Source organism: Helianthus annuus, chromosome 8 (genome assembly GCF_002127325.2).
Source record: "Helianthus annuus cultivar XRQ/B chromosome 8, HanXRQr2.0-SUNRISE, whole genome shotgun sequence".
Taxonomy (NCBI): Eukaryota; Viridiplantae; Streptophyta; class Magnoliopsida; order Asterales; family Asteraceae; genus Helianthus; species Helianthus annuus.
Genome location: NC_035440.2, coordinates 161,953,061 through 162,025,149, shown reverse-complemented (window position 1 = coordinate 162,025,149; position 72,089 = coordinate 161,953,061). Strand labels below are relative to the sequence as shown.

Sequence of the window (72,089 nt, the reverse complement as noted above, 5' to 3'; positions counted from 1 at the left end):
TGTTTCTTACTAATTCATTTCATCAACTAATTTCCCAATTGTTCTCCATGTAAAACACATTCTTTATGCTAATTTATTATAAATTACATCATTATCACATTCTACATATATTATCCATCATGTGCATATGATTCCTACTATTTTTGTCACTTAGACATTTTATCAAACACTTGGTGTGCATACAACATACAAGGCACAATGTACAAGTCTTATATTGCATACTCTTCCCAATCCTTAACATAGATCATCAATTTCAACTAGAATCATATAATTTTCATACTATATCCAAATTAACTAAAATTTACTCATTACATACAACATCACACACCAACATTTCACAATTATTGAACATATATGATCATCTTTATCATCATCTTTACTACTACAAGTGGGTTTCTTCTCAAACCTTCAATCCAATCAATTTCAAGCATAAAACATCTTCTATATGATGAATCTAACTCACATACAAGTTCAATTTCATATAATTTCACGGATTGATTAAAACCCACTTCATAAACATACATCAAAACATAAAATTTAACTTACCTTATGTTCAAACCACTTAGGTTATGGAGTAACTAAGCTCATGCATTCGATTTGTGTTTAAAACCATCACCAATTTGCTGAATCTTGAGTTCAATTGAAGGAGAAGGGTTTTTCCCTTTTCCCTTGCCCTCTGCTCGTGACATACACCCACCAAAACACTGGGTTTTTCATTTTTCTTATGTTTAACATCATAATTTACATATTCAACCCCTCAAGGTTGCTTTTGTGGTCATTTATGTTGTCATTCTTATGTAAATATTTCATTCTTTATAAACTTATATCATATTTATTAGACTTAACTAATTAAATTAAACTCTTAAACATAATAAATAATCTATTATAAATTTTGGGCTGTTACAGCCAATAATACATCCCTTTTTAAAACCATATAATATATGGGTTTATATAAACTACACTTTTTTTTGAACGGCAAATTTGAATCACTGACGGACCATTATCAAACCCGAAACCTATTTGATGAAACACAGGTTAACACTGAGGTTAATCTGTGGGGTTATTCCTTCTGTGGGTTCAATCTCCTTCCTTACTCGCTGGAATGACCAAGATCCTGCAAAACATCAACACCGTTAGTCTCGTTAAGAGGGGAATATGGGGGTTTCCCTCTTAACCAGGCTCCGGCGTGAGAATAAGTACTGTTCTGAGGGAGTATAAACAGTGTGTGTTGAGTGTGTAAAAATGAGAGAGCAAGATCCTTTAACCTGGATGATGAAGGGTCCTATTTATAGCCGGAGTGTGAAGAAGGGAGGAGCAGCTGTGCCAGCTGTGGTTGCGCGCCAGCTGTCTGACCAAGGGGAATATCCTCTTGGTCTCCTCTGCCATAGCCGGTGTAGTGGTACACGTGGCGCGCTTACATTTGTCCACGCTGGAAACCTCGTACTGGAGTTGTCAGCTCTGCCCCCTGTTTTGTTGCAGGCCTATGTGGTGGTCTGCGACTGGTGACACGTGTTTGTCCTTCTTGTCGGATAGAGCATCTTTGGTGCCACCTTGACATTTTCTAGAAGCTTCTAGAAGCTTATGGGTTATGTTGCTGATGTAGGCGCCATATGTGCTCGAAAAGGAGGTGTGGTCCCTGCCATGTAGGCAGGGAATTGGGACCATACCTCTTCAAGTCCCCCAGTCCAGTGTGCCTTCTAGGTGAGTTGATCGTCTAGGAGGGATTCTGGACTTATAAGGGTAGTGGTTTTTGTGGCATATGAATTTTGGTAATTTATAAATATTTGAGCCAAATGGAAGCATGACGCATGGGTTTTTAGCCCTTTGTAAAAAGTGAGTCAAATGGACGTATGGCGCATGGGTTTTGGCAGTTCATAAAAAGTGAGCCAAATGGACGCATGGCGCATGGGTTTTGGTACTTTGTAAAAAGTGAGCCAAATGGACGCATGGCGCATGGGTTTTGGCACTTCGTAAAAAGTGAGCCAAACGGACGCATGGCGCATGGGTTTTGGCACTTTGTAAAAAGTGAGCCAAATGGACGCATGGCGCATGGGTTTTGGTACTTTGTAAAAAGTTAGCCAAATGGACGCATGGCGTATGGGTTTTGGCACTTCATAAAAAGTGAGCCAAATGGACGCATGGCGCATCGCGCATGGCACTTATTGTTTCCTTCTGATGGAAGTTTTGTTGTCTTGGGGAAAATGTTGATGTGACTGTCTGGTGCCCCTGTCTTATCGGAGGTGAACAGGCGCCTTTTCAGTTCCCTTCAGTTACTTTCTGTCACGTTGTCAGGCCTTGTTACCCATATTCCCGAAAAAAGAGGTGACGTCTTCTCTCTCTTCTGACGTGTCGTTTCCCCATTGCTTGCTTTTCCTGGATTCTGACGGCCCACTACCCATCGCATTAAATGCGATGGGTATAAATAGGAGGCGGTTTCTTCTTCTTCTTCACTTTTTCAAATTTTCCAAGTTTGATTTTCTCCATATCTTTCATCTTTCCTCCTTTCTTTGTTCGAATATTTTCGTTTGACCTCTTAGTATCCTCGTTATGTCTGCTGCAAATCCTTCTCAAAGGAAGAGGAAACACAAAGAGAAAGTTCCTCCTGGCCCTGACCAGGCAGTTATTGGGTGGAAAGAGGAAGAGTTCCACAATCTTGTTCAAGAGATGGGTTTTCGCCCGGAGTGGGGGGCTCAATATCCAACTGTTGGTTCCACCGCCGTGGATGCACCTCCAGGTTACATGACTTTATACGCTGCATTCTTCCGGGAGGGTAACTTTAGGCTTCCGATTACTAAGTTTACTGCCTCTGTGTTGAGGAATTATGGGCTCCATATTTCTCAAATCAACGCGATTGGGCTTCCGCGTATTACTCATTTTGAGTATGTTTGTAGGGCTTACCGTATTGAGCCGACGTTTGAGATGTTCAACGTCTTTTACAGTGTTACTTATGCTAGTGGGTTTTACTCTTTCACCGCCCGGACGGGTGTTTCTCCGGTTTGTTCCGTTCCGTTGAAGAGCTTGCACGATTGGAAGCGGAAATTCTTCTACCTTGTCGTGGTGTGATTCCTGTGGATATGCATTATCGATTGGTGGGTGAGGGGATTCCAAAGGTAGATGCTATGGCGGATTATGCTGCACAAGACTGGTATAAGAAGATAACAAACAAGGCAACTGCAATTTCTCAGTTGGAGGAGATGGCCCTAGTCGGTGCCGGCATGAGTTTGTTGTGGGTGCCGAAGAATCCTTTAGGTGTTCCTGTTTACAGTTATCAAGGCAAATGTATGTGATTTCCTTAAGGCACTTCTGAATTATCTTGTATGTTTTTTTTCTTATTTCTTTGTCTTTTGCAGTTGGATATAGTTTGATAAACGCCTTGGACCCGAAAGCTGCTGGTGCCATGGTGGAGGCCATCCAAGAAGATGGGACGCCAACGTGGCTAAACCAGATTCGAGGCCGTTTCTTGCACCCAACTGATGAAAGTTTCAGTAAATATGCCAATGTTTCTCTAGGTGAAGATGATGAAGATGATCCTGTTTATAGTATTCGAGAGGAAGTTGTTGTTCTCTCGAGTGGAAGTTCTGACCAATCCCCTGAAGGTCTAACCTCTCATTGCGCGCGTGCAGGTACCGCGCAGGCTGGTGTTGAGGAACCTATTCATGAGGTTGTTAATGATTATGATGATGATGCAGAAATGCCTGTTGATCCTTCTGCACCATTGGAGGCAAGGAAGAAGGCGAGGACTGATAAGTCTGAGAGAGGGGAGAAAAGGGCAGAGGGCAAAACTGCTGGTACTTCTCGTAAGCGACCCTCTACTCTTCCTTGTCTAGATTATGTGGTTGTCTCTGATTCGTTGTCTGGTCTAGGAGTTGGTGAGAAAACTCGAGAGTCTGACCCAGACGACAGCGCTACTTTGACCGAGCATATGAGGAAAAAAGCGCTTGAAGATAAGAAGCGCAAGCTTGATGAGCAGGTCGCCGCTCTTCTTGGTGCGAAGAAAGCTAAGCTCCGAAAGGAGGCTCCTCCCGCGCCTTCCGATTCTGAAATAGATATGGGTGTTTTTAGTGGAGGTCGCAGGAATCTCTTGGAGGAGATATTTGCTGCTTCTGCTCCTCCTGGTAATGGTGTTTATAGTTGTATATTGCTTTCATGTTTCTTCGAGTTACTTTTAACTGTTGTGGTTGCTTTATGACAGAAGTAAAGTCTGGCAAAAAACCCCGTAAGGTGGATATTTCACAGATCACTCCCCCTGCTTCTCCTCCGTCGAGGACGATTGGCTTGACCCCTCCTCGGGATGATGCTGAGAAGGAGAAGAAAACATACGAAACTGTAGTCCGGAACGTGGGTGAAGGTGGTGGTGATACTGCAGGTGATGCAGGTGTTGATGATAGGGGTAAGGGTGTTGAGGCTGAGGTGGAGTCCAGTGAGGCCACTCTACGTCAGACCATTTATACTAAGCGCCCTTCAAGTGGTGGTGGTGCTACGTCTGGTGCGGTTCGCAGTCCGCAGTTTACGAATGTGCGTGCTGATTCGTGGGATACTCACGATCCTGCTTGTGACGACTTGCCGCACGCGCCTTGCTGGAATCTTACTCAAGGTTCCCGAATGAATAATTTGGGTAACTGCCATGACTTCTTTTCTATGTCTCTTCCGCCCGCTGAAAGGATGTTCCAGAAGCAACGCAATCTCTTTGAGTTGCTAGATGATCATGTTCGCGCCGGAGTTAACTTCTTTGCCTCTGCTCAAGAAATTGTCCGGGATTGGAAATCTATGGGGGAAGAGACGGCTGAGTTTGAGGATGCGAAGAGAGCATTGGCTGAGGAAAGAGAGAAATTTAATGCTGAAAAGAAAGGTTTGTAGTGGAGGGTCTCCGATGCCGAGCAGAAGCTTGAGGAACAGAAACAAATTAACCTTCAAAAGCAGAAGGATTGGGAAGCTGCTTGTGAACGCACCAATGTTGAGATGCAATCTCAGCGTGATGCAATTGTTCGATTATCTGGAGAGAAGAAGGAGTTAGCAGATGAAGCCCATCAGGCCCGCCTTGCGTCTGAGAAAAAGGAGAAGGAGTATGTCGATCGTATCGACAAGTTAGAACTCCTTGTGAAGCAAAAGGCTGCTGAGTGTGAGGCTACTGGAAAGCTTCTGGAGCAAAAGACTTCTGAGTGTGCGGCTTCTGATGGCCTTGTTGAGGAGATATCTGCTGATTGCAGATGGTTGCTTTCGCGCGGGGTGCCTTTGGTAACTTCTTTGCTCGTTTTTGTTTCTTTTTTGGTATGTTTTGATGATTCCTCTTACGTTGTTGTTTGCTTGTTTGCAGCTTGCTGACCGTATTGTGAATTCTCACGAACTTGCTACTTACATGTTCGAGTTGGGTCAGGCGGGTTATAACAGTGGTCGGAAGTATGGCTTCTCTGAAGGTAAAGAGGCAGTTATTAATAATGAAAAAGATTACCATTTCGAGCTCTACAAGGAAGATTGTGATGGTAAATATGCTGCAAAACGTAAGGATTTTGCATCCTTGGAGTTTGCTGTCGTTAAAGCTGCGGAGAAGTTAGCTAGGAAGGTTGATTGTGTTGCTTTGTTGAAAAAAGCTCTTGGAGATGACGCAAGTGCGGCGGGAGGCGCTGGTACTAGCCACTCCTGATTGGTGGATTCCGGCCTGCGAGCCGCGTATGGCCTTGGGCGGCCTTGTAATTTTGATGACCTGTTTAAACAATTTTATTTTGTTTTACCTGTTATGTGTGTGGACACTGATCAAGTTTGATGTTTGGTATTTTAATATTTGCCTTGGTGTTTGTGCTAATTTTGGTATCATCATAATATGTGCATGTGGAATTACTTTGATTAGGTGTCACGAATGAATGATGGCGCTGACAGGTTATGTTGTGTTAACTACAACGTTTATTCTGTCGTATTTGTGCGTGAGTTGGTTCGTGACTATGAAGTGATCGAGTTGCAGGTTATTGTGTGAGCTCAGCTGTGTACAGCTTTGGAGCATTACAATGTTTATTTACCTTGCTATCGATATTTTTGTGTTTATGTGGGCACGAAGTTTTGTTTTGGCGTTTTGTAGGCTTTGGTTGTGTTTCAGACCCGGCTGTGCACTTGGTTGTGACGAGCCTTAGAGGTCTACAACGTTTCCTATGGTCGAGCCATTGATGTTTTCGTGTACGCCCAAAGTAATATATGCAGTTGTGACAAGAAATTTGCATGAAATAAAAGTAGCCAAACACTTCTTGTATTATGATAAACGTGTTGGCGGTTCAGCCTTTGCGGTTACATATCTGGTTTACATATAACACTTTCTAAGTTGTTGAGTGTTCCAAGCTCGTGGAACCTCCTTGTCGTCGATGGTGCGCAGTTTGTAAGCCCCTTTGCCGAGTACTGTATCAATAACATATGGACCTTCCCACTTGGGAGCCAGCTTCCCAGGTTTTTCTGTGTTGGAAGCCTCATTGTCTCTTAAGACGTAGTCTCCTGGGTTGAAAGTGCAGACTCGAACTTTGGAGTTGTAATATTTTTCTAGCTTCGTTTTGTATTTTGCCTCATTGATTGCCGTCATCTCTCTTCTTTCTTCTAGGAGGTCCAGATCAATCCTCCTTTCTTTTTCATTGTCGATCAAGTTCATGGAGAGCATTCTTGGAGATGGTAATCCTATTTCGGCTGGTATTACTGCCTCAGACCCGTAAACTAGACTGAACGGTGTCTCACCGTTGCTTGTCTTTGGCATTGTTCTGTGGGCCCACAGTATGCTTGGCAGCTCATCAACCCAGCCCCTTCTTTCTCGCCTAACCTTGCTTTGATACCGTCGACAATGCTTTTATTAACTGCCTCTACCTGACCGTTCCCTTGCGGGTGCGCAACCGAAGAGAAGGTGTGTTCGATGTGCAATTCTTTGAACCATCGTTCGAGGTCGTCTGCGGCGAAGTTCGTTCCATTGTCAGTGATGATTCTGAGTGGCAAGCAGAAACGGCATATGATTTGTTCCCATATGAATCTCTTGACGACGTTTGACGTGGTTGAGGCAAGTGCCTTTGCCTCTAACCATTTGGTGAAATAGTCTACTGCGACTATTATGAATTTGACCGCTCCTGGGACTTCTGGGAAAGGGCCGACCATGTCTATGCCCCATTGCTGGAAGGGCCATGCGGTTGTGACTGGGACCAACTCATTTTTAGGGCGCATCGTTTTGGGCGCATGTCTTTGGCATCCACTACACTTCCTCAATTCTTTCACTGCGTCTAAATGCATTCCGGGCCAGTAATACCCGGCATTCATCACTTTTGCCACCACCATTCTTGGCCCGACATGTATACCATAGATTCCTTCATGCACCTCTCTGATCAAATAGTTTGCGTCCTCAGCGTCGACGCACCTCAGTAATGGGCCTAGGTATGACTTCCTGTATAGAATTCCATCGCCCATCTGGTAATGCTCTGCCTTGTACTAGATTTTTCTTGCTTCAGCCTTGTTTTCGGGGAGTATCCCGGATTGAAGATACATGATTATTGGAGTCATCCAATACGTCGTTCCCGTTTGGATGACGCTTACTTCCCTGAGTGGAACAGATGGGTTGCTCAAAACTTCTATGCGCATATCTTTCGCCAAATGTTGGAAGCTTGTGGATGCGAGTTTACTCAGTGCATCTGCTGGTTTGTTCTCGCTTCTGTTTATGTGGTGCACCTTATAATAATAGAAGGTTTGTAGCAACGTCTTCGCTTGACTTAGATAGAGCGCCATTACGTCTCCCTTGGCTTCATATTGGCTGTTGATTTGTCCGGCTACTAACATGGAATCCACGTGCGCTTCGATGTGTTTGACTCCCATTTTGATTGCTAATCTTAAGCCCGCAAGAAAAGCTTCGTATTCGGCTTCATTGTTCGTACTCTTGAAGTCTAAGCGTATCGCGTACGTGAACTCATGCTTGTCGGGGCTTACCAGCCGAAGCCGTGCTCCTGAGCCGTCTTCGTTAGACGCGCCGTCTGTGTATAACAACCACGGTTCTTCTACTTGTTGCTTCTCAGCCTTTTCCATTGCTTTACATTCTCGGTCCTTATCGTCAAGTACCTCTGTCATGAAATCTGCTAGCACTTGCCCTTTGATGGCTGGTCTTGGTCTGAAAACCACATTGTGACCTCCAACTTCTATCGCCCATTTGGCTAGCCTTCCTGAGATTTCTGGCCTTGCCAGGATGTTGCCAATGTTGTAGTTTGTTAACACATGTATGACATGGTTAGCGAAATACCTTCGCAGTCGTCTTGATGCATGGATCAGTGCGAGGACTAGTTTTTCCATGATGGCGTACCGAGTTTCTGGGTCGGTCAAGGTTCGTGACACGTAGTAGACTGGTGTTTGGATACCTTGACGATCGACAAGTAACACTGCTCCAACTGCCTTATCAGAGGCTGATAGGTACAGTACCAAGGGCTCTCCTTTGATCGGTGCGGTTAGTGTCGGCAGTTTGATGAGGCAGTCTTTCATCTCGCGGAACGCACTCTCTGCTTCCGGAGTCCACTGAAACTAGCTTTTCTTCATACAGTTGCGCAATGTTTTGATGAACGGAAAGGACTTTGCGGCGTGATTAGCTAGGAAACGATTGAGCGCTGCTAATCGTCCTGCTAATTTTTGCATCTCTTTGATGTTTGATGGGGAAGGCATTCTTTCGATTGCTTGAACTTTATCTGGGTTCACTTTGAAGCCGTCTTTTGTGACAATGAAACCCAAGAATTTCCCTTCTTCCATGCCAAATGAGCATTTTGCTGGATTCAGTTTAATGCTTACGCTGCACAACGTGTTGAAGGTCTTTTGGATGTTCACCAGCATCATGCTTTCTTCCTTGCTCATAATCACCAAGTCGTCCATATACACTTCGATGTACTTGCCGATGGCATCGCTGAATGTTTCATTCATCAATCTTTGATAGGTCGCGCCTGCATTCTTTAGACCGAAAGGCATTTTGGTGTAACAGTACAGCCCTGTCGGCATGCGGAATGCGGTTTTGTCCTCGTCTTGAACGGCCATTTGGACCTGGTGGTACCCCTTGTAGCAGTCAAGGAAGCACTTCCACCTGAATGTTGCTAGAGAGTCGATTTTTTCGTCTATGTCTGGTAAGGCGTAACAGTCGCGTGGACATGCCTTGTTCAGATCCTTGTAATCTACACACATTCTCCAACTGCCATTTGGTTTTTTCACCATCACTGGGCTTGCCACCCATGTTTGGTATCTGACTTCTCTAATGATGCCTGCATTCAACAGTTCCAGTACTTGTTCTTTCATGGCATCGTGTTTTATATCGCCTAGGTGGCGTTTGGCGTGCACTACTGGTTTTGCGTCTTCTGAGACATTTAGCTGGTGTTCTGCTATGTGCCGTGGAACACCCACCATATCGTCTGGTGTCCAGGCAAACACGTCCATGTTGTCATGCAACAATTTCTTGAGCGCCGCGCGCGTTAAATCGGACATCGCAGGTCCTAAGGCAACCGTCTGTTCTGGGTGTGCACTATTCAGTACCCACTTTTCTGCTTCTGCGCGCGGTGCTGGCTTACTTTCCTTTGCAGGTCTGACCTCATCCGTTGCTAAAACTTCTTTGCTTGCGTATATTAATGTTATGCCTGTTTCTGTTGGGAACCCAACAGCCGAGTGTGGCGCAGAGCATATCATACCGAAGTCTCCTTGGGATTCCCTTCCTAAGAGGATGTCGTGTCTTGAGTGAGCTGGTAGCACCATGAATGTAACTTCCTCTGTTCTTGAATTTCTTCCGTCTGAGAGCAGCACCGGGAATGATATTTGGCCAAGAGGGAAAACGGCTTCGTTGCAGAAACCAGTTAGTGGGTAGTCAACTGGTTCTAAGCGCGCTTTATCTTCTTGGTCAAACTGGTTGAAACATTGTTCGTATATGATATCCGCGGTGCTCCCTGGGTCGATGAAGATGTAATCGGTCTGGTAGTGACCGATTACGCCGGAAATGACTATGGGTCTTTTTTCTCTTGGACCACCTCTAACGACTGGGAAAATAACTTGTCTCTCACGCCATGTGTCGTCTTGCGCGCGCTTGTTGTAATTTTTCCTTGGTCTTCTTGGACCTCCCTGAACCATGTGGGTTTCTAACTTCCTGAGCTTTTTGTTATCTGGCCCTTCCTCTCGTCTTTGGATTTGGCGATAATCGCGCTTCCCGCCCTTTACCAAGTGAGTGAGCTTTCCATCTCTCAGGGCCCTTTCAATTTCTTGCTTTAAACTAAAACAGTCATCGGTAAGGTGGCCCGTGTCCTTGTGAAATTCACAGAAGAGATTGGGATCTTGACCCCTCTTGTTGCGCATCTGCAGGGGTGGTTTGAATTGGTGATTTTCAGTGGCCAAGACCTCAGAAGGGGTCTTTGTCAATGGTGTCCACTGTTTCTCCCTGTTTTCTCCTTTTACTTCTTTTCGATGGGCTATCTGATTGATTGGGTGGCGCGCATCTTCCCTTGCTGGGCTTATCTCTCTGTGACCGGACGCTTTCCATGATTGGCTTCTGCCCTTTTTGTTATGCCGGTCACTGTGAGTATATCCGCGTTGACGGTGATCATCACCGGTCAGCTGTTTGTCGGTTTGTGCTATTGTTTTGGCTGCCTCATTGAAGGTTTCCCAATCTTTGGGTCCTCCATCTCTTCCCTTTACGCGCTTGATTAGATCATCGCACTTGACCTCCCTCATGAAGTGTGCGCGCATCATCTTTTCACCTACGTCTCCGATCTCCAGACATTCCTTGTTATATCTTGTAATGAAATCTTCCACGCTTTCGTGGTCTCGGCGCCATATATTCAAACAATCAGCTGGGTCTCTGGTGTGTCTTCGCTGTTGAGAGAAGTGTGCAAGGAACTTCTCTCGAAAGTCGACCCATGATTTAATTTTTCCTGCTGGTAAGCTGTCGAACCAGACGCGCGCTGCGCCCACAAATGTTTGTGCGAAAAGATGACACTAAGTTGGTAGGTTCCACCCACCTGTTGCTCCTGCGCCGTTAAAAACTTGGAGGTGGTCATCTGGATCTGTCAAGCCATTGTATTTGCCCACGTTGTGCGGCAACTTTGTCTTGTCTATAGCAGCTGTGGCGATTTCCCTGATGAATTTTGAATTTTCAGCCATGTCATCTGGACGATAGCTTAAGGTGTAATCATGTTCTGCCTTTCGGTTGTACCCTGCGCGCTTAGCTGGTTTGTACGACTCGTGTTCTGGGTGTAGCCTGCTGAACACTGTGCTTTCTTTGTATGTTGGGTCTTCCTCTTCGTCTTCCCATTCATTGTTCATATTGCGCGCGCCCAGGCGGCTTTGAATCGGCCTTCGGTGTAAGTTGGAGTGCTGCACATAATTGCTTTCTGTTTCGCCGTAGGTGTCGCGCGTGTCGTGCGCGGTGGGCTTTCTGATGTTTGGTGCAGGTCCTTTTTCTGGGCGTAAAGTCCACGCATTGATCTGCTGAGTCGTGTGTGTGCTCAGAGATCGTTGCGGTGGGGTAGCAAATGCCGACTGATTAGCTTGTGCCTGTAGCAGAGCTTGTTGTGCGCTGAGCTGCGTATAGACGAGGTTTATAGACGCCATTTGTTCGGCATACCAGGAAGCCAGAGTTTTTCCTTCGGGTAGCCCTAGAAGTGCAGAGAAATTTAGTTGTGCTTGGTCCGATGGGGCTGAGGGGCCAGCTCCATGGCCTGGTGTTTGCACTGGTGGGGGTGTTTGTTGGACTACCCCTGGTGGAGTTTGAAAAGTGGTTCCATTTGTGGTTTGAGTGATGATCCTAGCGGGAGCTTGGAAAATGGGCCCAGTTGTGGTTTGTCTGGCAACCCTGGACGCACTTCCAAAAATGCTAGGAAAATCGTTGTTTGTCTGCCCTTCCTAGATGATTTCGTTCCTTTGACCCCTTTGGACGTGTGCTGTGTCCGAAACGAGTTCAAAGTAAGAAACTTCTCCATCTATGTGGTGTGAAGGGTTTTGTTCAGCCATTTCTACGAGTGTTTTTTGAAAAGAAAAGAGATGAGATTGGTTTTGCAAAAAAGCGGATGGCGCCAATGATGAAACACAGGTTAACACTGAGGTTAATCTGTGGGGTCGTTCCTTTGACCCCTTTGGACGTGTGCTGTGTCCGAAACGAGTTCAAAGGAAGAAACTTCTCCATCTATGTGGTGTGAAGGGTTTTGTTCAGCCATTTCTACGAGTGTTTTTTTGAAAAGAAAAGAGATGAGATTGGTTTTGCAAAAAAGCGGATGGCGCCAATGATGAAACACAGGTTAACACTGAGGTTAATCTGTGGGGTTATTCCTTCTGTGGGTTTAATCTCCTTCCTTACTCGCTGGAATGACCAAGATCCTGCAAAACAGCAACACCGTTAGTCTCGTTAAGAGGGGAATATGGGGGTTTCCCTCTTAACCAGGCTCCAGCGTGAGAATAAGTACTGTTCTGAGGGAGTATAAACAGTGTGTGTTGAGTGTGTGAAAATGAGAGAGTAAGATCCTTTAACCTGGATGATGAAGGGTCCTATTTATAGCCGAAGGGTGAAGAAGGGAGGAGCAGCTGTGCCAACTGTGGTTGCGCGCCAGCTGTCCGACCAAGGGGAATATCCTCTTGGTCTCCTCTGCCATAGCCGGTGTAGTGGTACACGTGGCGCGCTTACATTTGTCCACGCTGGAAACCTCGTACTGGAGTTGTCAGCTCTGCCCCCTGTTTTGTCGCAGGCCTATGTGGCGGTCTGCGACTGGTGACACGTGTTTGTCCTTCTTGTCGGATAGAGCATCTTTGGTGCCACCTTGACATTTTCCAGAAGCTTCTAGAAGCTTATGGGTTATGTTGCTGATGTAGGCGCCATATGTGCTCGAAAAGGAGGTGTGGTCTCTGCCATGTAGGCAGGGAATTGGAACCGTATCTCTTTCACTATTAGTCCTAAAGTCTTATTCAACCTCAAAAATACCACTAGACTCTAAGGGCCTGTTTGGTATGGGGTAATGGAATAGATGAGAGAATGGAATGGACGAGGTAATGGAATGGACAATGGAATGAAATGGATCATTCCATTCCATTGTGATGTTTGGTTACTCATATGTGAATAGAATGAATCATTACTTTGTACAATTTGATAAACAAAAAAAAAAGATGAATAACGAAACACAACTGTATTATAAACGACAAAAATATAATTGCCTCAATAATAATAATAATAATAATAATAATAATAATAATAATAATAATAATAATAATAATAATATATTAATGATAAAAATTAATAATAAATTTTTGATATATATTAATATTAGTATGAATATTAATAAATATAAATATAAATATAAATACAAATAAAAGTATAATAATAATAGTAATAATAATAACATATTTCTTTTCATTCGGAATAGGGTTGTTCATGAGCCGAGCTGAGCCGAGCCAGGCCAAGCTCGGGCTCGGCTCGATTATAAACCGAGCTGGCTCGGCTCGGCTCGGATTTGAAACCGAGCTGAAAATCTAAGCTCGGGCTCGGCTTGGTTTTAAACCGAGCTAGCTCGGCTCGGCTTGGTTTGGCTCGATTTTATAAAAAAAAAACTAATATATACCTCTTAAAATTTAATAGCCTAAAATATTATTCAATAATTTAAAAGAATATATTCAAAATAAGTTCAACCTAATACAATTCAAACCAAAATAAAGTTTAACAACGCAAAATAAGTTTTAATTTCAATAAAATACAATATTAGTTTATTAGTATGATAATCAATCTTCAAATATGCCATAGATATCAAATTACAAACCTATATACATGTAAATAATAATCAGTTTTTTTGTAATATATTATAATGTATATTAAATTAAAACTTATTATAAGTAAAATAATTCGAACTAAACCGAGCCGAGCTACAAAACGAGCCGAACCGAGCCAGCTCGGCTCGTTACGAGCCGAGCCGAGCTAGGCTCACTTTCTAACCGAGCCGAGCCGGCTCGGCTCACTTTTAAACCGAGCCAAGTCGAGCGAGCTTTTTCCGAGCTAAATCCGAGCGATCTTCGAGCGAGCTCCGAGCCGCGAGCTTTTTGAACAGCCCTAATTCGGAATGGAAAAAAAACACCTACATACCAAGAAATGAAAATTATTATATTTGGAAGGAGTTACATTCCTTTGGAATGCTCCATTCCATTACCACATGATAACCAAACATGTTTCTTTTCATTCCATCAGAATGATCCATTCCATTCCACCTTCCATTCCTTCATACCAAACGCTACTTAAATCCATTTACATATAAACTTAAACTTTACTAAATAAATAAAGAGTGGAGATCGCTTTCGTAATCGCAATATTATGCAATATTATAGTTATTGTTATGTTATTTCCAGCTATACACTTCATCTTTCAAGTACCTTCTTCACACACACACACCAAATAATTCTTTTTTCAGAACCCAAAACCACTGTCATCATCACCGTCAAACCATTTCATTTCAATTCCACCACAAAAGCTTACAAACACAAAGTGTCTCATCACTTCTTTCCAAGACAACAAGATCACACACAATTCAGTCGCTTCCTTTTCCCTTAAGATCATCTTCAATTTCCCATTCTTTCTTTCTTTCATACACACACACGCACATCAAGTGTTCGATGTAATGTTTGCATCGAATTTGGATCAATCTGGTGCTGGTTATGCTCAAAAATGAAGTCAATGGCGGCGTATAAAGAATTCAGGTAGAGATCTCCGGAAGCTTGATCTATTTTCGAATTTTGTATGAATTTGGTGGGTGTTCTTGTTTTCTGTTTTGAAACTGGCAACAAGTTCATTGACCTGAGTAGTTGTAGAGATCCACTAATTCGCCACTTGGTGAACGATAAATTAGATTCATTTGCATGTTTGTTTGAGCAATTGGTATACTGGGCATCTGTTTGATCTTAGCTAAACATAGAGTGGACTATGGAACATGCTTAATGGGCAGTGTGGGGTTTTGTGTTCGCCCAAATCATATGGGTTTTATGATTTGTTAGACTGACACAGAAGCAACTGATGTGATAGAGCACACCACCATTGACCCTTTTTCGCTGACCATGTGGCGTCTGGGGATGGTTTCAAAACTAAGACATCAATACATGCTTATTACCATTTGGCATTTTAAACTCTTTCAAATTTGCTTGCTTGTTTAAACTATAATCCAGGTATAATTCCACCTGGTTAGTAGAGGATTCCCAGTGATGTTATTAGTTTTAATAATATTTTAGTTGCATGATCACTGTTTGATGTTCCAGTCTTGAGTTAGTGAAGTTAATAGGATTGATTGAATTGAAGTACTTAAAGTAAGTTCTGCACTATTATGTTTATGTGGTTTTGTTTCCCATAGCCATATCTAAGCTTGTTTCTGATTGCAGGTGTAAAAGGGTGTAGATACTACTTAAAACGGTATTCTGGACTTATGGATTAAGTATAGCAAGAATTGACTGGTACTAGATTGGTCAAACCTGAAGATTTATGATACTGCTATTTTCATGCACAAAGTGGGGCTCTGGCAATCATGCGTCCGCTCCTCACTCTTGGGTGCCTTTCCTTGTGCATTTTTGCCGGGCATATATTTGAAATTGCGTTTTCTCTGAGTTCCGAGCGGTACCAAAGAGATTCTGGATTGTTTCCAAGTATTGATTCTGAAATTACGACTTTGCCATTGACATATAATGAGATCACTTGTGAAGAGTTGGGGGGTGTGGGGTCATTCGACACTACCTGCTTACTGAACTCGGATGTTAATATAAGTTCTGATCTTTATGTATTAGCTACTGGAAATATGGAGATCCTTCCTCATGTTTTGATCGTTTGCCCCATCGAAGGTTGCGTAATTAGCTTTAATCTCTCCGGCAACATTAAAGTCGGACAATATTCTGCAATCATCGCCGGTTCCATTATTTTCTCTGCGGCCAATGTGAGTATGGACTCTAATAGTTTAATAAACACTACGGCTATGGGTGGAGCACCGCCTTCCCAAACTAGCGGCACTCCGGTAGGGTTTGACGGTGCTGGTGGGGGGCATGGTGGCAGAGGGGCGTCTTGTATACGGAAAAACGATTCAACGAATTGGGGTGGGGATGTTTATGCTTGGTCTACTTTGCCTTATCCATGGAGTTACGGGAGTAAAGGTGGTAGGATGTTAGATGAACATACGTATGGAGGTAACGGTGGTGGACGTGTCAAGCTTATTGTGAAGGATGTTTTGTATATGAACGGATCTCTGCTAGCGGAAGGAGGAGATGGTGGACTAAATGGTGGAGGTGGATCCGGTGGAAGCATTGTCATAAAGGCTTTAAAACTGTATGCACTCGTTCTTTGTTTCCTTTTTTCTTACCATGACATATGTGTATGCATTAATGCTTCTATTTGGATAGGAAGGGATATGGTATCGTAAGTGCGTCAGGCGGCAACGGGTGGGGTGGTGGTGGCGGCGGCAGAATATCTCTCGACTGTCACAGCAAGCAAGAAGAGATAAAAGTAAAAGTCCATGGTATGTGCTCATTACGACCATTTCTAGTAAAGAACAAAGTGTTCCTTTACCTATTGGAATATGATATGAAGTATTATATGATGTTTGGTTGTATTACAGGTGGTGAGAGCATTGGTTGTCCATTGAATGGCGGAGCAGCTGGCACTTGCTTCGATTCATATCTATTGAGCTTAAGAGTTGACAATAACAATGTCAGCACGGAAACCGAAACCCCTTTACTTGTTTTCTCCACTAGCCCACTCTGGACAAATGTTTACATTGAAAATGATGCAAAAGTTTTGGTGCCCCTGCGTTGGAGCAGAGTTCAGGTGTGTGTGTGTATGTGTAAACAGTAAAGTTATTATTAAATCACTCACGTTGTTAATACGATACTCAGGTGAGAGGCCAAATTAAACTAGCTTGTGGTGGCAGCATCAGCTTTGGGTTGTCTGATTATCCAGTTTCTGAATTTGAACTTGTTGCCGAAGAACTTCTTATGAGTGATTCCATCATAAAGGTACGGCTACGAACAAACCCTTCTCTCTTTTCTTTCCTTAAAGTATGGGAAAGTTTTATTTTATTTCATAAATTTTAATTACATGAGTTCCTGTAATGTATCATGTATAAAGGTGTACGGTGCACTTAGAGCCACTTTCAAAATGGTGCTCATGTGGAACTCCCAGATCCAAGTTGATGGTGGTGGCAGCACACTTTACACTATTTCGGTCCTTGAAGTTCGTAATCTTATTGTTCTGCGGGTATGGTCAATCAGATTTCTGGCATGCTTTTTTTTTTCTTTTCTGAAAGAAGCAAAATGGGCTATCCGGTTCGGGTCAAAATGGGTAGGATCAAGTTGGTTCACATATAGTTTTTGTTCTTTTTTTGGTTTCGCAAATGATTTATTTGTTACATATTGTTTAATAAACAACATTATTACAGTTTGGAGATTTCCGACCCACTTAGCACATTTTACGGGCTTCTATATTAGCTATTATTTTGGGTTACCATTTGACCCGTTAGATGTTAATATCCCGAAACGATCGGTTCACATACAAATGAGTCAAAATTTTCACCTCTATGCTTTTCGCATTATAATATTTTGATGGTTGCTTTGTCGGTTTTCGCAGGAAAACTCAAGCATCAACTCAAATACAAACTTGGCTGTTTATGGTCAAGGACTTCTGAGGTTGAGCGGTCAGGGTGATGCAATCAAAGCGCAAAGACTTTCCCTTTCACTTTTTTACAACCTTATTGTAAGCTCTTTTCTCGATTGTTGTCTACTTTTGGTTAACTAGATCTTCTATTTTCGTTTACTTTCTCCCTTGAAGTTCACTTGGAGGAATTCTTATATCAGAAATGTAGTAAAAGGCATCATTGTATATCTTCACCAAACTTACAGTTTGGCTATTAAATCACGTTCTCACTCCAAAAGGACTCAAAAGTTTCAAAAACCACATATTTAGGGTACTGTTATTGTGTTTTTACATCAAAACTAGTGGGTCAACCACCAGTGATCCGCAGTGGATTCGTAACGTAGATAAAAATAAGCAAATTGCGAGAGTTAAGTTTGTTTGATGTTTTAGTTAAGGGGCTAAACATGCTATTATTAAAGTTGAGGGGCTAAACATGTCATTACTAAAGTTGAGGGGCTAAAGTTGTTTATTATTAAAGTTGAGGGGCTAAAGTTGTTTGATGTAGTTAGGGGGCTAAACGTGTCATTATTAAAGTTGAGGGGCTAATTGCTAAACGTATCATTATTAAAGTTGAGGGGCTAAAGTTGGTTATTATTAAAGTTAAGAGGCTAACGTTGTTATATTTAAAGTCAAGGGGCTAAAGTTGTTTTAGTTAAGAGGCTAAACATGTCATTACCAAAGTTGAGGGGCTAAACATGTCATTATTAAAGTTGAGGGGCTAAAGTTGGTTAATGCCAAAGTTGAGGGGCCAAAGTTGGTTGATGTGACAAAATAGTATATTTATAGTATATATAATGTAACGAGTTTGTCCAATACCCAAAATGCAAGTGCTTAAAACTTTTAGACCTTTTTGGTAACGAGTTTGATCCTAATCCTGTGAAAGTGATACTGCTATGGTACCCTTTTTGGCAATTTGCCGATTTTATATAACAACTTACTATTCACAGGTTGGACCGGGTTCTTTGCTTGAAGCTCCATTAAATGATGAACAGAGTAAAAGCATGTGAGTGTAACCTTGTAACCAATAACTATTTTGGCATTTTTATAGCACAAACAATGTATCAGGCGATCTAATTACCCTTTTGTTTTGGCAGGGTAACAAAATCCCATTGCGAGAATCCAACATGCCCAAGAGATTTGATTTATCCCCCTGACGATTGTCATGTTAACGACACACTTTCGTTTTCACTACAAGTAAGAAACACGTAACACTTTAAAACTTTTGAAACTGGATAAACGTGGTATTGATTTTGGTGGTTGCATTTAACCTTTCGCAGATTTGCCGTGTTGAAGACATAGTTGTGGATGGCATAGTTAAAGGGAGTATCATTCAGATACATAGAGCAATGAGTGTCATCGTCAACACAGAAGGCATGATAACCGCTTCTGAGTTAGGTATTTTTCTTTAAATTTTTAAGCGAGATCTACTTTATCCAAACTGCATGTATATTGACATAATAATAAATACTTGAGATCGTTTCTGCAGGTTGTCGAAATGGTTTCGGTTTGGGTAACTATTCAAATGGTGCTGGCGGTGGTGCTGGGCATGGGGGCAGAGGGGGTACTGGGTTGTACCATGGAAGGTTGAGTGAAGGTGGTAGCGTTTATGGTAAACCGGATCTTCCCTGTGAGTTAGGAAGTGGAACTCTTGGCCCTAATGAGTCTGTTGGTCGGGTTGCTGGTGGAGGAATGATCGGTACTCTTTCCTTTCTAAAATAAAAACTATGACATCATTTTTCAAATTTAAATCTAGCTATGTGGTTATAATAGTAGTAATGATAGTGATAATAATAATAATAATAATCATTTTTCAATTGGTCTATGTTTTGTCGTAAATTTTGTTATGAAAGGAGTTGGGTCAGATATACTATGTTTCCATTCGACAGTATAAATTCGAGTTACTTTACGTTTCGACGTCGATGCAATGCATGGCGGGTACAAAAACACTATTTCTTACGTGCTTATTTTTGTGTACCTATTGGTATAAATTCATTAGCTATAATTATAATGTTAATAATAGTAGTAGTAGTAATAATAATAATAATAAAGTAATAATAATTGTTACCAGTGATGGGATCTATTCTATGGCCTCTTACAAACCTTGACATATATGGATCCATGAGGGCCGATGGTCAAAGCTATGGGAATGCTACCACAAACAGTAACGGTACTCTAATTGGAGGATTAGGCGGTGGCTCTGGTGGAACCATTCTTCTTTTCATACAATCGATTTCCCTACATGATAACTCCTCTTTGTCTGTTGCCGGAGGCCATGGTGTCCCTCTTGGTGGCGGCGGGGGAGGCGGCGGAAGACTTCATTTTCACTGGTCCAAAATTGGCGCTGGAGATGAATACGTTCCTCTTGCAATGGTAAATAGTACCATCATCACGAGGTAAATAACACTGGTATTACCGTCACAAAGTATTTAGATATTTATGATTATAACTGCCGCATCATATGAATACAGGGGCGGTGAAGGGGATGGAGAGGCTCTCCCTGGAGAGGATGGTACAATGAGTGGAAAGGACTGCCCGAAAGGGCTTTATGGTACGTTTTGTGAGGAATGTCCAGTTGGCACTTATAAAGATGTTGAAGGCTCCGATGAGGATCTTTGTGCTCCTTGTTCCCTTGAAAAACTTCCCAGACGTGCATCTTTTGTACATGTCAGAGGTAATTATATAGTATCCATCCCAAAACACACACGCACAAGGTCGGGTTCAAATTAGAACCACTCTAAATTTGTGAACCGTTTTTGGACGAGAACCACTTTATAACAGTTGGATCTGTGAGATTGTGGAATGGTTAGAAAGAGAGGACGGTCGCAATCATGGAGTAGAAGAGACATAAGAGCTATGCAGTTAATGCGGTCCAAAATCAAATATCGGTCAAGGGGCGATATTTGAGATCTAGGTTATCGAGGTGGGATATCGGCAATTTTAATATCATGCAGAATTTATATATAAACTTATATAAAACGTAAAACATATATAATATTAATACTAATATTTGAAACATGATCTAATCATAAGCCATGAAATCTTCCTTCAAGTCCACATCAACCAAGGCATCTGAAATAACAGTCAATATCGCCGATAATATCGGAACCGATATACCGGACCTATATTTGACACCGATATTTTGTGGAGGGCCAATAACCGATATTAACTGCATAGCATAAGAGAGGGAGATCTTAACTAGCCATTGAAATATTTTTCAACAGTTAAAGAGTGGTTCCTAAATATTCAATGGTTCTCATTTAAATTCATCACTTGACACACACACACACACACATATAGGGGCATGCTATACAAAGCCAATTTTAGTTAGAGAACTGTGAGAACCGCATAATACACTTGTACAAAGTGCTTTACTGATTTAATGGGAGAGAGAGAGAGAGTAGGATGGGCGGTTACAGTTCAAGCAAAAGGTCGAAGTGCTCTACTATATATATGTGTGTGTGTGTAGGTTTAGGTTCAAGAGTGAACACTAGTGTATTTGCGAACTGAGCAAACTAATCCTGGCCATACAGGTGTGTAAATCAATGGCCAGCATTTGATGATGAAATACACTTGTGTATCTTAAGATTTGATGATGAAATCCTAGCCATACACGTGTGTAAATCAATGGCCAGGATTTGTTCACTCAGTTCGCAAATACACTAGTGTTCACTCTTGAACCCCACCCTATGTGTGTTCCGCTATATACACACACGCCATTAACACATATTGAGTAATAATGAATGATGCAGGTGGAGTGTCGGAGTCATTTTGCCCATACAAATGCAGATCCGAAAAGTACAGGATGCCAAACTGCTATACGGCTCTTGAAGAGTTGATATACACATTTGGAGGACCCTGGCCTTTTGCTCTTATGCTATCTTGTGTCGTGATTTTTCTTGGTGTTCTTTTAAGTACCCTTAGAGTCAAACTTGTCGGTCAAGCTTTCTCTTATGACAAAGTGGATTCAGTTCAACACACGAACCACCACCATTTTCCTTCTCTTCTTTCCCTATCTCAGGTATTGTAAGATCATCCTCATCCCTATGCACTTTTAAACTTGTTCGTAAAGCTTTCTCCATACCTATTTGTGTATAGGTCCGAGGAACAAGAGGCGATGAAACTCAGAGCCATGTCTACCGAATGTACTTTATGGGCCCCAATACGTTTAGAGAACCCTGGCATCTTCCTTACTCCCCTCCTGATGCAATCATTGACATTGTGTAAGAACACTCGTTATTTTAATCATGCAATCACTGACATTGTGTAAGTTTGTAAGAACACACATTATTTTCCATATCTTAAAGAGACCTTTCTCTATTAACCTTCAACTTTTGACAAAATTCACTATTAGCCCTCAAACTTTTGATATGAAACAATATTAACCCTCATCTTTAAGCAAGTTACACATCCACTTCAAAATTTTGGTAATTGACAAATTTGACCCTCCAACCTTTTCTGCTTAATAACATGACACTTCCTTTTGTTTAAATTGACCTTCTTCACTTCTAACTTTTGGTAGTTGACAACTTTGACCATCCAACCTTTTCTACTTAATAACTTCTTGACACATCAGTTTGTTTAAATTACTTTTACGACTTCACACCGCAACGTGCGACACGTTATTGTACTTTTTTAATCTGTGCCTAACCACATTAGTGTCTAAGTTACTTTTACGACTTTACACCTCTGTCTAATAATGTTAATGTTACGAACGTAACGTGTAAAAAACGCATAATGTCACGTGCGCGACCACAGGTTAATGTCATCAACCCAATTTGATTTGTAACTGTATAAAAAATATTTAATTTGTAAGAACATGTGATGTGTAACCAACCCAATTTGAAATGCAGATATGAAGATTCATTTAACAGATTTATCGACGAGATAAACTCAGTTGCGGCATATGATTGGTGGGAAGGATCGGTCCACAGCATACTTTCGTTGCTTGCGTACCCTTGTGGCTGGTCCTGGAAACAGTGGCGTAGAAAATACAAAATCAATCAGCTTCAGGAGTTTGTTAAGTCTGAATATGATCATTCTTGTCTCCGTTCTTGCCGATCAAGAGCTTTATACAAAGGGATGAAGGTTATACATACATATGTTCAAAGATTAGCATCAAATTTAAGCATTTCTATCATGTTAATAATGTTGTTATACTCAGATGGGTGAAAATTGATGCATGCAGGTTGGGGCGACCCCAGATTTAACGGTTGCATACATCGATTTCTTCTTAGGTGGTGATGAGAAGCGGTTAGATATCGTAGCAAGTATTCAGAAAAGGTTCCCAATGTGCATTATTTTTGGTGGAGATGGAAGCTACATGGCGCCTTACAATCTTCATAGTGATACTTTGCTGACAAATCTTATAGGACAGGTCTTTTCTTGTGATCTATGTTCTCTTATTGCAAGTAGAGGTGTCACACATCGGGTCTGGTTGACCCGAAACACTTTTTGTCCAAATTCCTTTTAGAAGTTTTTTAATAAACAAAAAGCTTGGCAAAGATGATTCTAAATCAAACGGATATACGAGGCTTTATGTATCAAAAGATAAAAGTTTCACTTTGGATAACTTTCGACCCGTTTGATCCATTATCTTTTTAAATATCCTTTGTATTTTATTTGACCTGTTTGACCCGTTCCTTTTTAGATATCTTTTTTCTATTTGACCCATTTTCTTTTTAGATATCTTTTTTTATTTGACCCGTTGGACCTATTTTCTTTTTAGACATCTTTTTTTCATTTGACCCGTTTCCTTTTTAGATGTATTTTTTATTTGACCCATTTTCTTTTTATAATTTTTTTTTTTATTTGACCTATTTTCTTTAGATATTTTTTTACCCATTAGACATAAAACGTTATCAGAAATGACCCATACAAGTAAATCGGTTGAGATCTCCACAATCTGTGTTAAGTTGTGGTATACTTCATTTTCTGACATGTGTACATATGTATGTGGTTGGCCAGCATGTTCCTTCTTCTGTTTGGAATCGTTTGGTGGCTGGTTTAAATGCGCAATTGAGAACTGTGAGAAGTGGATCACTACGGTCTTCTTTAGTTCCTGTTATTAATTGGATAAAAACTCATGGGAATCCCCAGCTTGACTTTCATGGAGTCAAAATTGAGCTCGGGTGGTTTCAAGCCACCGCTAGCGGTTTCTATCAGTTGGGTATTTTGGTAATTGTTCTTGATGATTCTTTTCACAGCCTACACCTCCCTGATTTGGTAGAAAACAGTGAAGAATCACCAAGGTAACTTTATTCTTTATTGCATGCAATATCAGTTTACAGATCTTATTTATTATTATTATATTATTAATCTATTGGTATATTATCCAGGCATATTGCAGGGAAGACTGTCAAGCAGCTGCAACCGAGTCAATCACACGCAAGTCAATCATTAAATCGTAAAAGGGTAGCAGGTGGAGTTAATGGTGGTATCATCAATGATGTTTCTTTGAAGTCGTTGGAATTTCGAAGGGATTATTTCTTTCCATTTTCCTTATTTTTGCACAACACCAGACCTACTGGCCGGCAGGTATGTTACTAGGCTAGCCGTTACTTTTAAAAGTGGCAATATGGGCAGGTCGGGTAACAGGTCAAACTGGGTTATTTTGGTACAGGACAGGTCAAGATTGACCTGAAACTTGCCCAAAGTTTTTAATATATATATATATATATAGTGTGAGGTTCATTGGGGAACACTAAAAAAGTGGGGGAACCAACTCAAACGAACTCCGATGGACTCATTTCAGCGGCGTTGGAACCGGCTCGTAGAACCCTAACTAGGATCTGTTAACCCTAAACCCTAAATCCTAAATGTATTAGGGTTTGGCTTTTAGGGTCTTATATTAGGGTTTAGCTTTAGGGTTTAGCTTTAGGGTTAATCATTAGTATTTAGGGTTTATAGTTTAGATTTTACGGTTTAGCTTTAGGGTTAAGAGATCCTAGTTAGGGTTTGACGAGCCGGTTCCAACGCCCCTGGAATGAGTCCAATCGGAGTTCGTTTGAGTCGGCTCCCCACTTTTTTAGTGTTCCCCAATGAACCCTAAAAAAGTGGGAACCGACTCAAACGAACTCTGATTGGACTCATTCCAACGGTTAGGAGTTGGTTACAAAGTCAAAAAGTCATAAAACACCGTAATGTTAACCATTTAACACACCCAAAACCTACAAATAATAGAGTGAAGATTACTAAACATCATATCTGTGGGGTTTTTTTTGTGTTTCAAATGAGAAGGCTCTGATTATCGAATGACTAACATTATGGTGTTTTATGTTGATTATCGTGTGGTGTATTATATTCATAGTTCTATATGGTGTGTTTGAAGATTTTATGGATTGTTAGGGTTTGAATAAGGTGTTTTAGTAATCTCTACTCTCTTATTTGTGGGTTTTGGTTGTGTTTTATAGCTGATATTATGGTGTTTTATGACTTTGAACCTTTTTAGGAATTTTAAAGACTTTGTAGCCGAACCACACCCTCTATATATATATATATATATATATATATATATATATATATATATATATATATAGGGGAGAGTTTAAATGAGAACATTAATTATTGCGAGAACTGTGAGAATGAATGAAGAAACCATGAGAACTTGATCAAAATCAATTCAAATTCATTTTTTTACACTTATCATTATTATTCGTATACAATGTTAGAAATTTAATTTACATGTTTAAATTTATGTGAATTCGTAAATAAAGAAAAATTACACATGTGTAAGTTTGCCGTTTATACATGTGTAAATTTGTTATATTTACACACGTATAAAATATCTAATAAGAGTGATTTTGAGAGAAGAAATGAATTATTTGATGTTGTAAATTCTTCTTTTGATGTACTTTAATTAATTACAATGAGGTTTGTATTAAAAAAATGGTTTTGATTGGTTTTTTTATTCGTTCTCAAGGTTCTCGCAATATTTAGCGTTCTCAAGATAACCCTCATGGATCATGAGAAAACTCTATCTAACTATTACTAAACCCTAAACCCTAAAGGCTAACGACTAAAAGCTAAAGTTAAAAGCTAAATCCTAACCTCAGAGAAAATCTTTGGTAACTTCCGACCCGTTTCTTTTTAAGCTTATTTATTATTTTACCAGGTTGACCCATTAGAAATAAACGTTCCAGCTTATGGTAATATTGGTCAAGAGACATAACATGTTAGATTTCTGTGGTTTCAGGATACCTTACAGCTGCTGATATGTGTGTTGCTTTTATCGGATCTCTCGGTCACACTCCTAATATTGGTTGAATTCTATTGGATCTCTCTTGGGGCGTTTTTAGCTGTTCTGCTTATTCTCCCTTTATCATTGCTTTCTCCCTTCCCCGCGGGTTTAAACGCATTGTTCAGTAGAGGTCATAGAAGGGCTTCACTTGCTCGGATCTATGCACTCTGGAACGCTACTTCTCTTTCGAACATTGTAAGTTTTGTATTGCTATACGTAGTACTCAAATCAGAATAAGCAGATGCTATTATTATTATTATTATTATTATTATTATTATTTATACTTGTTGTCATTTAATTTGGGAATTGGCTTTATCCAGGCTGTTGCATTCACATGCGGCATGATTCATTATGGATTTTTGTCGTTCCAGATGTATGATGAGCCCAACACATGGGAAAACAGGAGGTAAATCCTTAATTTCTTTGTAAGGAATATTTAGTAACCAAATTTCTTCAGTGTTCATTCAACACAAGTCAGTCAGTCACGCTTCTTTTTTTACTACAAAAGCCACTCAATTGTTCTACAAATTTTTGATAAATGCGTTTTCTAAGCTAAGTGGACTAAATGGAACATATATGAAACTTGGTTACTATTTAATTAATGATTTTTTTCATGCTCAACTATGAAGAAAAATAATTGTTCAGTTTTGGTCATCAATTATGAATTGTTTCACAATCATGAAAAATGGGTGGTATTTATAATTAGAAAAAAAAAAGTACGTGTTGCTCTATTGAAAAGATATTGAAACTTTGTTATTATTTCATATTTTATCATTTTTAATTAATTGTGACTTGTGTTGATCCAAAACAGTTTGTGTCCATTTTCTAATATATATGATTACATAACACCATAATTTGAGACAAGGGGGTACATGCACTAATCGGCATTTGTCTCAATTGCTGAGTGTTATATGCCTTATGTCTAAGGCTTGATGCAAAACTACAATCGAGCCGGGGGTCTCACTGGAAGCAGCCTCTCTATTCCTACGGGGTAGAGGTAAGGCTGTCTACATCTTTTACCCTCCTCAGACCCTACCTTAGCTTTGCTATTGGTGGGATTTACTGGGTAAGATGATGATATAACCATAATTTGAGAATGGTAAATTGATTTTGTTGAGTAAATCAATTTAGGAGGCTGCATAAATCGAATACACACTTTGGGAGACTTTTGACATGTTCTTTCTAGTGAAAGATTTAAATATTACTGATTTGACTGGTTAGAGATAAAACATAACCTCGATTAATGGGCTGAAAATTCTTGTGAAACCAGTGAGGACGAGGACTGGTGGTTGTTACCGACCCTGCTGGTGATATTCAAGGTGATACAAGCGCGGTTTTTTGACTGGCATATAGCAAACTTAGAAATTGAAGATTTCTCGCTCTTTTGTCCCGATCCCGATACCTTTTGGGCGTATGAGGCGGGTTTATGATGACGCCCACACTTTTTGCAGATGGCAGCTTCTTTGATGTATATAAATGTCAAAAAGAGGCGGTATATTTGTGTACATGTTTGCTAGTCTTTTTTTTTTTTTGATGTTTTGAGAGTAATGTTAAAGATAGATAGGTTGATGGTATATAGAGATCAGAGGGGGAGAAGTTATAAGATTGCTGTGCAGTAGATTACTTAAAAGTGTGTTTCTTAAAAATATATATACTCAGATATGTTGATTTTGAAAGTATGTTCTTTAAAAGGTACAAAGTAGTGTGTTTCCATGGGCCGCACTAGCAAGATAATTTTATTTTGAGGTGTTGGGATTTTACATTTTCCACGTCACTTTCGTGTGGTAAGAACTCGATACTCCCATTGATGAGATGGACATTGGACAATAAACATCCGTATGAACTAGATCCAGCTTTGGGCGTGTTTTTGCCTTTGCGAAAGTGACCTTTTTCTGCTTTCCAAACACACAAAGTTCGCAGAACCCAACTTCCACTTCTTTGGATCTGGACTCTGGAGGTTTGCCATTCACAAGTAGCATTATCATCCCTTTCACGCTCAATGCCCCAGTCTTTGGTGCCATACGGTGGATGAGCTCGATCCATCAGTAACTGAGTCAACTTCGTCCGTGGGTGCCTTAACCATGTATACACCGACCATACCCGAAGACGACCTGATTATCCAATCCAACCTTAACCTGGAGATGTTTTTAAGACGGTATATCCCAAGCTCGTGAAACCTAGAGTCTCGTCGTCGGTGAGTCGTACCTTCTCTAAGCTCCCAGTCTTTTAGATTTTTCATCATCTCCTTGCAAGATGCAACATAATGTTGCTCCTGAATGGTTATTGTAAGTAGAGTTTAGCTACCGTTGCTATACAATTTTGTAATAACAAATCTTAAAACATTAATTTATATTTACATATTTTGTTTAAACTTTTGAAGTGATTATTAAAATATGATTAAAAAGGCTATTAAAATAAATGATGGTTAATCTAAAATCAATACAGTAAATATGTCTTCAAGCATGACTAGCCTTTGATATCTTCTTAGGGCATGTTTGGGGTTCCTTTTTTTGAGAAAAAAAGGACTTTTGAAAGGAAAAAGGACTTTTCCAAAGTGTTTGGCTTTCCTTTTGAAGGCCTTTTAAAGGCAAAAGTCCTTTGAAGTTTCCAAAAGTCAGGAAATCCTGACTTTTTTTTCCCAAAAGTCCTTTTCAATAAGTTGAAAATAAGCTAAGCCAAACATGCACTTAATATGTATGAGCCCCATCTTACTAACAGGGGTGGAGGTACATTATCTTTAGGGTTGCACGGGCTACGGCTCAAGTTCAGCCCGTAAGACTGAAGGGTATGGGGGTCGGCTGAGGCCCGGCTAGGACCGGCGCCGGTCCCCCACACCGCCCCCCTGGGCTCGGCTCGGCACAAACGGCTCCCCACAGCCGGGGAGGACGGGCCTACACATTTCAAAAAAGAGCCGTTGAACGGCTATAATTAATTTAAAAAAAAATTTCCATTTTTCTATAAAACACACCCATTTATACCATATTTTCCCCACTTTTAACCCAAAACCCTCTCACTTTTATACCATTTTCTCCCCACTTTTATAAAAAAATTATCTTTTCATCCACAATGCCATCTAATTCTTGGTGGTCCTCGTCTTCGGATGAAGAAGAGGAGATGTTTTTCGCAAACGCTGTGCTACGGGCGGGGCAGATTCTTATTGAAGAGGAAGAGGAAGAGGAAGAGGAAGACGTCTCGTCTGAAAAAGTTATTACTAGACGAATACGGATTAACAGAGACCGCCAAGGTTTATCATCAAAAAATTTTATTATCCTTATTCCTTATTTCCTCGTATTTATATATTTTTTACGACAGGAGCATACGAGAAATTGGTGAACGATTATTTTTCGGATGAACCACTTTACAATGACGAGATTTTCAGACGCAGGTTCCGAATGAGTCGCCGGTTATTCACACTGATTGCTAATGATTTGGCGGGGCTAGACCCGTTTTTCACGCAACGACCTGATGCTCGAAATTATGAAGGGTTCACCACGTTACAAAAGTGTAGTGCGGCCATTCGCCAACTGGCGTACGGGACAGTGGCCGACGCTTTGGACGAGTACTTACAAATGTCGGCAAGAACTACGCGGGAATGCTTGTATCGGTTTTGCCATAATGTGGTGAAACTGTATAGCAAAAAATATTTGCGTAAACCAAACTCGTATGATGTTCAGCAGTTGTACCAAGCTCATGAAGCACGGCACGGGTTTCCGGGAATGCTTGGTAGTATTGATTGTATGCATTGGGCATGGCATAACTGCCCGACTGCGTGGCGCGGCCAATATACGCGTGGTGATCACGGCCATCCAACCTTGATACTTGAAGCCGTGGCATCACAAGATTTGTGGATATGGCATTCTTTCTTTGGTCTCCCTGGTTCACTCAACGACCTCAACGTGTTATACCAATCGGCGATCTTTACCGATGCCGTTAATGGAACCGGTCCGGACACCCGTTTTACAGTTTCTGGGGTTGAGTATAGACGTGGGTATTATCTTGCTGAAGGGATATATCCGTCTTGGTCTACAATTGTAAAGACTATTTCATATCCCGAGGACGAAAAAAGGAAAAAATTCGTCAAGCGTCAAGAAGCTGCAAGAAAAGACATCGAACGTGCTTTTGGTGTCTTACAAAAAAAATGGGCTGTCCTTGAACAACCGGCACGTGCGTTCACACCGAAGAGGTTGCGCCTTTGTATGTACGCTTGCATTTTGCTCCATAACATGATTATTGAAGACGAAGGTCGGGCGATTTGTGAGTATGATGAGAATGCATCTTACGGGAACACTGTCCCGGTTGATCCGCCACAACAGGATTTAAACTCGTTCTCGCTAACCAACGACTTCACCCATGCAAACCTTCAACAGGATTTGGTAGAACATATTTGGAACAACGTTAACGTCGCGGACGGTGACGGTGACGAAGACGAATACGAGTAGTTAATGGATTTTATTATCTTCCTTTATGTGTTTTTTTAAATCTAGTCTTTTTTTTACAAATTTTAGGTAGCATAATTTTTTTCTAGGTTATGTAATTTTTATTTATGTAATGGATTTTATTATCTTCCTTTATGTCTTATTTTTATTTAAATGTTGAATAGTTTTTATAAAAGTTAAACAAATAAAATGAATTAAACAATAAAAAAATATGTGGGGTAGGCTCATCCTCCACCCCCCTCAACTCAAAAAGCATGGAGGCCCATCCTCCATGAGATGGTGATGTGGCACCTACGTGGCAGCCCATCCTCATGGGAATGAGCCTCCTCATACCCTTTAGCCTAAGTGTAAAAATAAATCCCGTTTTAAGCATAGAATACCCCGAACAAATAAGAGGTTACCTCTGAAAAAAAGATACTTAAATTTAAAGTAAGTCCAAATTATATACTCAAATTTATATAAATTATTTAATTATTTACTAGTATAGTAATATTTATTTATATTGGTTACTAACCTAACAAAGGCTATCGATTAGCAGACTGGAAGCCGCTGCCAATTGCCAAACTTGTTGAGTTCAATTAATTATAGCTCATAACCCATTGACCCAATTGATTAATAGAATATTATAACTCAATAAAGGATCAGTTAGACCAAGCGTAGTCGTAGCAAAAGGAGGCGTTTTTTGCCCGAAAACGCCAAACAACGCCCGAGTCTCGCCCCCCGGGGCGTTTTTCTTGGGTTTTTTGAATGGCGTTTTAAAAACAACGTTGTTGCCCCATTTTGAAGATGTTGTTGGCCCAATCACATGTAACCCTCTTCTTCTTTGACCAATCACTTTTTTTCATGGTTTTTTTATTTATTTAATTCTTTACACCCCTTTTAACATAATGCCCACATCCACACGACACCCATTATAAAAAAACGCCCCTTTGTTGAGTAGGACGACACGTGACGGACAACGCCCAAAGGTAGGCCATTATTCACCATAACGACTACGCATGTTCTTAAAACTTAAAAGCTCATTCAAATTAAAACAAAACACGTCTTTTGACCATGGGCGGCAATTGAGGTATTGAACAGACGATCACTAGAGTGCAGAGAACAGGCACCAGTGATCTACTATTCCGACGACTTTTCACTGTTCCGACCCTTTTTCTGCCGGAGAACCACCGTATTCTGACTTCCGGCACCCCTAGGTGAGTATTCGTGTATTCATTCATTTTTTTAATTTTGTAGAGGGTTTGTGAATATTGAATTTTGCAAAAAAAAAAAAAAAAAAAAAAAAAAAAAAAAAAAAAAAACTTTTCATGTTAGTTGTTAAATTAGGGATTTGAATTATTGATTGTTGAAACTTATTTCTTGGAGATGAAACTACATTCCAAACAAGCTCTAATTGGGAAATTTTCTCAAGAGAATTTGAGAAATGAATAATTGCATATTTCCTCTCAAAAACACCCTTAATTGCATATTTACCTAAACCTAAATAAAAATTGCGTATTTCTCCTTCTCTATTAAAATGATAAAAGTACCCTTCTAAAATTAAAAGATCTTGTTATCCCGACCAAGCTCCTCCTCCTCCTTTGCCATCTGCTGAAACAAAGACCTCCGACCAGAAAAATCTCCATGACGTTGTTGCGGTCTAAGGTCAACCACTGTCTATTGGATCCGTGAGGCCACTCGTACCTTCTCTACCTTCTGGCGAATACGATGTTTATCGCCAACCACCGTCTCTTAACGATGTGCGTGGACCACAAGGATCTCAAACCGGTCCATCCTTCACTGGGAATCCAGGTTTTGATCGGGAGGCAGTAGCTGGGATGAGTATGACCGCATCTAATTTCAAGAGGATGGGCCCGAATGCATTCAACAAGGATGACAGTTATGGAAGTTGATTTAGGAAATGAATTCTATGAATGCTTGCTTGTGTTGCAGCTTTACGATTTAATGGTTGTATGGTTATGCATCTTCAGTATCAAATTATCAAAATCTTTGATTGTATGTCGGTCGCTTTTTGGTTAATAATTTATCATACACAATTTCTTTCCAGTTGTTACTGGTTAATGTTTGGAGAACCGATGGGAAGAAGTGGCGGTGCTCAAGGGACGCAATGGCGGATCAGAAGTATTGCGAACGGCATATGAACAGAGATCGTCATCGTTCAAGAAAGCCTGTGGAAGGCCAACCGGGCCATTCCGTCTCCAACGGACCTACCGCTACCGCCACCGCTAATGCTGCCGTCGTCTCCACTCCGACTGCCACCGCCGCCACCGGTATCAGCCACTTGAGCCAACTAAATCTGTGATTTGTGAATCTTGTGCAGAAATTTCTTAAAAACTGGAGATTTGGGGTCTAACAAAATTCAAGATTCATCAAGCCATTCCATGTTATCTGCATCATCAATTGGGCTGAAACCAACCGCGATTTCAGTTCCTTCGGAGTTCGGACTCGTCAGCTCAGACTCCTTGCTCAACCCTTTATGTTTGGGGCAACACTTGTGACCAAATATGAAATTTGTGACCAACAGGTAATGAAAAAAGACAACTAAAAAAAGGGAAAATATGTAATTTTCTAAAGTTTAGTAAAATGAAGGGTAAAATAGTCTTTCTATAATTTAGTTTTAATAAACTAAGTTAAAATGGGTAAATTTGCAATTTTACTAGTTAATAGAGGGGAAATATGCAATTTAATTTTTAGCTCGGGTATATATGCAATTTCAAAGTTTTTTAAGGGGATATATGCAAAAAACCCTTTGAGAAATTGATGACATTGGGGTTGCTAGTGATACAAGTCCTCCGCATGTTGCTAATGATGATAGTCCGAATGTTGATGATGCAAGTCTGAATGTTGGTCCTCCTACAACTTCAATTCTACAACATGAGGTATTATCAATTTGAATGATCTTCCTTCATGTCCCTATGATAGGCCATCTATTGCTAGTTGTCACCCTAATCAAATAGATGACTGAAACACATAGTTTTTGTCCTTTATTTTTTCGCGTAGTGAAGCTAACTTTGGTTTTATCATTCGCAACCGCAATCGTTGAAAGATGTTTTTCTAAATTGAAGTGTGTCAAGACGGATTTACGCAATCGAATGGACCCGGAATATTTGAACAATGTTATGGTTTGTGCAGTCAAAAAAGAAACTTTTGATAAAGTAAAAGACGACGATGTTATGAAACAATTTCAAGATATGAATAAAAGAAGAGCGCAAATCTATTAGGTATTTGTTTTACTTTATTTATTATCGTTTTTTTTATTATTGTGTGATTGCACGTTAAAAAAAAATTAAGGATACCCCTAAATAATAAGCTTGTTTTGCCACTACTTAGTAATATGTTTTTCAAAAAAGAACTACTCAAACCAAAATTTAAAAGGTGATCATCATCAAACATAGTAGGAACTAGGAAAAACATATAATCACACAAAGAAGGGATGATTAATAGTTTCTTTCTTGTTATGCCTTGTTCTTGTTTTAATGGATTTGTTTCTCACGTTTAAAAATGTGAACAATAATAATATACCAAACCAAATACATATATATACACACACAAAGAACAAGCACAATACACCAAACATACTTTCTTCTAGACTTCTAGTGAAACCTACCTCAAATGAAAACCGTATGTGTAACGCCTCAAAATTTGAATTTTAATCCACTAGTATGTTTCCTTATGTATTACTATGAAATAAAATAACCAAGTTATTTAACTTAGTTAAATAGTTAGTCAAGCAAGTAAGGAATAAAACTTAATATCAAATGTGACCAAATAGTAAACAAGAAGGACTAAAAGTGGGAAAGTAGGTTGAAGTTTCTATTAAATAGAAAACTTTAGTATGTTAGTGTGTGTTTATGTGTGTGTGTGTCGACACCCTAGGAGAACAAAGAAGTAAAACACTCTAAAATCCAGAAATTGAAGAAGGATTTGAAGCTAAATCAATGCATGAATGAAGAATTCTCACCATCTCATGCTAATGAACATGTGGTAAGTAATAAATTTTGATTTGGTGTTTTTTTCAAGAAGTGGGTTATGATTGAAACATGAAGTAGTATGAAATTAAGTATGAGGAGGTGTTAGAATCACCATATAGGTCTTGGGTTATGAACGATTTTGAGTAATTTGATGTTGGAGGTGAAACCCACTTCTAGTGTTGAAGATGGTGACATGGGTGTGTCACCCATGTCCAATCCTTGTTCAAATCTTGTTGTGCTATGTTGTATGTAATGCATTCTTGTTAGATAGATTGAATATAATATGAATTTGTTGATGTTGTATGTAATGCATTCTTGGAGATTTGAGTGAGTTTGTAAGTAATTTAGGCACCTCTATTGTTCACCACTACACTTGTTATAAACAACAAGGAGGGTCATGAACTTACAAGAAAAATGAAATACAACAACTAATCTATGAGAAAACATCAAGAAGTGTGTGGATTTTTATGAAAGATAGCCTAAGCTAGTCTAACAATCACACATTCATCAAGCTTCAAGCTTGAACACTTCTTGTGGGTAAAACCCACTTATAGTGTTGAAGATGGTGACATGGGTGTGTCACCCGTGTCCAATCCTTGTTCAAATCTTGTTGTGCTATGTTGTATGTAATGCATTCTTGTTAGATAGATTGAATATAATATGAATTTGTTGATGTTTTTGTGTTAATTGAGGAATGAAAGCATAAAGTAGGAAGTAAAGCATGAAACACTTGTACATTATGTATAAAAGTACGTATATTGAGTGTGTTTTTGTATATGTAAACATGTTGCACCCCAAAAGTGTAAAAACGGTAAAAGGGCATCGAGTATACTCACGGTTTGCGAAGAAATTTCCACTAAGGGAGTTTGACGAGTAGTGAGTTGTTGGAACACCGAAGTTACCAATTTTGATTCTTGAACTCTTTGCCCAAACTTGAAAATCTTGGAGATTTGAGAGAGTTTGTAAGTAATTTGGAAGGTGTTAGAGTTGGTATAAGACTATCCACTATCACAACCCAACCCAACCCAACCCAATCTTTTATTAAAATACTAATTTCTCTCTCTTCCACCTACACAACCCAACCCAATCCAATTTTTCACCCACTATACAACCCAACCTAAACTAATATTTTATTATATGAAGAAATAGAAGTGAAATAATAAAAAAGAAAAAAGAATTAAATATTATAAAGAAATAGAAGTTAAATAATAGAAAAAACAATAAAGAATTAATATTATGTTGGTTGTTGGTTGCAACAATTGGTTGCCATACCAACCTGGTTGTCCGTAAATTTCAGTTATTTAATTAAAATAATTTCCTACAATTTTGTCTTATTTGCTATGTGGCTACCGTTTGTGCAATTTGGTCACCATAGTGACTAGTCTAAGAGAGTTAAGTGGTTGGGGTTTAAATGAAGGTGGTTGAGGTTTAACTTAAGGTGGTTGGGAGTTAGGAGGTGTATTAAATGAGTTGGGTGGAGGTTAGGACATTAAAAAAAAGTGGTTGGGGAGATGAAAATTTTCATTTTTAGTCCTTGAACTTGTATTGTTGGTTATTTTATGCTATAACTTTGTTATTTACATAAAATTAAGTATAAATCATGTATATAAGTGTAACTCAAGTAAACTGAATGTATAAATAAGTATTTGAATGCATAAAGAGTCCTAAAACGCGTATTTGTTCGTGAGATAAGTATGTGTTTACGAGAATGATGAGCAAGTATCAAGTATGTGAATAAGTCGAATGTAAAACAACTACGAATAATCAAGGTATAGTCCGTATAAAATGCTCAAGTTTTATTACGATCAACGTTTCGAATTACGTAGCTAGAAGTGAAATACGAATACGATACGGATATAAGTTACCAAAAATAGGGATATAAATAATCTTTCTAAGTAAGGAAGGTTTCAATAGCGAGGCGTTATAGTCGCTTCCTTCTGTATCCGAATCACTGCGTATCGCCTGCAATTGCATAGCTTTCGCACTTGGAGACCTAAACCCTTCCGCTATTAAACATGAATTAATTACTCAAGCAATATACATGAATGAATCATATGCAGATTATTTACATGTCATCGGTTGGCTTAAAACGTTTAAACGTGTGACAAGGACTAGTGAACCACAAGCAGGACTTGCTAGTCTTCTGAAGACTTATTGATTCAAAACCAAGCCTAAAGTACATTATAACCTTTAAATCATATTTATATTTTGCTTCGGAATTAACTTAATTTTGCGGGTTGTCACATACATCAACAAAGAGGCTTCTTCTACATATGGTGCATCGTTTTCTAAATGTGTGGGGTTCCACTAAAAGTAAAAAGAGGTAAGGTTTTAAAGACTTTACTTAATTTTCACTTTATTGGCTTCATAATGGCATCTCTTATATGCCTTCTAACTTAGACAAGATTTTTGGCTTTATGTTTGACAGTATTGATTGATGTGTGTGTGGTGTAATATATTTTTATATATATTTTAAGCCTTTTTTATACTTTTTAGCCAAGTTTTAAATTTATAAAACACGATATTTACTAACACTAAACACACATATGGGCAAGTGCACCCATCGTGAGCGTAGTATAGTGTTGGTAAGATACCGAGGTCGTCCAAGGACACAAGAGCTTTTAGTACCAGTTTATACTCAACGTCTAATCAAATCAAAAGTTAGAAAAGGGTTTTTAAACTAGAAAAATAAAACTAACTAAAATGCTGAAAATAAAAATAAAAGTAAAAACAGATAGACAAGATGAATCACTTGGATCTGACTTGTGTGTAGTGTAACCTTTGATTATTTCCGCACCTTTGCACTTATTTAAGAGATTATCTTAGTTATTGTAGTAGGCCCCTCTTTTAAAGGTGACATTACCCTCAACCCAGTAGTTTGAGTAAGCAAGGATGCAATCCTAAAGGGTCGGATTATTGAAAGATAATTAATTAAGTTATTAATGCATAATGTGGTAGGCCCCTCTTTTGAAGGTGACGTTACCCTCAGCTAAGTAGTCTGAGTCAGCAATGATACAGTCCTAAGTAGCCGGGTTAAAGTTTTAATAGTAGTTTAACTTATTAGGGGATCAAAGAGTTTGGACCCCCGCCATCCAATACCGGTGGGTATTGAAGGAGGTCGTACTAAATTTGACCCAGGTCCTTTGCAGGATCTATACACTGAACAATGGCAAGACTCTTACGAAACCGTTCCCTTAACCCCCGACCAGGTAGCCAACATATCTCCATATAGACCGTGTAGATATGAATGGTGAAAATATTTTATTTTATATAGACAGTAAAATAATGCCAAGACACCACAGACAAACGATAAGGAAGAATCACCTTCAACATAAGAAACTAGTTATTAAAGTCATTAATACATAACCAAATAAAAAGTGTGAAAAGATTAAAAATAAAAAGTATTACACAAAACACTTGTCTTCACCAAGTGATGTAAGAGACTTAGGCAAACATGGCCTTTGATTGTCAAGAACTCTTACGATCAATCTTGGATCCCGAGACGACTCACACACTCTATGATGGACAATGGATGATGGTGTTGTGATGGTGGTGGGTGGTGGGTGAAGTGTGAGAGAGGTGGTGTGCTAAGGGATGAGTTGCAAGAGATCCAAGCACTCCTATTTATAGGCTGAACAGAAGCTCGGCCACGACCCCGTGTCCATTGGGCACGACCCCGTGTCCATTGGGCACGGCCCCGTGTCCATCCTCCTTCTCTTTCTTCATTAATTGCAGTTTGTCTGCATTAGTTGACAACGCCCCCGTGTCCACTGGGCACGCCCCCGTGTGCAGAAGCGTATCTGTACTATCAAGATTTCCTCAGATTCTGCGAATCTTAGAGTTGACCACGACCCCATGTCCAGTGGGCACGCCCCCGTGGTGGGTGATAGAAGCTTCTACAGCTTTGCCTTTTCTGCTGACACTTGGGCATGCCCTCGTGCTCACTGAGCACGAGGCGTGTTCAGTCTTCTCTTTTCTTGTTTTGCTTGGGAAGATGCTGTCGGGAGACCGGGCATGCCACATTTGTTCCTTTTCTTGTATTTATGTTAGATTTAGCTGCCTTTTTGTTTCTTTTGTTTATTTGAGCTCATTTAATCCTGAAAATACAAAAGGAAGACAAAAACACACTTTTTCCAACATTAGTACTAAAAAGGGTTAGTTTTATGCCACAATTGATGTAATTTATATGTTGCATTTTGTGCACATCAAATACCCCCACACTTGAATCTTTGCTTGTCCTCAAGCAAAACTCTTTATAATGTGGCTTTTTCACTCCCAAATGGAATGGGTAGAAGAGAAGGTTTTTGGGCTTGTCATAGAGTGTCGGGATTTCCAAGATTCTTTATTAAGTTTTATTTTTATTTATTTACAATCCTATTCGTCATGATTTATTAAAAACATTACATAAGATAAATTACTTATTAGGGCATAACATGCGTTTTTAAAATTCCATTTATATACAAGTTCACATACCTCACAGGGGATCACTCAACACTCGGCCGAAGATGTATTTTAGTGAATCACTCGAGAGCGGTATGGAACTTACTCCTACCATAAGCTTGCCAAGGAATCAATCCTCCTCCTTTTTAACTATATACCTTTATTACTAAAATAAAGGGTTTAAAATGAAAAAGGGTTTAGGTGGGTAAAAGGGTGTTTGGTTTGGGTTAAGAAATGTGTAGGATCGTTTTCGGACCCAAACAAGTCGATCAAAAGAGTTTTTCTCAGTTTGAAAGGCGGAAACAGACAAAACGAGTTCAATTCAGCACATAAATCACTTTAATTGTTGTTTTGATTGATAAAATGACTTTGTACAGCGTGACGACACTTCGGCAGCACTTCGTTGCAAAACCGGAACCCCTAATGCTGATTTCGCTCGAGAGATCCTATATATAGCCAAGGTGATTTCGCTTGAACACGTTTCAAGCGAAATCTCTTACAATAATTCAAGCGAAATCTGAACTATTATCTCGAGCGGAATCAGACTATTTGGTGATTTCGCTTGAAAGTGACCTAAGTCATTTCAAGCGGAATCTCCTTAAATCCAACTATCTCGTTTTTCGTGCCCTGATATAACTAATTCTATACAAGACTCGATACAAGACGAAGACGACATACGGATGCACCAACAAACTCCCCCTCGGATGTTGACGGAGTCTTCAGTGTCGAGTCTTCGCATCTTCAGTCTTTATCTAGCCTTTGGGCTTCTCTATGAAGTATCTGACGCTGTAAGCATCCTCAATCTTTATCTTCTCTTTTCAGCACCAACAAACTCCTTCAAACAAATATTCTTGCCCTCGAATGTTGATCTCTTCTCTTCGAATACTGAATCTTTAATCTTGTCAGCTGCAACACTCTCAGAATCAGAACCTGACTCTTTGTCATTTAGACTACCCCTCTCAATCAGCTGGGATCACAGTCTGGCTTTCACAGGTTCAGAATCGTTGCCTGACTCAACTCTGCACAAACTCTACCACAAACATAAATTTTATGATATTAAACTTTAACAAACTCAGACACCACTTGTAGTAATCACAAAATGATTTATCATTTGTAGACTCTGATGAACCATTTGCAGAAATATCATCTTCAAAACTTTTGATGATCACTTGTAAGATTCAAACTCTTAAACACACTCTCCCAAACCAACTGTCGTCAAGTTTAGCACTTGGAATTTTGAATATCAGCTCTCCAACACCAGTTGTCGAAAATCTTTTTGTATTATTCAAAATTTATGCTAAAACACACATAAAATCTTTTTGGATTTTTGAATTTTATGAAATGCAGTAAAGAAATGTTTACTGACTATATTTTTGTGAGTTTGTGCAAGAGGATCATATCAGTTTTGAGACAGATCACTAACACCGTTACGCTTGATTTCATTTTAAGTTCACTCACACAAAGTTCAACTGTTTCGAGGTACGATATTAATGTCTTAAGAACTTAAACTTATTCGCGTGTCCCATTACTTGAATATACTCCCGTATCCAGATCCCAATATTCAGTCTTACAGGTGAGTATACCACAGATGATATCTGCAAAGGGGTTAAATGCGAAACCGTGAGAGCTCAGGTCAGAACTTCCGTTCAGCAGAGAGATGACGGTTCGACTTTTGGTGTGTCCCCTTTAGAGGATCTTTTCTTCAACAGCAATGATTATCAATTTTATTGTTTCGTCATTTTTGCTGAGGGCGGCGCTATATTTCAAGCATTTTGCAAAGTATTATACGGGGACTAGGTCAGAATTTCCATTCAGCAGAAGTCCCGGGATAATACCCCAGATATCAATGAGTATAAAGACCTAGTATCTCAGAAAGAGTGACCTTTCAAACAAGATTTTGGGGGTTACCCATATATCCAAGAAATGTTACCCACGATATAAGCAAGTTTGAAATTTTAGGTTTGTATCTCGAAAAACAATTTACTGAATGTGCAAAAACATACTGGCACATCCGCAGTGAGATTGTTTATCACATTTTTCTTTACATATCTTTAGCATGTTGTGATAGTCCACTGATGTACTATGATTTCCTCTTTTTTCAACAAAACTCATTTTGAATTATATCATGTTTTTGTATTTTTTAAATTTTCTAATGTTTTTGGATTTTCTGAAATTTTTACTCCCCCTAAAATGCAAACACATTTAACGAAATTTGAAAATAAACTGTACAGAAATATGATAACTATTGTTTCAAGCTTCAATTCGCCATCCTCTTGGCATAAACAATCAGAACTCCCCCTTTCAACAAACTATTTTCCCATTAAGATTTCAAAACACTTAAGTTTTTTTTAATCAAAATGGTTTTTCCAGAAAATAAGTTTTGTTGATTTTACCACTTGTGAGTACGGGGATCAAATCATCATCTTGTTTTCAACCACTTGTATAAAGATTACATCAAGTTCAACTTAATGACCTTGATTAATCATTTTTTTATTAAGAACCAACCTCTGTACTACTTGTACGTAAACCAATCAAATACAAAGAATGATGCCGACTCATGTTCCACTCTTACCAACCTGGGAACTCCGGCAAGTCAGGTTTTTCATTCAAAGAAAATATCCACCCAAGCCTGACCAGCCTTGGGTGTTACCGAGCTACCAACACTCGGTTTCTTACCTCCCATCTTTTTCTCATAGAACTCTTTAACCCCTTTGAATTTTCGGTCAATCTCCAAAGATATGTTTTACTTTGTGGTTAAAGGCCTTTTCAACATCAAAAACCTTTTTATCATCATAAAATTGGTTTAAAATCTCAACTTTACCAATTTTCTTCTTAGAATTTTCAGCCCGAAGTGGTGGAAAATTATCATCGTCCACAGTCAGAACTGATTTTTCTCCATTTTCCTCAACCTGTGGCTCCTCTGATTTTGTGGAATCAGATTCATCGCCAGAAGATAGCTCCTCTGATTTTGACTTATCAGAATCATCGCTAGAACTATTGACAGACTTCTTAATAACCCATTTCTGGTTGTCAGATTTAGCTCTCTTCTTGTAAAATCTGTTTGAACTTTCACCAATTTCAAATTTTGAATTTTTGAAAAGTTTTGTTCTATTAATTGGTGGTTCAAACTCAATCACTTTTTCCTTCAGTTTATAAACTCCCTGTTTGGATTGAATTGCCTGTGAACAATTCCAGGCAATGTGACCAGTTTTTCCACACTTGAAATAGGTTCGAGTTTTCTTCTTCTGATCCACAGTCTTCATCTCGTCTTGCTTCTTTGCAAGGAACTCTTTGTTTGACTGCTTTCTGAATATCTTTTCTTTCTCTTCTTCAGAAGATGTACCTGAAACAAATGTCATCTTTGATTTAAAATCTCGAACATATTTTTCATTTTTCTGTTGGAGTAAAACCCAACCCTTTCTTTTTGAAATTACCGTTATGGTTTGGTTTCTTTTGAAAACCAGAACCAGAACCGTAACCTTTTTTCTTGTTTTCTCTTTGTTTAACTCTTGAGGTGTATTTTTTAGGTTTATCATTAAGATTAAAATCTTTTATTTCAGAAATGTTAATTTCTGTTAGTTTGAAAACCTTGTTTATCATCTCAGTTTTAACACCTCTTATTGGAAATTTCTCATCAGAATATAATTTGTCCGAATCATTCAAAGTATATGCCACTTTAAATGTTTCATCATTCAAATTAGATTTTGATAACAGGAATTCTTTATCATAAACTCTTTTGCCCTGTTTTTCATTTTGACCCGGAGTGCTGGACTCAGACTTTGACTCTGACATAGACTCTGACTTTGATTCCTCAGTTTCATCGTTATCTAACACCTTGTTTCTTACCAGAATCCTTTTTGTCAGTCTTTTTCTTTGTGTCTTTTTTCTTTTCAGTCTTCTTTTCTGGAATCTTTTCTTCAGTTTGTTCTTCTGTCACTTCATCCTCTTCAAATGCCTTCATGCCTTCAACAGTTGGATAGATCCTGTCAATGACATAAGAAGTACATGAGTAACTTTTCAACAAACGGTTTACTCTCTCAGTCTCAATTCTTTGCAACTCCAATTTCTGTTCAAGAGCAGCACATTTCTCGATGTAGTTGTTCACAACTTTCTGCTTGATCATGAACGCTCCCTGAAGTGTCTTCATTGCTGTTGCTTGCTCTTCATTGGAATCATTGTACATGTTCATAGCTTTGTTCAACACATCATAAGATTCCTTCAACCTGTTCATGTTGTTGACCAACTCGCTGTTTTTCTTCTTCATGATCTCACAGGTTTCACAATTCACAAGAATCTCTTTTGCAATAATATCTTCATTTATCTTGAACTTTGGAACTTCTTTCACTTTCCTTCGTACCACCGGAGCTTCTTCATCATCACTGCTTACCGGTGTCTTGACCTTTTTCTTTTTCTGCTTAGCTTTCTCATCTTCACTGTCGCTTTCAGCTAGCATTTTCAAATGATCTCTCATCTTTTTAGCATAATACTCAGTATCATCATCACTGTCTTCTTCAATTCTAGCAACAAAAGTTTTGTGAACTGGAGCTTTGTTAGGATCCTAATCATCCCAATTGAAACTCTCCCAGCTAAACCCTTCAGGTAACTTTTCATCATCTTGATCAATCACACATGCTTTAGCATCAGATGGAATATATTTATCCCAGTTAAACTCTGTTGATGACTTCTTTTCATCTTGATTCACCATACATGCTCTCTTTGAAGGTTCTTTAATCACAACCCTTCCATGTGTTGTTTGTGCTCGCTGCTGAGTTGGTTGTTGAGCAACTTGATGATAGATGGCTTTCCTATAATAATCATTGTTGTTGTTGAAAGGATTTTGAGCTCCACTTGCTTCACGATTCTTGCACTCTCTCTTGAAGTGTCCTTTTTCCCTGCAACGAAAACAAGTGACTTTAGATTTATCAAAACCTAAAGTAGAAACTTTAGCCTCACGGAGATCATCTCTTCCTGTGATCTGCTTAAATTTCTCAGCTCTCCTCAACACGCTAGCTAAACACCATTTTATATCCATTAGCTCCATCTCTTCAGCATCAATCTGGTCGTAATCTTCCTTGGTTAGCATAGGATTTCCGATTCGACCTGCAACAAAACTTCCATATGATTCTAGAACAGTTTCCAATAAAGACATGTGGCTCTTTGCAATTTCTTCACTGTAATCTTGATCATTTTCTAGATTCAGCACAATGTTGCATTGTAACTTTCTGCCACTCTTTGTCACTGTCAAGTTTGGATCAAATGAAGGATATGATGAAAAATTTGTCTTGCTGGTTGATCCTTTTAAAGAACTTTCGGATGAATTCTTGGCATTAAAAGCAGTTTCCACTTTTGGAGAAAAGTTTGTGGTTTTGTCATTCAATCCTGCTTTGTAGTAAAGCCCAATGTCTTGTTCACCATCAAAGTCTTTCATCCTGGAGATCTTTTTTTGTTCCATTTCTTGGGCTTCCAACTTTTCAATGAATTTGCTATGTGTCAGATTACTAAAACCTTTCTTGTTCCTTAGCATCATCAAATAAGTTCCCCATGTTTCATGTAGTAGTGCATCAGCTAATTTTTCAATCAACTCCTCATTATCTTTGTTGATGCTCACCCTCCTCATGTTTACCAACAGATTGCAGTATCTTTCGATAATCTGCTTTGTGCTCTCATTTTTCAAACCACAAAACAAATCAAACTCTTTCTTCAAAAGCGATTTCTTGTTCTTGATCATTTCTTGACTACCAACAAACTTTGATCTTAGAGCTTTCCAAATCGAATAAGAACTTCCATTATGTTGCAATAAGACCATAATATCTTCTTTCACAGCTTGTTGTAGCAGACTTAGCATCATTTTCTCATTTTTATATTTCCGTTTATCATCTGCACTCATATCCTTGATAGCAATCTCCTCTTCGTCATCATTAGGTGATATGGTTTTGTTGAAGGTATCACCCTGGAAGGGTGTAGCACGCTTTGGGAAGCGTGGGAAGTTGAATCCACGGTATATTGGTCCGTTCAGGATTCTGGAAAGAATTGGGTCCGTAGCATACAAGTTGGATCTACCTGCTGAACTGAATGGAGTTCACGATACATTCCATGTATCCAATTTGAGAAAAAGTCCAACACAAGATACAGTGATCATTCCTGCTGACGAAGTACATATCGACGACATGCTCCACTTCACTGAAGAACCTGTTGAGGTCACGGATTGGAAAGTTAATAAAACTCGCAGGAGCAGTGTCAAACTCGTCAAAGTTCGTTGGAATGCTAGTGATGTGTGTAAAATGCAACATATAAAACACATCAATTAAAGCATAAAACTAACCCTTTTTAAGTACTAATGTTGGAAAAAGAGTGTTTTTGTCTTCCTTTTGTATTTTCAGGATGAAATGAGCTCAAAATCACAAAAGAAGCAAAAAGACCACTAATTCTACCATAAATACAAGAAAAGGAACAAAAATAGACTGCCCGGACCCTCAACGGCACCTCCCAAAGCAAAAAGGAAGAAACAGAGTCTGAACACGCCCCGTGTCCAGCGAACACGGGGGCGTGCCCAGGAAGCAGCAGAAAAGACAAACCAGTAGAAGCTTCCATTGCCCACCACGGGGCCGTGTCCAGCGAGCACGGGGGCGTGGTGAAAGTACAGCAGGCGCATTAATTGTAATTCGCAATTACAATTAATGAAGAGAGAGAGTGTCAGGCGGGCACGGGGCCGTGTCCAGCCTTCTGTTCAGCCTATAAATAGAGGAGCTTGGCTTCATTCTCTCTCATCCCTTGGCACACCACCTCTCTCACACCTCATCCACCACCCACCACCACCATAACACCATCATCCACCACCATCATCCATTGTCCATCGTAGAGTGTGTGAGTCGTCTCGGGATCCAAGATTGATCGTAAGAGTTCTTGACAATCAAGGCCATGTTTGCCTAAGTCTCTTACATCACTTGGTGAAGACAAGTGTTTAGTATAATACTTTTTATTTTTAATCTTTTGCACTTTTTATTTGGTTTTGTATTAATGACTTTAATAACTAGTTACTTATGTTGAAGGTGATCTTTCCTTATCGTTTGTCCGTGGTGTCTTGGCATTATTTTACTGTCTATATAAAATAAAAGATTTTCACCATTCATATCTCCACGGTCTATATGGAGGTATGTTGGCTACCTGGTCGGGGGTTAAGGGAACGGTTTGGTAAGGGTCTTGCCCTTGTTCAGCGTTTAGAGGTCCTGCTTGGGACCTGGGTCAAATTTAGTAGGATCTCCTTCAATGCCCATAGGTATTGGATGGCGGGGATCCAAACTCTTTGACCCCCTCATAAGTTAACTACTATTAATACTATAACCCGGCTATTTAGGACTGTATCCCTGCTGACTCAGACTACTTAGCCGAGGGTAACGTCACCGCCAGAAGCGGGGCCTACCACAATTTGCATTAATAACTTAATTCATTATCTTTCAATAATCCGACCCTTTAGGATTGTATCCTTGCTGACTCAAACTACTGGGTTGAGGGTAACGTCGCCTTCAAAAGAGGGGCCTACTACAATAACTAAGATAATCTCTTAAACAAGTGCAAAAGTGCGAAAATAATCAAAGGTTATACTAATACACGTGTCGGATCCAAGTGATTCATCTTGTCTATCTGTTTTTATTTTATTTTATTTTCAGCATTTAGTTAGTTTTTATTTTTCTTAGTTTAAAACAATTTTCTAACCTTTTTGATTTGATTAGACGTTGAGGATAAACCGGTATTAAAAGCTCTTGTGTCCTTGGACGACCTCGGTATCTTACCAACACTATACTACATCCACGATGGGTGCACTTGCCCATATGTGTGTTTAGTGTTAGTGAATATCGTGTTTTATAAATTTAAAACTTGGCTAAAAGTGCAAAAAGGGCTTAAATATATATCAAAAATATATACACACTGACACGCATCAAGTTTTTGGCGCCGTTGCTGGGGACACAAGGATTTTAAGAAAGCTTAAAATCGACGGCCTAATCAGTTTTTCAAAACCTTTTTAAAACGCGCGCATTTTTCTGCATTTTAGTTTAGTTTTTGCATTTACAGTAGCCTGAACACGGGGCCGTGCTCACTGAACACGCCCCCGTGCTGCATATTTTTAGAGTAGATACCCAGATACAGAGTCTGAACACGGGGCCGTGCTCGCTGAACACGCCTCCGTGCTCAACGTGACCAGTAACTTTAATTAAAATGCCCAGATACAGACCCTGAACACGGGGCCGTGTTCACCCAACACGGGGCCGTGTCCAGCTTCTGTTTCCGTCTTATTTTTGTTTTCTGGTCCCGAGACTCAGTTGTGATCTGTTGAGTGATTCTTATGGATCAATACTCAAGAGGTTACAACTACACCTATGATGAGGATGATTATAGGGGTAATTATTGCACTAATTGTCGTAACGCACGCTCGGTTCAATATAATACTTCATATCAACCATCCAATTCATACAACCATTATGAGGAGCCCAGGTACGAGCCATCAACTTCATACACATCCTATGAAGACCAAAGGTATGAACCTACTCCCTCATACTCATATTTTGATGAACCAAGGTATGAGCCTTCATACTCATACTTTGAAGATTCAAGATATGAGCCACCACCTTCATACTCTTATTATGAGGAACCATGGCGTGAACAACCCACCTCATATGAGTACTATGAAGAACAAAGTTTCGACCCTTATCCATCATATACTTACAATGAAGAACAATGGTGTGAACCATCTACTTCATATGAGTACTATGAGGAACCTAGGATCGAACAACCGGATTCAAGCTTTGAGGATCCAAATGCTTTCAATCTCACCGAAGTGACCAATAGGATATTAGAACACATTAAAACTATCGAACGTTGCATAAAAGAATCTCGCGCAAGGGAAGAGGAATCCCGCACAAGAGAAGAGCTAAAAAATGATAATAACGTAGAGATAGTTGAAAGTGTAAAAATGGAAGAACAAGAAAGTGAAAAACCGACACATGAGTTAAACAAAGAAAAAGGTGAGTCCGATAATGTTAAAATTCAAGAAGAGTCTAATTTTGAAGAAATTAACCTCTTGTCACCTACTTTCGAAAACCATTGTTTAATAACCCCTCATGCTAAGTTTTTAAAAGAGTTAAACACTAGTGCTAAAATCAAAGACTTAGTAAGCGTTAAGTTAACTAATGATCAAACCTCGCTAATAAAAGAAGACCCTTTTGAAATTAACATTACACCGGTTCCATGTTTCTTTCAAAATTCATTTATTAGTAATATCACCATCGATAAGGATCTTTGCGTTAACATAATGCCTAACTATATTTTTGAAAAATTAAGTGTTAGTGATTTTACTCCACTTCAAATACCCATTTTTCTATCCGATCGGAAAGTAATAAAATCAATCGGTGTAGTTGAGGATGTCTTGGTTCAAGCAAATCAAATGGTAATCCCAACCGACTTTGTCATCCTCGATGACGCTCCTCTAGTCTTGGGAAAACCTTTTGTACAAACTCATAAAGCTTTGAAAAACCGGAAATTCAACAATCTACCTCTTCAATTAGGGGCATTCAAAAGGAGCATAGATCTTGAGCGCTCAATGAAATATCCTTTTGGTAACAATGACCCCCTAATTGAGGATGAAGCTGAACCACCCGATACAACCAACGAAGAGGACCACTTTGTCGAGGAAGAGATAGCCATAGAACAAACTTTTAAGGTTCTTGATCTAGATGAGCCGCAAAATAAGGTGTCTCCTAAAGACCCAACCATTGAGCTCAAGGAACTTCCTAAAGGTTTGGAATATGCTTTTCTAGGCAAAGATGGTAGTTTACCCGTAATTATTTCATCTAAATTAGGTAATATAGAAAAGGAGAAATTAGTTAGCTTACTTAAAAAACACAAAAATGCGATCGCTTGGAAGCTTGTAGATATTAAAGGAATAAGCCCTTCCATGTGCACGCACAAAATTTTAATGAATGATGACTACAAGACGGTAATTCAACCACAACGAAGAGTGAACTCCAATGTTCAAGAAGTGGTTAAGAATGAAGTCATCAAACTACTCGACGCCGGACTAATCTACCCTATCTCCGATAGCCCGTGGGTAAGTCCAGTCCAAGTAGTCCCAAAGAAAGGAGGTATGACGGTAATAACTAACGAGAAAAATGAATTAATACCAACAAGAACCGTCACAGGATGGAGAGTCTGTATAGATTATAGGAGATTAAATGAAGCAACTAGGAAAGACCACTTTCCTTTACCCTTCATTGATCAAATGTTAGAAAGATTATCCGGTCATAAATTTTATTGTTTCTTAGATGGTTTTTCAGGTTACTTTCAAATACCGATAGCACCGGAAGACCAAGAGAAAACAACTTTCACATGTCCCTACGGAACTTTTGCATATCGACGCATGCCATTCGGTCTATGTAATGCGCCTGCAACATTCCAACGTTGTATGGTCGCCATTTTCCATGATATGATCGAAAAGACAATGGAAGTCTTCATGGATGACTTTTCCATCTTTGGAGACTCATATGACCAATGCCTCGATAATCTTGAACGAATGCTATCCCGATGTGAGGAAACTAACCTCGCCCTTAACAGGGAAAAATGCCATTTCATGGTAACAGAGGGAATAGTACTCGGTCACAAAATCTCAAGCGAAGGGATGGAAGTTGATCGAGCAAAAATAGAGACTATTTCTCGATTACCTCCTCCATCCTCCGTGCGAGCAATCAGAAGTTTCCTAGGACATGCCGGATTTTATAGAAGGTTTATCAAAGACTTTTCAAAAATTTCAAGGCCTCTAACAAAATTACTTGAAAAAGATGCACCCTTCATCTTTGACAAGGAATGCAATCAAGCATTTCTAACCCTCAAGGAAATGCTAGTCAATGCACCTATCATGATAGCGCCAGATTGGAAATTTCCTTTCGAAATCATGTGCGATGCAAGTGACTTCGCTGTTGGAGCAGTCTTGGGACAAAGAAAAGAAAAACATTTCCACCCAATCTATTATGCTAGGAAAACTCTTAATGATGCACAAGAAAATTATACAACTACGGAAAAAGAATTACTAGCGGTGGTATTTGCTTTTGATAAATTTCGTTCTTACCTTGTTCTTTCTAAAACAATAGTTTATACAGACCATGCAGCCATCAGGTACCTCTTCAAGAAGCAAGACGCAAAACCCCGTTTGATAAGATGGATTCTACTCCTCCAAGAATTCGACATTGAAATCAAGGACAAAAGAGGGGCAGAAAACACTGCTGCAGATCATCTCTCACGCTTAGAAGACCCAGCTTTGGAGACAACCAGGGACGAGCAAATCAACGAAAAATTTCCCACGGAATCCTTGGAAATGATAGAGAGTAGACAAGAACCATGGTATGCCGACTACGCTAATTTCTTAGCTAGCGGTGTAGTCACCAAAGGATGGCCACATCATCAAAGAAAGAAATTCTTTGCTGATGTAAAGCATTACTTTTGGGAAGACCCCTATCTTTTCAAAATGTGTGCTGACCAGCTCATCCGAAGGTGCGTCTATGGTAATGAAGCACGAAGAATTCTCCATCATTGTCATGAAGGTCCATACGGAGGACATCATGGTGCCGCAAGTACCGCACGAAAGGTATTTGATTCAGGATTTTACTGGCCGACCATTTACAAGGATGCACAAAACCTTGTAAAGACATGTGATGCATGCCAAAGATCAGGTAATATTTCTTCCAAAAACGAAATGCCTCAAAATGGCATTCTCGTCTGTGAAATCTTTGATGTGTGGGGACTCGATTTCATGGGACCTTTCCCACCTTCAAGGGGAAACAAATATATACTTGTGGCAGTAGATTACTTGTCTAAATGGGCAGAGGCCGAGGCTCTTCCAACAAATGATGGAAGAGTGGTGGTAAAATTTCTGAAAAAGCTGTTCTCTCGTTTCGGGACACCAAAGGCTTTGATAAGTGATAGAGGTACCCATTTTTGCAATCATCAACTCGAAAAAATATTAACAAGGTATGGGGTCTATCACCGGGTCTCAACAGCATATCATCCTCAAACAAATGGGCAAGCCGAAGTGACTAATCGAGGTTTAAAACGAATACTTGAAAAAACCGTAGGAATAAATAAAAAAGAGTGGGCCGACAAATTAGACGACGCTTTATGGGCTTTTCGAACTGCTTATAAAACCACTATAGGCACAACCCCATATAAACTCGTCTATGGAAAAAGTTCTCACTTGCCAGTAGAAATAGCTCACAAAGCCTACTGGGCAATAAAAAACGTAAACTTAGATTTGGAAAATGCCGGTAAAAATCGATTTTGTCAAATAAACGAATTAGACGAACTTAGGAATTATGCATATTCTAACTCCGAAATTTATAAGGAAAGAATGAAGAATTTGCATGATAAATATATTAAATCTAATGAATTTCGGGTTGGAGACCAAGTTCTATTGTTTAATTCACGACTTCGATTATTTCCTGGTAAGTTAAAATCTAGGTGGTCAGGACCTTTTTCCGTCACCCATGTTTTTCCACACGGTGCAGTAGAAATTAAAACTCGAAATGGGACACCATTTAAAGTCAATGGCCAACGGCTGAAACTCTACCGAGGATCCATTGAGGATGAGGAAGAGGAGATCTCACTTCAAACGGTTAACGAATAAATTCGTACCCGACATGTTACAGGTAAGTGTACGTTTAAAAACCGGTAAATCATTTTTCGGAAATAAGGGGCATGCACACGAACACAAAAAAAAAAAAAAAAATTTCAAAAACTTCGCCCGGCACGGGGCCGTGTCCGCTGGACACGGGGTCGTGTTGAGGCGACTGTCGGGATAAAACCCTCTTTTCTTATCAGTTACACCATTCCACACGCCCCGTTTAGCCGAAAACTCTCTGGTTCGAGGCGATTTTCTGCAGTTTTTCTACGTCACCACCGAATCTAACAACGTCAAGGTATGATTCTATCTTCATTAGTAGTTAGATTAGTTACTTGCATGTAGTTAAAACATCAAAAAATTGGGAAAAATCTAGGGTTCTTCATGTTCATCCGGATCGAACTCAAAATTTTTGATGAAATTTGTTAGTAGTAGTTTAGATTAGTGTAGTAGAAAGTATCTAGGCAAGTATTGTTGATAGATTTGTCCGATTTCCAAATAAAACCCCAAACCCTTGTTCTTGAACCGAAAAACACGAAATTGAAAGGGTAAACGGTTTGTTATGGGAAAAATGACACTTAGGGTTTCATTTTCGGGGGAAACCGCTACTATTGGGCTAAAAATTTTCAGGTTTTCGAAACCGGGACGAAAAATGGAGTTTTTGGGTTACAGACGCCTGGACACGGGGCCGTGTCCGCTGAACACGGGGCCGTGTCCAGCCCACTGTTTGCAGTTTCGCTTTAATTTTCTGGTTTCGTACTAACTTTTTATGTATTCTTTTCAGATGTCGAAATTCACAAGGTTTGGCGCAAATGAACTGGATGCTAGGGCACGGTACGAGGTTCTACAAACACGACCGGAAGAGTACCCAAGGCGGGCGTGTACTGATTTGCTAACCATGGTGAACCAACTTGACCGCTTCAACAACATTGTGAGGGGTCCACTGCACGTCGCATTGACTGCCCGACTTCGGTCGGTCCATCAATGCACGATGGAGTTCTATAGCACCTTCATCTTCAACTCGAGATGCGAACCGTTTGATCATGAGGCGGTTGAATTTCGATGTGGAGGGACCACCTATAGAACCTCCATGGCGCAGTTTGGAGCCATCATTGGGCTATACAATGATGAAGAAGCGGGAAATGAAGAGAATACAGGGGGGTTACGAGACTTGGATGCAACCGAACGCCAAGCCGCATGGGCTCAAATAGGTGAAGGAATCTACAACCCGAGCAGCACAAAGAGCACCAAACTGAGGGACCCGTTATACCGCTACATCCACAGGCTCCTCACGTACTCGCTGAACCAACGCCATGACAGTAGTGGCGTTGTTGGGTTGAAAGATTTGGTTGTCCTTCACTGCATCCACAACCAGAAGCCTCTCGATGTTCCTTACTTCCTACTGCGAAACATGCACTTGAACCGCCTTGCCTCTGCTCCTACACCAATCTTCTTCGGGGGATGGGTGTACCGTCTTTTCAAGCACTTCACGAATATCCCAAGATCCTTCGAAAGGAGTCCATGGTCGGGACGGGTCGATTATCATATTTGCCGAGCCATGAACTTGCTTTATGAAGCGGAGGACGGGACGGTGAGCTTTCAGAGGACGCAAGGCTACGCATGGAACCCGCAGGAGGCTCTAGTTCTTCATGCACCACCTCCACATTTTCAATACCCACCCCAAGGCGATCGGGGTCAATCCTCCTCTCAAGGAGGCGGTTTTCCTAATTTTCAAAGTTTACATGATCTTTTGTAGGAAAACCTTATGTGCACCAGGAACACCTACAACCTCGCCAACAACACATACCACCGGGTTGGAGCTATCGAGCGCAGCGTCAACGATATACAAGATGATATCGGTAGCATCCGGGAGTACATGGCAAGGCAAGGGGGTGGAGGTGATGGTAGTGATGAAGACATGGAGTAGAAGGCTGGGAGGAACAAGGGCCTGGCTGGTGATGAGCCCACAGGTTTGAATGCCCTTCTTATCTATCAAACAATTCATGGCCTGCGTGCCATTTGTCGAACAATTTACTTTCCCGAACTACTTTTTATCTTTATTTTGTTTATGTTTGGATAATGTTTAACAATGGTAATTTAGGATGGTTTGTGCTTGGTTGGTTGGTACTAAGTGATTAAACAGGTGCAATGCAAGGGTTAGAGTGCTAAAACATTAGCACTTGCAGCCCCAGGATGGAGAAACCGGGAGAAAAAACCTAATTTTTGGGCTAACAGACTGTCCACACGGGGACGTGTCCAGCCGACACGCCCCCGTGTCCATCTCCCAGATCTGCTGTTTGGCTACTGACCTGCAATTTTTTTTTGCCCGACACATGGCCGTGTTCACCGAACACACCCCCGTGTCCACCTTCTGTAAGTTTTCGTTACTGGCAGTTCACCACGGGGCCGTGTCCACTAAACACGGGGCCGTGTCCAGAATGCCAGTAACATAAATCTTTGCTTTTTAACACACTTTTATACATTCTAATCAACCAAAAATATTATTTTTGGACACATTGAGGACAATGTGTAATTTAAGTGTGGGGGGATGCTAAAACCTTGAAATTTTGCAAAATCCTAAACACAAGCCTTACACAAAACTCTATTGGAACCGCTAAACACCCCAAATTTTTTCAAAAACTTTTTCATTTTTATTTACTTGTCTTGGTTTAAGTTGGGAATAACAAGTTCTAAAAAGGTTATATTTTTACAAGTTTACAACCGATAGCGTCGTGATAAAAAAGGAACCAACATAAGAAAATTATGAAACGGCATAACAAGTCTAGTTTAAAATTCGATTATATATGCTTGGTCACATTAAAAACCCATTCCCACAAAAGTGAGTTTTGAGCCTTTATTGAGCATAAAAATACACATATTTAGATTAAATGCTCATTTTTCGTTTCTTGTGTGAATAGCCGCTCGGTCCTTACAAATCTAGAACTTGCCACGACGATACATTCCCGGTCCTTACCAACTTAAACCCAAGTAAGTAAATGATGGAGGCATTAGGACTAACCATTTTTCTTTCAAAACCATTATTTTTCATTTTTTTTACCTACCCAAAATCCCCCTAGAAAACCCCTTTGAGCCTAAACCTTTCATTTCATTACCCCAAAAACCATTTTTACCCACCAAAAAGCCTTTTTCATTTTTTTTTCACCCTTTATTTTAGTAACAAGCTCGGTTTTTCGTCAACTTGCCCTTTCATGTGACATCAAAAAAAAAAAAATAATATATATATATATATATATATGATGAAGTCAAAAACAAACAAAAGCTACAAGAGCTTGTTTGGAGAAATACTTCAAAAATAATAGGTCACTAAAAACAAGGTATTTTACGAAAACCGACACTTGTTACGATTTTCACCCTTTTTTACTAACCACTAACCAACCACCCACCTTTAAACCCAAGCCTTCACCCAAAAAGTCCTCTTGATATTTACAAAGGTGAAAAGTTAAAAAGGAGGAGGATTGATTGCTTGGCAAGCCTATGGAAAGACGTAAGTTCCGTGCCGCTCTCGAGTGATTCACTAAAATATACACCTTCGGCCGAGTGTTGAGTGATCTCCCGTGAGGTATGTGAACTTGTATATAAATGGAATTTTAATAAGGCATGCTATGCCCAAATAAGAAATTTATCTTATGAAAAGTTCAAAATAAATCATAACGAATAGGATTGTAAATAAATAAAAATAAAGCCTATAAAAACCTTGGATTCCCGACACTCTAGGACAAGCTAAAAACTTCTCTTCTACCTATTCCATTTGGGAGTGTAAGCCACATTTAAAGAGTTTTGCTTGAGGACAAGCAAAAGTTCAAGTGTGGGGGTATTTGATGTGTGTAAAATGCAACATATAAAACACATCAATTAAAGCATAAAACTAACCCTTTTTAAGTACTAATGTTGGAAAAAGAGTGTTTTTGTCTTCCTTTTGTATTTTCAGGATGAAATGAGCTCAAAATCACAAAAGAAGCAAAAAGACCACTAATTCTACCATAAATACAAGAAAAGGAACAAAAGTAGACTGCCCGGACCCTCAACGGCACCTCCCAAAGCAAAAAGGAAGAAACAGAGTCTGAACACGCCCCGTGTCCAGCGAACACGGGGGCGTGCCCAGGAAGCAGCAGAAAAGACAAACCAGTAGAAGCTTCCATTGCCCACCACGGGGCCGTGTCCAGCGAGCACGGGGGCGTGGTGAAAGTACAGCAGGCGCATTAATTGTAATTCGCAATTACAATTAATGAAGAGAGAGAGTGTCAGGCGGGCACGGGGCCGTGTCCAGCGGACACGGGGCCGTGTCCAGCCTTCTGTTCAGCCTATAAATAGAGGAGCTTGGCTTCATTCTCTCTCATCCCTTGGCACACCACCTCTCTCACACCTCATCCACCACCCACCACCACCATAACACCATCATCCACCACCATCATCCATTGTCCATCGTAGAGTGTGTGAGTCGTCTCGGGATCCAAGATTGATCGTAAGAGTTCTTGACAATCAAGGCCATGTTTGCCTAAGTCTCTTACATCACTTGGTGAAGACAAGTGTTTAGTATAATACTTTTTATTTTTAATCTTTTGCACTTTTTATTTGGTTTTGTATTAATGACTTTAATAACTAGTTACTTATGTTGAAGGTGATCTTTCCTTATCGTTTGTCCGTGGTGTCTTGGCATTATTTTACTGTTTATATAAAATAAAAGATTTTCACCATTCATATCTCCACGGTCTATATGGAGGTATGTTGGCTACCTGGTCGGGGGTTAAGGGAACGGTTTGGTAAGGGTCTTGCCCTTGTTCAGCGTTTAGAGGTCCTGCTTGGGACCTGGGTCAAATTTAGTAGGATCTCCTTCAATGCCCATAGGTATTGGATGGCGGGGATCCAAACTCTTTGACCCCCTCATAAGTTAACTACTATTAATACTATAACCCGGCTATTTAGGACTGTATCCCTGCTGACTCAGACTACTTAGCCGAGGGTAACGTCACCGCCAGAAGCGGGGCCTACCACAATTTGCATTAATAACTTAATTCATTATCTTTCAATAATCCGACCCTTTAGGATTGTATCCTTGCTGACTCAAACTACTGGGTTGAGGGTAACGTCGCCTTCAAAAGAGGGGCCTACTACAATAACTAAGATAATCTCTTAAACAAGTGCAAAAGTGCGAAAATAATCAAAGGTTATACTAATACACGTGTCGGATCCAAGTGATTCATCTTGTCTATCTGTTTTTATTTTATTTTATTTTCAGCATTTAGTTAGTTTTTATTTTTCTTAGTTTAAAACAATTTTCTAACCTTTTTGATTTGATTAGACGTTGAGGATAAACCGGTATTAAAAGCTCTTGTGTCCTTGGACGACCTCGGTATCTTACCAACACTATACTACGTCCACGATGGGTGCACTTGCCCATATGTGTGTTTAGTGTTAGTGAATATCGTGTTTTATAAATTTAAAACTTGGCTAAAAGTGTAAAAAGGGCTTAAATATATATCAAAAATATATACACACTGACACGCATCAGCTAGGCATGGACCTGAATTCACGTGGGAACGTGAGGATCGAATGAAAGAGAAATACCCCCATTTATTTCCTAAGAACCCTGCATCTTGTAGCAGAACTCAAATTTCGGGACGAAATTTATTTAACGGGGGGAGAATGTGACAACCCTCACCAAACCAGGTATCCGTACGAATTAATTTATATTCAATTACCGCTTAATTACTGTGCTTGCTTACAACTGTGATTAAACTGCTTACTGATTTCTGATACATACATGCTCATGCATCACATTTTATACTGTCACTCTATTATTTATACACAAACATCAGTGACAACCTTGATGCACAACAAGCACAGTGAGCACACTACGGGATACCCATTAAACATGCTGACATAACCAGCATCAGGCAGACATTGCCTCTAAGGCCAGTATGAGCCGGAAATAGTTTACTACACCAGTAGTGAGTGTAGGGAGGTGAGGATTGTAGAACTGCGTCACTAGGTGAAGTTTATAGTGACCGGATGTTCCTAAAACGTACTTTAAGTACAAAATTCTGCACTTTAATACAAAACTCAGCATTTAAATTACTAATACAGTGCAAAAACATTGTAGAACGGTCCCGTATATTTTCCTAAGTACCGGGAATAATTTACGTTACAAAAATATACATAAAGGACCTTTTTCGGCATAATTAAACCTTTTAACGGAACGGTATTTAACCGGATACCCGGACATTACCCGGGACACTAAATTTTTGTCAGACATTTTGTTTTATTACTTATGGCTTGTCATGATCCCCGTACGTCATAACACCCGCTAAAAATAAACCAACTAACTTGCACCATCATCTTTCTTACATCTAACTATACTTGCAATTTAGTTACATTTTTACCATCAAGACCCCCCCCCCCCCAAACGATTTTTGGTCCATATGGACCCACCATATCACCAACTCAATATTTACACCATACTTGGTTGATTTGTTGGATATTATAATAGATTTGTTGCTTGTGGTACTAAGCTTAATATTTGAGATGATGATATAAGTATGGACTTGGATTAGCTTATCATTTCACTAGATATCACACTCCATTTTCACTCTCTCTCCCTCTTGTCTCGGCTGCCCAAACCGAACACACCATCACCACCTCTAAACCTCATCATCTTCTTCATCTTATACATTCCATTCAAGTTTAGAAGGATCAATGGAGGTTACAACTTAAAGGGGCTTCAAAGGAGCTTGTTCTAGTCCTTCTCACCATCATTTTTCTCATCACTTTCTCCACTAGATTCATCCCTAGCTAGAGGCTAGTAGTAAGTTTCTTCACCCTTGATTTCATCTTGTTCGAAATTATGGCATGTAGTATGATGTTTTGTTGTTAAATCACTAAAGATCAAAAGACTAGTAGATGTTAAACAAAAAAAAATAGAGAATATAAAAGTTACATAAAAGTTTACTTATGTCTAAATTATGAAGCGGAATCTTGTTGGTTTGAGGGTTGGTTAAATCATACTTGATGTTTAAAAGTTGTTTTCTTGCTAAATCCATTGTTCGGACACTCGTTGATGCGATTTGGTAATGTTTAAACTGTGAAATAACATGCTGATGTACTTTTCCAGCCGCCTTCAATAGGCTGTAAACGAACTTTAAAAACTCGAAAAACGGAATTTCAAAAGCCTAAATCGTGTCTTTTCGAAAAACGAAGAAAATGGCGCTGGAATCGTATTTTTCTGATGTCGGTTACTATTTTAAAAATCCGTTTTCGTGACAGCAGCTAAGGCTGATTTTAACTGCAGTAAAATGGGTCATACGTTTTCGATTACAACTTAAAACCTGAACCGAACCAGCCCCTGAAACTTTTATCAAAGATGGTCACTGATGTACTTGTGACCCTCGAACTGGAATTTTGATAAACGGACTTACGAGGAATTTTTGACGAATTTTTCCGTAAACTGTGATCAGAATGTAACAAAACTGATCACAGTTCGGTAAACGATTTTCTACAAATTATTGATAATGAACTAGACCCCGAAATTTTTACACAATAATTTGTGGGTCGATTATGACGTTCCACAAAAATTTGGGAATTTTTAGAATAAGTTAAGTATTTTATTTACTCGTCCGAAAACAGTCCAGTTTTCACATATTGAAACTGAAACGTCAAAAGTAGTGTTTTGCGTGTTAAAACGTAAGGGTTGATTGTTGATGATCATGGGTTGATTTCAAAAAGAAAAAGATGTGCGTATTAGCACGGACACTCCCGTTTTTAGGGGAAGTTCTGGCGAATTTTTCTAAAAATACCAAGACTCAGAAAAATTATTTTTCTAACAAGTATGTTTAACTTTATTTCTCGGAATTAAACCTCGCCATGAGTTTTGACATAAAACTTTAAAGTGTTGGATATGAGACTTGTAAATATATTTGTCAATACTTTAAGTCACCAAATACGTAATACATGTACGAACACCCCATCCTTGGGAAGGAATCTATTTATACGATTACCAAGAAATATAAACACGAAATAGTTGTCTAGCTATTTCCCCAAGAACGTTAAAACTCTAAGCTAAGGCACGGCCGTTCGTCTAATAGATATTAGCACGTTGTAGGTCGTCGTGCTGCAGACCGAGTTTGAGTTGCTGTTATCGAGGACGCATTACTGTGAGTTCATGTCCCCCTTTTCTCTTAACTGTTTTCAGTTTTCTAAACTGTGGGGGTGAAATACATGTTACTATGTTTACGAATATTTCTTATATGGTATGGTTAGCGTAAGGAGGGTTGTTATTTAGATCATGTGAACTGGGTAGGCGGAAACTTGAGGTCATTAATCCTCAGGGTAGGACCGAGGGGCAGGAGCGATAGATCTATTTGGGTGTAGCGAGCCCAGTCCCAGGCCCAGCATAACGGACCTCGGGATGACTTTGTACCCGACGCATAAATCTGCTAGGTTTGAGCCTTCCTACTTGCATTTCACACATATCAATGGCCTTGCAAACCATTGGTGATCTCTTTTTCCTTATTTGCTACATACCAGGATTTTGATAAAAGCAAAGGTTTATTTACTCACTTATACATGAACTCGCTCAACATTATTGTTGATTTTTCAACTTACATGTATTTCAGGGAATTAAAGGATCTAGCACGGTATAGCACGTTTTCTCGCTGCACTAGTACGAGGTCATCCGGGGTTTAGGGCATGTGACTCTTTCCTGGACAAGTCACAGTCCTTAAACTGTGTTTATGTTATGTTTGTGTTGTTGAACAATGTTATGGTTGTTAGGGTGTTTTCCCGTTAAGACAATGGTATTGTATTTGGTTTTTAAAACTTAATGGATGATCTTGCATGTTTTTAATTCATATAGCTTTGTTATGGTTAAGCTATGGTATTAAGAAGTCACACCAAAATTAACCACGCTTCCGCAAAGCCAGGGTGTGACACCCGTTTCGTTTTCCAACATTGTGTTCTGGGCAATACTGATTGGGGTAACCGGGGTAGCGAATGCGTTATAAAATTCCTCGTCCATGTTTTGGATGTCAAAAATTTCTCAAAACAGTCAGTTCAAGCGGAATCCTCTTTGGAGTGGATTCAACAAGTTCAAGCGATATCACAGATTTCGCTTCAAACCACACTACTTTCAAGCAAAATAACACGGTTCGAGCGGAATCACAACAAACTTTCGAGCGGAATACCAGTTCGAGAGGAATCAAACCAATATTTCAAGCGGAACCTCAAATCCAAGCGGAATTACCTAGAACTTTCAAGCGGAATAGATTTTGAAGCGGAATCAGACTAAATTTTCAAGCGAAATATCAAATTTCATGCGGAATTAAGCTCTGATTTCGCTTGAAGTGTTGCTGATGTCATCATTTCACGCTGAATTTCAAGCGAAAATACAAATTTTACTTGATTTAGTTCGAATTAAAGCCTGATTTTCACAAGGATTAGTTAAAACATGATTACGCACAACATATGTGAAAATTAGCTGATTTTAACCATGAAAAAATTTGAATTTCGAAAAAGAAGGTGTAGAAAACAGAATTTCCAGCTGAATTGGTAAGAACTCTTCCTCCTGAGCTCTAATACCACTTGTAGGATCGTTTTCGGACCCAAACGAGTCGATCAGAAGAGTTTTTCTCAGTTTGAAAGGCGGAAACAGACAAACTGAGTTCAATTCAGCACACAAATCACTTTAACTGTCGTTTTGATTGATAAAATGACTTTGTACAGCGTAGGACACTTCGGCAGCACTTCGTTGCAAAACCGGAACCCCTAATGCTAATTTCGCTCGAGAGATCCTATATATAGCCAGGTGATTTCGCTTGAACACGTTTCAAGCGAAATCTCTTACAATAATTCAAGCGAAATCTGAACTATTATCCTGAGCGGAATCAGACTATTTGGTGATTTCGCTTGAAAGTGACCTAAGTCATTTCAAGCAGAATCTCCTTAAATCCCACTATCTCGTTTTTCGTGCCCTGATATAACTAATTCTATACAAGACTCGATACAAGACGAAGACGACAGACGGATGCACCAACAAAATGAAAAGGTTTAGGCTCAAAGGGGTGAACTAGGTGGATTTTGGGTAGGTGGTAAAAATAATAATAATAATAATGGTGTAGAAATAAAAAGGGTTAGTCCTAATGCCTCCATCATTTACTTACTTGGGTTTAAGTTGGTAAGGACCGGGAATGTATTATCGTGGCAAGTTCTAGAGTTGTAAGAACCAAGCGGCTATTCACACAAGAAACGAAAAATGAGCATTTTGTTTAAGGATATGTATTTTTATGCTCAATAAAGGCTCAAAACTCACTTTTGTGGGAATGGGTTTTTATGTGATCAAGTATATATAATCAAATTTTAACTAAACTTATCATGTCGTTTCATAATTTTCTTATGTTGGTTCTTTTTATCACGACGCTATCGGTTGTCAATTTGTAAAAATATAACCTTTTCAGAATTTGAAATTCCCAAATTAAACGTGAGCTTAGCAGTTCATGATCTGTTGTAACTGTTCTGGACCATACTAAACGAACTAAGGTAAAGAGATAATACAAGTGCTTGAATCTCGTCTTCAAATTTGATGTCAACCGATACTAGACGAGATATGATTGAATTGAACTCGTTGATGTGAGTGATAACTGAAGCACCTCCTTTCAGTTTAGTATTTACCAATTGCCAAATTATGAAAAAAAAATTAAATCGAGGACTTTTCTGTCACACCCCAACCGATGGGGAAACATCGGGATGAGACGAACAAATTGCTCAAAACGTCATAACACTATGTGACAATATAACTAAAAATTCAAATTTCATAAATGGACTAAATGTCATACAAGATTCCAAGGAAATACAACATAGTTCAACAAAACATAACATCAAAAGATAAACTAAATTTAGGTGTGTATCTAAGTCCACCTAATCTTTGTTCTTCATCGCATCATCATCAAATTATCAACCTGCAACATGTATTAAAATATATCAACAAAAAGTTGGCGAGCATACAAGTTTGTTTACATAGCATAATATAGACTAAAAAGTTGCTCATATCCACATGAATCATAATATGCGAGTTACTAGTATGCTTAGATTGTGTAACAATATGTTCAAACCCAAGTTTCCAACGCGTTTAATTTTGCATATCCCAAAGTATCGCGGGAGGTTAACATGTTTAACTTAACAATACCCCAAGTCTCGTGGGCGGTGCGTTAATCCTATAGCGCTATAATTGTTAAGGTAGGCTAGCAAAGTTAATGAGCATATATCAGCACAAATAGTTTACATGGCATACGAGATTAACAAGCATCACACATAGTTTCATGTTTCAACAATGGATAGAGTTTGTTTAAAATAGTTTCAAAGTGAAGTGTAGTTTGTATAGTATACATGTTGCACCCAAAAGTGATTAAAATGAAAAAAGGGATCGAGTATGCTCATGCTTTTGCAAGCTTTCCTACTTGGTAATCCCGTGAGGGTTGTTGGTGGATGGATTGATTTGGAGCAACTTGTCCTTCTACATGAAGAAAACATAGGTGTGTGAGTTTGGGGAATAACGGAAGATTATAGAATCGGAATTTAAATAACATGAACATAGACATAGGAAAATAATCATCCATCACATGTGATGTTTAGATGATACACCTACTAACTTGACAATGTCCATTCGTTCATCATCAAGAGTTTGGTTTTGTTGTATATAATACATAAGTTATATGAGTATTACTATATCATATATGTCATGCATGAGGTAGAAGATCAAAGTCTTCATTTAGGCACCTCTAAGTATCATAGAATTCATACAAGAGGTAGGAAGAACAAAGCTTCCATTTAGGCACCTCTATTGTTCATTACACTTGTTGTTATAAACAACAAGGAGGGTCATGAACTTACAAGAATAATGAAATACAACAACTAATCTATGAGAAAACATCAAGAAGTGTGTGGATTTTTATGAAATAGCCTAAGCTAGTCTAACAATCACACATTCATCAAGCTTCAAGCTTGAACACTTCTTGTGGGTAAAACCCACTTATAGTGTTGAAGATGGTGACATGGGTGTGTCACCCGTGTCCAATCCTTGTTCAAATCTTGTTGTGCTATGTTGTATGTAATGCAATCTTGTTAGATAGATTGAATATAATATGAATTTGTTGATGTTTTTGTGTTAATTGAGGAATGAAAGCATAAAGTAGGAAGTAAAGCATGAAACACTTGTACATTATGCATAAAAGTACGTATATTGAGTGTGTTTTTGTATATGTAAACATGTTGCAACCAAAAAGTGTAAAAACGGGAAAAGGGCATCGAGTATACTCATGGTTTGCGAAGAAATTTCCACTAAGGGAGTTTGACGAGTAGTGAGTTGTTGGAACACCGAAGTTACCAATTTTGATTCTTGAACTTTTTGCCCAAACTTGAAAATCTTGGAGATTTGAGAGAGTTTGTAAGTAATTTGGAAGGTGTTAGAGTTGGTATAAGACTATCCACTATCACAACCCGACCCAACCCAACCCAACCCAACCCAAGACAACTGTTAAAAGTTGTTTAAACATTTATGACAGTATCCCACGACAACTGATTTGGGATAGTTTGGAGGGTCGAGGGCTACCTGGTAAGTATATAGACATAATTAAGGATACATACGATAGAACAGAAACTAGTGTCTGCACGCCCGTAGGGGATACAAACTTCATTCCTGTGGAGGTAGGACTCCACGAAGGGTCTGCGTTGAGCCCTTTCCTTTTTGCAGTGGTCTTGGATGGATTGTCTAAGTTGATCCAGGAGACAGTTCCGTGGTGCATGCTTTTTGCAGACGATATTGTGTTGATTGCAGAAACTAAACAGTGCCTGAACGCGAGGGTAGATGTAACACCCCGTGTTTTCGAATGTCAAAGTCAAAGTCAAAGTTCGACTTCTGTGACTGTTAATAGTCTATTTTAATTTTTGTATTATGTGGAGTAAGTGTTGTTTAATTAAATAAATCGAATGTTTATTTTATGCGAACCGATTATCGACCTTGAATAGCAGGAAGTAGCAATGCAATAAAGCTAATCAATCAATAATCAAGCTAATCGAATCATCATCGAACTCGAAACTTGAAATATGCGAACTTTGGTATTGTTATACGTGTGTGTGCCTTATGTGTTACTTGTGCGTGTTATTTAATAATATGTGTGTGGAAATCAATCGAACCGAATCGAAACTCGAAAAGCAATCGAACTCAATTACATCGAATCGAAATCAAAGGTGAATGCTAACTATGGATACTTATGTTAGATATAGTGGTTGGGACTGAAAGTAATTTGACTAGGAAACTCTATCATATTCGTATCATCCTCCATCGAAATCGAAATATCAAAAATCGTCGCAAAACACTCAAAAAGGGCTACTGATCGAACAGGAAACCACTGATCGAACAGGCCAGCCGATCGAACTAGCTGTTCGATCGGGCAGGCCATCCGATCAGGGATCCTAGCCGATCGGTCAGCACTTTCCCTTTTTGGAAGCCTATAAATAGGGCTGTCATTGTCATCTTTACCACTTTTGGAAAGCTCTGACCGACCAGCTCTTGTTCTTCACATTTTCTCATATTTCTCTCAACTCCGGTAAGTATTCACTCTAAATCTTGTACGTTTTTTATCAATACATGATTCTACACCTTTCTATCTTTCAAATCTTGGTTTCTAACCATGAAATCACCAAGATCTAAGTGTTCTTGGATGATATCATCATGGTGTTCTTGAAGAACATCATGTTTTGGCCTCATTCCACCATGAATAGCTTAGATCTAACCGATTTCCACATAAACAAACTAAAATCTATCATAGATCTAGACATTTCACGGTGTTAAAGATTGAAAGACGGATTTTCCGTCTTTCTTTCAACTCTTTTGCACTCAAAACCTTTAAACCGGTAGAGACGGAGCTTGAACCAGCTCACTAGTCATTCTAACAACCACGTGGTTCAAGATTCGGATTCTAACTACGAGGTTCACCGATTTCAGGTTAAATGCCAAACTACCGTTCCGAACAGTTCACCTGCCGGACTTGGGTGATTCCTGTCCGAACAGGGGAAGCCAGTAAGAACGAAGGTTCTATGGTCCAACTCGTTGTCAAACTACCTCGATATAATGTCAAACAACCAAAACAGCCAAGTGTTAGACGATAGGCCAACCAGGTCAGAATGCTGGCTGAACGGCTAGGCTGTCCGAACGAACGAACAGCCTAACCAATCGGACCTACCAGCCGATCGACCGGGCCAGCCGATCGGCTAGCACATGGTCCCACACATTACAAATTCATGAAGTCTGGTATTGACGAAGTAATGTTCGATCGAACTTTTGTTTGGTAAACATTACTCTTCGGATCATGAGATACTATGCTTCAACACTTAATCGTTTTCAAAACTTGTCAAGCCTTAGAATGCTGTTCGATCGGACATACTGTCCGACTGAGCAACCATCTACCGAGGTCTTGCAACTGAAGGGACTAACCGATCGGTTAAGCCGACCGACCGATCGAACGACCCGCTCGATCGACCGACCGACCTGAAAGGTAAGAACACTTCAATGATTTCAAATAATGCTGCAAAAAACTTCAAAAGTTCAAACCATCATACACAAACACATCCTTCTCAAAGGAAGAAACAATCCACTTGAACTGTCCAACCGATCGAGCCTTCCGGCCGATCGAGCAGACTACCCGAACGGTTAGACCAACCGAACGGTCAGGCTGTTCGATCGACCAGACTGTTCAACCCATTCTACACTTGTTTGCATTTCCACGTTACTCATCGTTCCACTATCAAACTATTCAGGCTAACCCTACTTTCAAGCGCTCCCTTCAATCCATAACCAGTCACTGTGAGTATACTCGAACCCTTTTTGCTTTAGCACTTTTGGGTGTTACATACGTTACTTATCAAAACCACGATCGAACACACTACTCAATTATTTAAACGCTAACCGATTATGCATGTATTACGTGACTGAATGAATGCTTGTTGATTGTGTTTACACGTGGAATGCTGTCTACCTGCCTTAGCAACATAGTACTATAGTTTGGACTCAGCACCCGTTTACACGGGGGTTGTTAAGGACAATTACTTGCATGGATTACGGTGGTAATCGTGTATTGCGAACTGTCTCGGACAGTCAACCCGCAGTCGTTGGTATCGATAGATCCATGTCGATAATTAACATGCTTCGTTTTCCTCTGTGTACGTGCTGGTTATGCGTAAACTATTCGAACTCTATATGCTATTATCAAACTTGTATGCTCACCTTTACATTATATGTATTGACTTTATTTTAACGTATGTGACAGGTGTATAAGATATTTGCTTGCTAGGAAAGCGAAGCTAAGAATAAGCTCTAGAGGCCCCCAACAAGTAGCTTTCTGTCAAGATCAAATGTTTAATGTTTAGTTGTATGTAGATCCTGTCAGGCTGGGTCTTTAGGAGCATTTAAACAATATTTATTTTGTTATGTTAAATCTGAGTTGTCGGAACAGAATTACTTGTTTGGATGTTATCTGTAATAATGAATTTGTTTATTCAGGATACGGTATGGGAAGTATCTTTAACTGGATTATATAAATAGTTGTTATGGAAACTTCTGAACAATCTGTTTCGCTCAGTGCCATGCCCCGATGATTCCGACATCGGTTGGGGTGTGACAGTAGAGGAGTGGCGATTAGCTCTAGAGGGCAAGGGCCTAAGGATTAGTCGATCTAAGACTGAGTATCTACACTGTGATTTCAGTGGTGTAGTCGATGACGATGACACCCATATCACCATTGAGGATTAATTGGTCCCGCAGGTTACTAAATTTAAATATTTGGGGTCGTTTGTACAAAGGGATGGTGACATAGATAGTGATGTGACCCATCGCATACAGGCTGGCTGGTGTAGATGAAGGGCAGCCAAGGGAGTATTGTGCGATAGGAGGTTCCCTATTAAACTAAAGGGAAAATTTTACAGGGTAGCAGTTAGACCAGCTATGTTGTATGGAACAGACTGTTGGGCTATCAAGAAGACACAAGCGCGCAAGATGGAGGTAGCAGAGATGAGGATGCTGAGGTGGATGTGTGGACACACGAGGTTGGATCGGATAAGAAATGAGGTTTTTAGGGAGAGATTGGGATTGGCTAGTATATCAGATAAGATTAAGGAGGGGAGATTGAGATGATTTGGGCATGTGAAGCGGAGACAAACGACAACACCGATTAGAGTAGTGGAAACTCTTACTGTGGGGGGGAAGAGAGGAAGAGGCAGACCCAAACTGACATGGGAAGAGCAGATTAGGCATGATTTACTAGAGTTGCATCTTTCTGAGGACATGGTCCAACATAGGACTTCGTGGAGGCGTAGGATTAGGGTTAAGGACTTCTAGAGGATACTGCAGTAAGGTCTTAGGCGTATTTTAGGGAAGTAGGTTTTCTTATTCTTTTAAGCAATGTTGTAGAAGGCGCTAGGCGCTAGTCGGGCGGTGAGGTACCGCCTAGGGATTAATCGGGATTAATCGGAATGGGAATTTTATATGTATTTTTTCAAAATTATATATATATACCTAATAATATAAAAATAATACTTCAAAATTCACATAAATACTTCAAGTTTCAGATAGTATGGTTCGATTTTGACCGATTTTGACCGCCTAGGACCGATTTTGACCGATTAATATAGTCCGATTAATCCGATTTTTGACCGCCTAGGACCGCCTTTGACCGACTTTGACCATGGCCGATTAATTGACCGACTAGCTCAAAATTAGGCAGTAAGTGGCCACCTAGCGCCTAGGCGCCGATTAATCGGCCGCCTAGGCCGATTTCTGCAACACTGCTTTTAAGTGACTTTACCGACGATTGACTTCTTGTGTATATGCCCACATGATGTTGTATGCTATTCTACATGATTTACATTATATTGTGCCACTCTAATCACTTGCTTCGTATATGTGATTTCTTTTTTCTATAGTCTATTTTTCTATATTCTTGGACTTGATGTGTTGGTTTGCGGTTGGTTTTGGAGCCGATGGTCTCTTCTGGAAGCAGCCTCTCTATCCCTAGATAGAAGCAAGGTCTGTCTACATCCCACCCTCCCCAGACCCTATGAGTAGCTTTGCTATTTGTGGGACTTACTGGGTATGGTTGTTGTTGGTTGGTTGTTTAAAGCTCAAAAAAACATGAAAATAGCGCTTAAAATCGAACCTACGAGTCTGATCATCTTTTGCGCGCTGGACCAACTTGGCAGCCCGCGGGACTGGGCTGGGCCTGGTCGCGGGCTACCTGGACTCAAGTGGGAGAGTGCTAAAGTGATTAAGGTCCGAGTTTTGATCAAAACGAAAGCCACAACCGAGTAGCTGGGTGTGTGTTTGGCGGGACTGGAGACCCGGGTTCGATCCCTGCGATCTTCAGTCCTTTTGTTTTTTTTTTTCTCGACTTAACAACTTTTACTTTTTCTTTCTATCATAACCTCACACTTTTAACAAATTACACAACAGACCCTAGACTTACTTATATTATGTTATTACTTATTATTAAAAGGAAACTAGCTTTTTTAATTTAAACTAAGTTAGTTTACTAACTTTAATATCTAACGAGATTGACTAGATTATTATAAAAATAAACTTTTTAAATAACAAAATTAAATAATTTGATTATTTTAATTAATTTAAATAATTTGAATAATGACCATATTTATAATGAATGAAAATCTTTAAACGTTTATTCATTTCACGAAGTTTCCGAATCTCATTATTTTAGTTTAATGAGTATCAAGTGTCGATAAGTATAGAATCAAGAATCCATGAATAATATTTCGTTCAAACGAGAAATTGATCAACAGTTGCACATAAGTCTAATATGGATACACAAACATGATTAAAATAGCTCTGTTTTCATTATGATCAATAGTCTCAATTGACAAATGACACAAAAGTAGGTTACAAGGGAGTACAAGCGTCTAAATATGGAAAGTACAACACGGCTTGCTAAAATAAGAAAGTGCGGAATGCGGAGCGTTACATTTTCGTACATGTTGGACAAAGCCTACAAAAATCCACACGTGGTGTTTTTGTTGATATTTTAGAGAACGCTCTTCACCAACATTCGTCTGAACACTCCCAAAACTTGTCGATCCTTTAAATTCCAAACTGCCTGATCCATAACCGCTGGTTTTCGTCCCGACAAAGGTTTATGCATGATACATGTGTGTGGTGGGCGCTAATACACTTGTTAACCATGTCAATCTTGATCTTACGATCTTTTGCCATGATCTTTGACTAAAAAACTATACTTGATGCTCTGATATCACTTGTTAGGGAATCACGGTCGTTAAAACAATAGCTTGTTCACTTGACAGATACAAGATGATAATCAACCAACGATGATCGGTTGTGCTAACTGCTACTATTCTGATCAATGATGGATGATATGCCGGCACAAACACAACGAAATCAGGATACCCTCTCTATGTACACATGCCCTACTAGCGAATCAATACTATTATGACGTATTTTGATTTTACAGTTACATGATACATGTGTTGTGGCTGCGCTCTCTGTGCGCGCGGGCGTGGGAATTAAATTTATAGGCTCTCCTATTCTGCCAAAATAATAGGATTCAGGGGCGCTTCGTTGTGCTACAGGATGGCCCACATGCGATCCTTTATGCCACGTGAGGTCAGGGAAGCATCCAATACGCATGTCAGCTGATTCTAATCTGCCTAAAATCACTGGCCAGAAATATAGAAACCAGCTTATTCAAAATTTAATTAAATCGACCAAAGAAAATAGGATCCTGATTTAGTTTCGGCCAACCTTATTCTAGGCCTCAAGTCACTGTTGTGCAGATTAACCTCCACACTTGAAACACCAATGCACGACATTCTATAGAATTTAAAAATATACATTCACAAAATGATGATTTATACACATTATAATGTGTAAACCTACGGAAGTACGTGTATGTCACATAGATACATGTAAGAACATAAAATACATACAAAAGATCATCCTCTTGGTTTCATTGTCAAGCATAGCGGTGATGTTTTATGTTAGATCAAATCAGTAGTCATAATCTAGAATGCTGTCTCCAGGGGCACCCACCTTCAAAAGCATGTTCCAGTACATCTTCCATTCTCTTAGCCACTAGTATCTGCACCAACCAACAGAAATATCAGCTTCGATAATTGTAAATATTTACATATTTCCTTTACTTTAAAACACAAGCATACCTCCATGCTTCCAAGAACAGCTGCAGGCACTTCAACCAAGTCTTTCAAATTTCTCTCGGGTAAGATAACTCGCTTAAGCCCGTACCGGTGTGCCGCCAAGACCTGCTCTCAATTACATGTTAGAATTAAATTAACAAATACTGGAAAGAAGCAAATGTCGACCTTATCCTTGATGCCGCCAACAGGTAGAACCAAGCCTCGCAAAGTCATCTCTCCGGTCATTGCTGTATCTGACCTTACTCGTCTACGACTGAAAAGGGAAACAAGTGCAGTGACAAGTGTAACACCAGCTGATGGCCCGTCTTTTGGCACCGCCCCCGCAGGGAAATGTATATGAACGTCCCGTCCTTCAAGCAGATTACCACCTTCTTCCGCAGGAGTCAAGTTGAGTTCTGTTGCCCTAGCTCTTACCTATTTCCAAACAAAACAAAATACACTGTCACATACTTAATTCTACATTGACTATAGAAAAAAGTAAATTCAAATTTAAAAGATGGAATAAAGATTCCATCAAAAAAATATTCATTATTGCGTTTCAATGTGTCATCCACTAAATGACCAGGACAAACTATTTAATCAGAATTAAACGGGATATTACACGCATAAAAACTAGTGGTGTCAATTTACCTGTACATGTCTATTTGGGTAAAATTTTTATCTCTGATGGGTATAATAAGCAAGAATAAGTTAAAAGAGAAATGTGGCAGATGGGTTGAAAGTCGCCCGAAACGTACTATATATATAAAAGCATGGAAAAAAGTGTCCGGGTCAACCTAACCAGACCCAGTCTGTTTTAATTTGTACAAATACTAGGTTACAATCCCATGTGTTACACGGGTTGATAAATATAATGTTATATAACTAGTAAAAAAAATTTTGCACGGTTGAATAAACCCGTGTATTATTCTAAAAGAACAAAATGTAATGTAATTTGTTAGCATATACAGTCGTCATGATATGTATTTGAAAAATGAACATTGACGTTAAAGGTATAAATTTTGTTAAATTAATTTTTAAAATACTATTTCTTTCAACTGGGTATTAACTTTGATTTTTTAATAACATATTGTATTTTTACCATTCTTACCATCCATAACCACATTGAATATTTAAAATTTTCTAGAAATTACTCATAAAAGCAACTATCATCATTATTCTTTGTTTTTAAATATTTTGCGGTAATTACAAGAAGCGCCCAAAAGTAAAAGGGTATTTTTGACTTGTACATGTAAGTAAAAGGGTATAAAAGCCTTATTTATAGCTATATTTTGGTTAAAGGAAGCTAAAAACCTATGGGATATATAAAAAAATATATAAACATCTTGCGCCTCGGGTACGAAAAGCCTACCGCTTTTGCGCTTCGCGCCTCAATTTTAGACCTCGTCGCTTTTGTGCGCCTCTCGCTTTTTAAAACCAAGATTTTACCCAACATAATTTTGAATTGGGTGAAGCT

General features: G+C 39.4%; 3 protein-coding genes and 1 long non-coding RNA gene across 5 annotated transcripts in view; 2 read left to right on the top strand and 2 right to left on the bottom strand.

Moving 5' to 3' along the window:
• The window catches only part of LOC110910690, a 4,535-nt gene extending 3,841 nt beyond the window's left edge, over window positions 1–694 (bottom strand). For both annotated transcript variants that reach the window (XR_002576391.2, XR_002576392.2), the window contains exon 1: window positions 547–694. This is a non-coding gene — a long non-coding RNA (uncharacterized LOC110910690). The remainder of the gene's footprint in view (window positions 1–546) is intronic.
• Window positions 695–14,348: 13,654 nt separating this feature from the next.
• Window positions 14,349–27,585, top strand: LOC110912738. The gene is made up of 22 exons (XM_022157536.2): window positions 14,349–14,685; window positions 15,358–16,288; window positions 16,363–16,478; window positions 16,578–16,786; window positions 16,855–16,974; window positions 17,087–17,215; window positions 17,585–17,710; window positions 18,598–18,653; window positions 18,745–18,844; window positions 18,928–19,045; window positions 19,137–19,346; window positions 19,719–20,043; window positions 20,119–20,321; window positions 21,400–21,668; window positions 21,746–21,870; window positions 22,501–22,735; window positions 22,836–23,024; window positions 23,615–23,898; window positions 23,986–24,184; window positions 25,842–26,081; window positions 26,207–26,292; window positions 27,157–27,585. The coding sequence occupies exons 2-22, from the start codon at window positions 15,501–15,503 to the stop codon at window positions 27,314–27,316; spliced, it is 4,287 nt and encodes a 1,428-aa protein (XP_022013228.1). The 5' UTR covers window positions 14,349–14,685; window positions 15,358–15,500; the 3' UTR covers window positions 27,317–27,585.
• Window positions 27,586–28,952: 1,367 nt separating this feature from the next.
• On the top strand, window positions 28,953–30,325 carry LOC110914398 (putative nuclease HARBI1). The gene is made up of 2 exons (XM_022159192.1): window positions 28,953–29,130; window positions 29,199–30,325. Exons 1-2 carry the CDS (start codon window positions 28,953–28,955, stop codon window positions 30,323–30,325), a joined length of 1,305 nt encoding a protein of 434 aa, XP_022014884.1.
• A 39,941-nt stretch (window positions 30,326–70,266) lies between these two features.
• LOC110911282 (lon protease homolog 2, peroxisomal) overlaps window positions 70,267–72,089 on the bottom strand; it is a 7,801-nt gene continuing 5,978 nt past the window's right edge. The window contains exons 15-17 of the mRNA XM_022155885.2: window positions 70,799–71,047; window positions 70,637–70,738; window positions 70,267–70,557 (exon numbers count right to left, since the gene is read on the bottom strand). Of these exons, the coding sequence (XP_022011577.1) occupies window positions 70,474–70,557; window positions 70,637–70,738; window positions 70,799–71,047 (435 nt within the window). The 3' untranslated portion in view covers window positions 70,267–70,473. The remainder of the gene's footprint in view (window positions 70,558–70,636; window positions 70,739–70,798; window positions 71,048–72,089) is intronic.

What these genes read in the sequence shown, in the direction of transcription:
- LOC110912738 (XM_022157536.2), top strand. Translation starts at nt 15,501, where the DNA reads ATGCGTCCGCTCCTCACTCTTGGGTGCCTTTCCTTGTGCATTTTTGCC. An exon ending in ATCTTTTGTACATGTCAGAG is followed by an intron (nt 20,322 to 21,399) that starts GTAATTATATAG and finishes TGAATGATGCAG; the next exon opens with GTGGAGTGTCGGAGTCATTT. An exon ending in CTACTTCTCTTTCGAACATT is followed by an intron (nt 26,082 to 26,206) that starts GTAAGTTTTGTA and finishes GGCTTTATCCAG; the next exon opens with GCTGTTGCATTCACATGCGG.
- LOC110914398 (XM_022159192.1), top strand. Translation starts at nt 28,953, where the DNA reads ATGCCATCTAATTCTTGGTGGTCCTCGTCTTCGGATGAAGAAGAGGAG. An exon ending in GATTAACAGAGACCGCCAAG is followed by an intron (nt 29,131 to 29,198) that starts GTTTATCATCAA and finishes TTTTTACGACAG; the next exon opens with GAGCATACGAGAAATTGGTG.